Source organism: Neovison vison, chromosome 13, assembly GCF_020171115.1.
Source record: "Neovison vison isolate M4711 chromosome 13, ASM_NN_V1, whole genome shotgun sequence".
Classification (NCBI taxonomy): domain Eukaryota; kingdom Metazoa; phylum Chordata; class Mammalia; order Carnivora; family Mustelidae; genus Neogale; species Neogale vison.
The window spans coordinates 88,035,543-88,107,631 of record NC_058103.1 but is presented as its reverse complement, the minus strand read 5'-3'; positions in this window follow the sequence as shown (position 1 = coordinate 88,107,631).

Here is a 72,089-nt window from a genome sequence, read left to right as displayed (position 1 = left end):
CAAACCTTGATATTAGGCCTTGGTTTTTAAATCTCCTCCTTTTAAGCAGTGTTTTAGGAAAGACATTCTTGACTTTGGACCAAACATCTCTATTATTAACTCGGACCTGAGACACTTCTGGTATAGAACCTTATTTAATAGATTTCAAATACTCAAAATTGGAATTACTTTAACCTGATCATCCATCAGAATCAAGAAGCTTTTAAAAAATATGGATTCTGAAGTAAACATAACCTTGGGACTGGCAAATATTTCCAAATATGGTGATGCAACATGGGGGCTTAAGTGGGTAGGAGAAGATTCCAGAGAGTATCAAATATACAGCTAAAATAGGTAAGTTGGACAACATAAGAATTAAGAACTGCTGTTAATCAAAAGTCACCACTGGGGAGTAAAAGATAAGTCACAGTAGAAGACATTTTCAATGCATATTAAGTCAAGGAATTAATACATCTAAGAAGAAAGACAACCAGTAGAAAAATAGGCAAAAGATTTGATCAGGGTTTTTACAAAGGAAGGATATCCAAATGATTGAAACTATGAAAAGGTTCTCAACATTCGTGACAGAAACTCAAATTAAAATCATGATGAGATACCACTAACACCCACTAGGATAGTGAAAATTAAGAAGACTTATGTTACCAAGAATGGGCAAGAATGTAAAACAACTGGACTCTTGTTTACTGTTGGGAGTAAATTGGTAGATGCACTTTGGAGAACTAGCCAAATCTGCTAAGGCTGAGCACATGCATCCCATCTGAGCAACTGTGTTAGGAGGTACAGGCCCAACATAAATGCACATATTCTCACCAAAAGATATGCACAAGAATGTTCATAGCAATACTATATATATTATGAAAAAAAAACTGAAAAAAGTCAACTACAGAAAAATGGATTAGTAAATTATGGTACACTCCAACAATGGAATAGTATAAGGCAATGGGAAAGAACCATTACCACAGAAAACAAGATGCATGCATCTCGCAAACCACTGAACAAAAGAAGCCAGAAACAATGCACACTGTATGAACCTATTTACATAAAGTTCATAAACACACAAAGATAAACCGTGGGGTTAGAAGTCAGGATCGTGATTATTTGAGGGAAGATAGTACCTGGGATGCAGTAGGGGACAGAGCTAATGATGTTCTATTTCTTATCTCAGGGATATTGGTTACATGAGTGTTTACACTTTGTGATGATTATCTGAAGTATATGCATCTAATTCTGTGAACTTTTCTGTGTGTTATTTTTTAACAAGAAATTTACCTAAAAAAATAAAGTACATTTCCCTGGGGCTTTTCTTCAGGCCTAGTGAATCAGCAATTTCTGCTTTAGAGTCCAGGGAATTTTGTTATTAAAATATCCCCAGTTATTCCATAAACAATTAGGTTGGACAACAACCAATTGTGACTCCTGGTAGGACAAAATATTAAATTAAAAATTTAAGGCCAGGAGGTTTACTTCACACAGGGATATTTCTAGATATTCTAGAAAACAAGCAGATCAGTGAAGAGTACACTTCACTCATAAAAAAAATCACATGCTCTGCCTAGGTGAGCAGACAGAGTGCAGATGATGTGCGTCCCCACTTCAGTTAAGTGCCACCTGCCTTTTCTCAACCGCAGGCCACAGCTCCACATGGGGATAACAGTACAGCCATGGAATGTCACCAGAGAGCCCCTTTACCCACATCCTTGTCTGATGAGCCATTCAGTAAATACAGTAGATAACCTTTGTGTTGAATCTCAGCCCCTTAAATCACACAGCAGACCCACTCACTTCAGGGGCAGGGGGGAATCCTTCTTTCCCTCCTTCTGGGGTAGAGGTAACTGTCAGCTCCAGGGGTCTCTCCATGCCAAGTGAGAGAGTTATGGGGTTTCTGGTAAAGAGAAGTTTACTTATTTGGATCAAGTTAGACTGACGTGAATTTTGAAAAGGCCGAACGACTTTGTAATGCTATCTGTTTAACACTGCTGTGCTATGTGATCCTGACAAAGAGCTGTGTAAAGGCTTAAAACAAAATCAAATAGTTTCAATTCTTCCAGGTTGGGAGAAGGGAAAGGTCCTTGAACACAATGGTCATTAAGATTTTTCTCCTCCAGAAAACTGACAAAACCCTCATGATATGTGCTTTATTGTTGGGCTGAACCGGATTTAATCCCAGCACTGCTAATTACTATACTTAAGACTTTCCTAAGTCTCAATTCACTCTTGAGTAAAATAAGTATAATCAAACCTAGTTTAGAGGATTATGTCAAAATTAAAAGAGATTTGTGTAAACTCCTTAGCATAGTCCTAGCACATAGTAAAGGCTCACTAACCGAAGTTATTATTGGCAGTGGTATTTTGCAAAGCAACTAAGGCTTAAATAGGGTTGTTCTAATCCTAGACACTAAGAAAAGTGAATGAAAAATACTGAATTAGTAAAGCTTTCTTGTAGATCTCTGATCTAGCTCACTCAAAACACTGCTGGCAAAATCAGGATTTTGTCTTGCATATGTTTGGTCACCTTGAGGGTTTATTCTTTACTCTTGAAAATGAAAACAATGGACTACTTTGAAGAAAATTGCCTGGTGAACCATTTTAATTGCTTTTAGATTTTACATAGATGAATTCCCCATTTATTTCTTCAACTTAAACTTCCTCCCTAAAACCCAAACTGATTTATCCATCTATTCAACAGCTTATACTCAACTTAGTATATCCTAAATTCTTTTTTTAAAAGATTTTATTTATTTATTCGACAGAGAGAGATCACAAGTAGGCAGAGAGGCAGGCAGAGAGAGAGAGAGGAGGAAGCAGGCTCCCTGCTGAGCACAGAGCCCGACGCGGGACTCGATCCCAGGACCCCGAGACCATGACCCGAGCTGAAGGCAGCGGCCCAACCCACTGAGCCACCCAGGCGCCCCTATCCTAAATTCTTGATATCCTGGTTTTTTGCTGTTTTCCAAACTTGCACTTCTCCCAGTCTTTTCATCCCATGAATGGTTCCGCTATTTATCATAGGAAGTTGGTGAAAAACCGGAGTCATCCTTAACTTCTCTCATTCTCTGATACTCAATGTACAATTCATCAAGCTATTATTATCTCTTACTAGGGATAGCTGATGCTGTTCTTCACTGCCCAGATAGCTCTCTATAGAATCAAAGTATGCATTCTATATTTCTTCCAGGGAAGTTCTGGGCAGGGAGTATCAGTCATCCCATCACTGGCCACCCCAACACTGGCACAATGGATATATTAATGGAACAGCCAGGGTCAAAAGAATGAAGGCTATGTGTGGGTCCAATAGTATAGAAATCATCAAGGCTGGTTTGCCTACTATCGCCACTGAATTCCCAGTCTGCCTGCAGTAAAGACCAAATTTGGGTCCCTAAGATGGCACCATCCCTCGATGAAACAAATCAATCACATGGTAGCAAGTTAAGGACATTGGTTCCCTCCTATCTAGAAAAGAGTATGATTAACTTGACTAGAATTAACTCATAATTTGGTTATACATCTCTTTCCTGCCAGCAGGGCCTAGCCAATACCATGGAGAGAGCCTGATCTCTCAACCTAGCATCCAGTATCACTTAGTGTCAGACCAGGGAATCCATTTACAGCATCAAAGTTCTAGCAGTGATATAATGACCATAAAATATGCTTTATCATTGGGTTAAAGTGAATTAAACTCCAGAATTGTTAATTACTACACTTGTGACCAAGGGATCCACCAGACCTATCACATCACAGAACCCAGAAACATCATGCTTGAGAGAACTATGGACAGTCCTTGTAAAGGTGCAACTCTGGTGCCAGCTCAGAGATGAGGAAGAAGTATATACCTTAAATCAACAGTCATTAGGTGTCATATAATAAAAAAGGAGAAAATGTGGATTGGGGGACTACATGTTAGTAGTGAGTGTCGTTCTGCTTCCCTTCACTCCCAGTGACCCAATGAAAAATTTGTGCTATCAATTCAACCATAGGTTTTGTAGGTCCGGAGGTCATGTTTCCCACAGAAGGAACATTTCTACCAGGGAAATGGTTTTATTAAACCTTAAAGTTCGGCCACCATTCAGTTATTTGGGGCTCCTTGTCAACAGACCAGTAGGCAAGGAAAGAAATCACCTCTCTAGTAGAGGTAACTGAATCTGACTGTCAGGAAGAAGGGCTGTTTGGCCACAGTGGAGGAGAGAATACACTTGACACCTACATGATCCACAGGGCACTTCTTGGTTCTACTCTGCCCCATTCTGACAGTAAACAGACAAGGACACCAGAGGGCATGATGAGTAGGGCCCACACCCCTAGTAATGAGGTCTGGGTCACCCCACCGCATAAACTACTAGTATCAGCCAAGTGTGGAGTATGCAGAATGTATGGTAAGGAAGGTGAATTTCAGCTGTAGCCATGAGACCAGTCTTTTCCCCAGAAAAAGAAACGGATCAGAATTCTAGAGAAATCGTTACTGGATGGGCTAAAGAAATAGGAAGCATGTGGATGTGGATGACACAAGTAGACTGGCATTGATACCCAGAGGCCCCTTTATGTTGGTAGCATGCAATCCCCCTTGCTGGAAGTGTGGCTTGCTGATGATGGCTCATGTCTTAGTCCCTTTCCAGAAATCGACTTTCATTAAAGGGAGCTGTCTCGGGGTGCCTGGGTGGCTCAGTAGGTTAAACCCTCTGCCTTCAGCTCAGGTCATGATCCCAGGGTCCTGGGATCGAGCCCCGCATCGGGCTCTGTGCTCAGCAGGGAGCCTGCTTCCCCCTCTTGCTCTGCCTGCCTCTCTGCCTATTTGTGATCTCTGTCTGTCAAATAAATAAATAAAATCTTAAAAAAAAAAAAAAGGGAGCTGTCTCACTCAAGGTTATGCCCCTTCCCCAGGGGCAGCCAACATCTAATGATTATATGATGAGGGATAAAAAACCCCAAGTCTTCTTTGCTCAATTCCATAAATTTCTGAAGGTCTAACCCTGCTGTTGGTGGGATGAGGCATTTTCTATAAAGGAGTCACAGTTCCAGTTCTCCTCCAACCAGTCCTGCCTCCTTGCCCCCTTTCACATGCTGTTTCTGAACACACATCCCTATATATCACCTGCACTTAATCTATCTCTGAAAGTCTATCTCCTGTCTGAAATGAAGTTTGTTGCAAAAACCTCCAGTTTGCTTCCTCTACTTTTGCTCCCTAAAGTCTTTCCTCAATTCAGAAGCCAGAATGATCCTCAGATACAAGTCAGTTAATGTGTTCCCTCTGCTTGGAGTGCTGTTCCTCCACATACACATTCTATCCAACCTTCCATCATGTGGATCTTTGGTGAATGTCACCTCATCAGAGGGGTCCTCTATGTCTACCCTAACAAAACTGTACTCCCTCCTTATCTATTTTCTTTTTCTCCACAGCCCTTACCATTATTCTATTAGCAGCACTCTATTATTGATTGGTTCCTGATTAATGATTTTTTTTTTTTGGTCTTTCTTTACCATTATACCTTAGCACCCATGCAAGCAAGGATTTTTCCTTTTCTTCTAGTACCTAGAACAGTATCTTCTTATGTTAGGAAGCATTCAGCATCAATGGATGACCTAATGGATGAATTAAGAGTATATTATGAGTCCATATATCCAAGTACACAGGTGTTCCAAACAAAAAAATAAGACAATCTAAAACAATGTTGACCATAACCCTGGGTGGTAGGCAATCTCAATCCAAATTTGGGTCCTTCATAGGAGTGGGCAATTGTGGAGTCAGATCTTTTGGTAGTCCTCAGAGCCTAAAGAAGAGTCTAAATGATTCAGTTAAAACACAAAAGTTTTTTAATGTGTCTGGTGCCTTATTTCTGCAAATCTTCATGAAAGGAGGGATTGAATTTTGATGTTTATTGTTGCCTGTTTTTTTTACTGTTTTGTTGTTGTTGTTTTATTACAATGCCCAACATTTGCCTATACCTACTAGTCAATAAACAGGAAATGAACCATTTTGTCTAAAATCTCCAGCTTCCACACTAATGAAGTAAAAGGCATTGAGAGAGCTCAGACAAGCATTGTATTCCTGAAAGTTCAGTGCAAAATAACTGGAAACAGCTCCAGGTACTTAAACAGAAGGGATTTCAGAGAGAGTAATAGGTACCTACAAAATTCTTGGAAGGACTAGAAGACAGAGGTCACTTTGCTTCCAGGTAGTATCCTCATAACAATGCAAAGTTCTGGAAAAAGCTGCTTCTGCTTTCACTGTTGCTCCTGCCATACCTACCTGACTCCCACAGATCAGTCAGTTGACCCTGGAAAGTGGGGTCCAGATTCCAAAAATGTTCTTCCTCCCCCGACTTTGCCTGCTAGCAGGAGGCTGACAGCTCTTGGGCTTTCTCTATATTGAGTGAGCACATTTCATTGGCCGAATTATATCACATCCAGAACTTAGCTGTGTATTAGTCTGCAAAATACCACTTTAAGCCTTCCAAATATAAGTAGCTAAAAGAAAGAATGGGAATAAATGTGCAACAGACATCATTCAGCAGATGTGCCAATAAAGGGAAACCCTAAAGAGGGAAGTTCCCCTGTTCTGCAAATATCTATTTCAGTACTGGGATGGCTTTTTTTTTTTTTTTTTTAAGACAGAAGAAAATTCTATCAACAGCAATAACTTCCATGTAATGAGTGCGTACTGTATACCTAACACCATACAAAGCACTTTACATTCATTATTTCATCTACGTATCTCAGTAACTTTATGAAGCTAGTATTAATATTATTTTCCTTTTATAGACGAGAAATAAGTTACCCATCTCAGGAACCCTATAAAGCTAGTACTAATACTATTTCCATTTTATAGATGAGAAAAATCACAAATCCATTTATGGATGAGATAATCAAAGTTTCAGAGGTGTGCCATAAAAAGCAACAACAAATGTAGGATATAAACTCAAGGTCGAAGCTCTTAACCACTAGGCAGAATCACTCCCAACACCAGTTTACACCACCTATTCCATCAACACAAAAACTATTCACCATCTGTAGCCTCTTCTCCTTCCCTCCCTCCCTATTCCTTTACTACCCCTCCCTCCACTTCCTCTCCCCTTGTATTAACTCTCCTCTTATCCCACTTTCTCACTCTCACCTTTGCTCTAGCTGTCAACAAGTGACCCCTTCTTATGGGTGCAGGTATCTATCTATACCTCTACTTAAACACTATCATCATGGGGCTCAGTATTAAAATCCATACTTATGAAGTTTCAGTACTCTAAAGAGATGACATCCTTTCCAAAGATAAGCTGCATAAGGAAGGTCTGAAAATCCTCTGAGAAAGACACAACTCTTCAGATGATAGAAGTGAAATGCTGGGGAAAATACCAATATCCCTAGTAGGAAAACTTAAAAAAAAACATTTCAAAATTCTTAGTCATGCATCAGGGAGTCTTGAGAAAGACCAGTCACTGTGGCTATTTTTAATATTTACTAAGAAAATTTAAACACTCCTATATTTGTTTTGTGGTTTCCTAGGTTATCTTTTCCAGAGGTCATTCTGGATTGTAATTAAGGGAGGATGAGCTTGAGGGGAACACAAATGAAACAGAATGACAAACTCGTTTTCTTTCTGCTGAGAAATCCCTGGGTCATATTAAAAAACAAAATGGTAGGGCTTGGCACTGTTGTAAGGAATGTTCACTTAGCATAGACTCTCCTGTGCAGCTATCTGTTTTCTTCCTCATACAAATTCTATACATAGTGTTGGCTTTGTTTAATTAGAATAAACCAAGGTTTAGTAACTTGTCCATAGTCACGCTGATAGAAGGTGGCAGAGCAAGGATCTGAACCCAGATCTCTAGGTTCTTCTTGTTGAATCAAATATTCAACAAGAATACTACCCCCACATTCTAGACTTTCCTTTGTTGGAACTTCTATTTTCTATTCTTACTCAACTTTCAATTTAAAAGTAGTTACAGCAAAGGAATGAAACTAACTCATACCATACACAAAAATTAACTCAGAATTAATTAAAGACTTGAATATAAGACCTAAAACCATAAAATTCCTAGGAGAAAACAAAAGCAGTAAGCTTCTTGACAGTGGTCTTAATGATTGATGTTTTTGTGGATCAGACTCCAAAGGCAAGAGACACAAAAGCAAAATTAAACAAATTGGACTTCAATAAACTAAGACATTTCTTCACAGCAAAGGAAACTGTCATTAAAATGAAAAGCCAAACTACTAAATGAAATAAAGTATTTGCAAATCACACATCCAATAAGTGGTTAAAATCCAAAGTATATAAGGAACTCATAAAACTCAACAACCAAATACCACCTGATGACAAAATGGGCATGGGATCTGAAGAAATATTTCTCCAAAGAAGACTCAGAGATGGTCAACAGGCACATGAAAATATATTCAACATCATCAGTTATCATAGAAATTGCAAATCAAAACCACAATGAGGTATCACTTCATTTTCTTAAAACATCTGTTAGATGTGTTAGATATCTTAGAACATCTGTTAGAAAATCTATTATCCATAATAAAGGTGGGTATTATGGAGGGCACGTATTGCATGGAGCACTGGGTATGGTGCATAAACAATGAATTCTGGAACACTGAAAAGAAATTTTTTTTTAAAAAAAAAAAACAACATCTATTATCAAAAAGACAAGAAATAACAAGTGTTAGAGAGGATATGGAGAAAAGTAAACCCTTGTGTACTGCTGGTGGAATTGTAAACTGGGGCAGTTACTGTAAAAAACAATAGGGAGTTTCCCCAAAAACTTAAGAATAGAACTAACATATGATCCAGTTATTCCATTAGTAGGCATTTATCTAAATAATACTGAAAGACTAATTTGAAAAGATATATACATTTTCAGGCTCACTACAGCATTATTTATAATAGCTAAGATATGGAATATGGAAACAACCCAAGTGTCCATTGACAGATGAATGGATAAAGATGTGATACACACACATAAACACACACACACACACACACACACACAGCAATACCATTCAGCCTTTAAAAAAAAACGAATTGGGGGCGCCTGGGTGGCTCAGTGGGTTAAGCCACTGCCTTCGGCTCAGGTCATGATCTAAGGTCTCAGGGTCCTGGGATTGAGTCCCGTATCGGGCTCTCTGCTCGGCAGGGAGCCTGCTTCCCTCTCTCTCTCTGCCTGCCTCTCCATCTACTTGTGATTTCTCTCTGTCAAATAAATAATTAAAATATTAAAAAAAAAGAATGAAATCTTGCCATTTGCAACAGTATGGATGGAATTAGATAGTATTATTGTAAGTGAAATAAGCCAAAGGAGAAAGACAAATACTGATTTCACTCATATAGGGAATCTAAAAAAAATCCAAAACAAATGAACAAACAAAACAAAAACAAAACTCATAGATACATAGAATAGATTTGTGGTTACCAGAGAAAAGGGGGAGTTTGGGATGGGTAAAAGGGTGAAGGGGATCAACTGTAGAATGATGGATGGTAGCCAGACTTTGGGTGGTAATCACTTTGTAGAATATGCCGATGTCAAAGTATAATGTTGTACACCAAAACTTATATAATAAAAATAATACTTTATATGTCTTCTAGGCAAAAATCCAGTCCATGACAGCTTGGTCGTAATTAATTTGAGCATGTGTGTTGTGTCTTATTGCAAAGTGCTTACAAAAAAATTCTAATATAGCTCATGAAGCAATGTGTACATTTATATAATATATCTGTGTCTATGTGCATGTTTAATAAAATATTAATGCCATATAGGTATAAAAATGGCTATTTCAGTAGTGGTGTTTGTCAAAATAAATGAATTTCTTCTTAAAAGGAAAAACTAGCCTTGAACCAATTATTTTTATATTTCAGTCTGAAACATATTAGGTATAAAACAGATCAGCACTGTGGCTGGATTAACACTGAAAAATTCCCCCCGCCTCCAAAAGGAGGAACACCTTTGTAAGGGAATAAACACAGGAAGAGTTTTATAAAACCTTCAGATATGACAATCACCCAGTCTCGTTAGGTACCTTGGCCAAGACACTGGCAGGCAGGGAAAGGAATCACCACCCTACTAGGTATAAATGAACCTGATAAGTTGGAGGAAGTAGGGCTGCTCTAACCACGGTGGAATCAGGGAAGAATACACCTGGCATCTAGATTATCCACAGGATATCTCTTGGTTTTCCTCTGCCCCCTTTCAACAGTGCATAAACAAAGGCAGCAGAAAAGCCACGATGAGCAGGAGCTTAACATTAATGTTGCCTTAAAAACATTATAGAATTGTGGGTAATCAGCAGCAGCTAGAACAAAGACTGGCACAAGAAAGTACCACAGTAGGAGACGGGTAACAGGACAATCCATAAGTAGCAAGTTAGGAGTGTTTCCTTCTGATTATGGCCACATCTGAGGGAGTTTCTGGCTATCAGTATGAACCTTGCTCGGATCCCCCTAATTTTGGTCATAAAGATGAGAAGAGGCTGTTAACTCGTAATTGTTTCTGGACATTTCTGGAATTTGCATATCTCTTGTGGTCTCCTTCAAAAGCCAGAGCCAATGAGACCTCATGTGTAAGTCTGTTCTCTCACATCACCTGAACTCCCCACCTGAACATGGCTTGCACTTTTTTCACATTTTAAGTTCAGCAACCTATTGTAGGAACCTGAGAAGCAGCTTGAGGATTTTATTTACTTGTAAGCAAGTAGTCTTCTCCTGAATGTTAAGGTGACAATGAAGGGGCAATATTCCACCAAATTACCTTTTCTATTGTGCTCTCAGTAACACAGCTTGCATTAAAAACAAAAACAAACGAATCAGTGAAAAAGAAAATGATGACTTGCTCTGGCCAAGAATTGGCCAAGAATTCCATTTCTCGAGTGGAAGGAGGGAACTTACTGTTTACAAAGAGTCACGATTAGGCAGTTTAGTGTGTTGATTTATTCAATAATTGTTTCCTTCATTTTCAATAAATGTCTATTTGTCAAGTCTTGTGCTACAGGTTAGAGATCAAATATAAATACTGTATACTTGTACCCTTGAAAAATTGAAAATTAAGTAAAAGAATCACACAGTGCAATATTTATAGACTAAGTGCTCCTGCAGAGAAAGGTACATTTTTATTTCTAAATGGGACAGGGTATTAGAATTAAGGAAGACAAAACAGAGAAGCTGCTATTTGAGCTGGGTTATACATATATGATGACTAGGTGACTTCCAGGTAAAAATGAGAAGGGAGGCCATTCCAAGAGAAGTCTATCTTGAAAGTTGTAGCTGGGAAGCATATCGTTAGAGCAGAGGGGTCATAAGTGCAGATGAGTGGCTGAAGGTGAAAACAGAACCAGACAGAGTGGCTGAATGAGGTGAACACCAGTTTCATTTATACTTTATATTATGTAGGCAACAGGGGTCTACTGGAAACTGATGTGACAAAACATGAGTTCTCGCCTTCTGTGTTTCCAGTCTCTAATGTTCTCTCCCTACCAGACTACCTACATTAAGCCTTTACTACGCATGTTCTTCCTAACGAAGCTTAACTGTAGGCAGGGCCCAAAGGGGACACTTCTTTCTCTCTTCTGTCCTGATGAATAATTCCTGTCTCAATTTCAACTCTCACCTCTCTGCCAATAACACAAATCTTATCACTTCTCTGCATCTTTCAGTCATTTTGAGTCTCTTTTCCTCACAACCTTCAAGTCCTCTCCACTGGAATGTGCACTGGCTTTGTGGTACGTGAACTTGGCTAGGATGAACTGCGTTCCTCACACTCACACCCTGTTTCTGACTGGGGTAGGCTACGAGGAGAGCTGGCTGGTGGGCAAGAGGGAGGCGGCAGCTGTTCTGGAGCACACACGTACCTGCTCCCGGTATTCAATCTAACTACTCACACTGTCGTCTAGATACCGCAGTGAAAGGATTGGATAGACATAATTAAATTCCCAAATCATCTGACTGGAGTTTATCAAAAGAAAGATTATCCTGGGGACATGGCTTGGGACAGAGGCTCACTTAATTAGGTGGAAGCTCTTCCTCTTTTTAATTAAGTTTTTAATTTTAATTCCAGTACAGTTAACATACAGTGTTATATTAGTTTCAGGTGTATGATACAGTGGTTCAACAATTCCGCACACTACTCAGTGCTTGTCATGGGAAGTGTACTCTAATCCCCATCACTTTTTCCATCCATCCCTCCACCCCTCTTCCCGCTGACAACTATCAGTTTGTTCTCTATAGTTAAGAGTCTGCCTCTTGGTTTCTCTCTCTCTCTTTTCTTTCTCCCTATGTTCATTTGTTTTGTTTCTTAAATTTCATATGTGCGTGAAATCATATGATATTTCTCTTTCTCTGACTTACTTCACTTAGCATTATATTATCTAGGTCCATCCATGTTTTGGAAATGGAAAGATTTCACTCTTTTTTATGGCTGAATAATACACCACCTCTTCTTTATCTATTCATCTATTGATGGATATTTGAGCTGCTTCCTTCCATAATTTAGCTATTGTAAATAATGCTGCAATAAACATAGGGGTGCATGTATTTTAGTGTTTTTTGTTTTTTGGGTTTTGTTTTGTTTTGTTTTTGTAAATACCCAGTAGTGTAACTACTGAATTTCAGGGCAGTTCTATTTTTAACTTTTTGAGAAACCTCCATCCTGCTTTTCACAATGGCTGCACCAGCTTGCAATCCCACCAACAGTGTACAAGGGTTCCCTCCTCTCCACATCCTTGCCAACATTTACTGTTTCTTGTGTGGTGAAAGCCCTTTAAAGAAGGAATAGGCCTTCTTGGGAGATCAGCAACACCAAGCATGCCAGCATGCTTTCCCTTCCTCCAGACTTCCCCTTCCAGTGGAGTTCAAGCTTCAGCTAGAGCTCATGGGGTTCCTGCCTGCTTGTGATCACCTCCTGAATGCCAGCTCTGTGGACTTTAGGATGGCTTAGCCAGTCTCCGCAACTATGTAAGTCAATTCCATACAGTAAATAATATATATCTATAATTATATAGGTATAAAACTATGAGATTCATATGTCTATGTTATAGTTCCATGTATACATGTATGTCATATACACATACACATACATGAATGATGATATATACAGATGGGAGAGATATATCTCTCTCTCCTATTGGTTCTACTTTTCTGGTGGAATGGTTGATTCCTGATTAGTACATAATGTTCCACACTCACTTTCAATTATCCAGAGTTCATTATACTTTTCCTTCTTCATCTAACTCATGTGCACAATTTCCTGGAATTTGAAAAGCAAGGCCAGTTTTGTCACTTGTCTTCTCAATTATAGCAATAACATCCCCTAAGTCCAAACAGTTTTCCTTTGAAGCCTCTCTCTTCTGTTCTAAACCAGGCTCTCCTTGTCTGATGCTGAGATGGTTTCCCTACTTATCAAGATTCTTCCCTGTCTCCATCCGTACTTACTTTCAATACTGTCTGTCTAAAGGCCTCCTTATATCTTACCACCTACTGCTCTTTTTTCAAATGGGCATACCATTGCTTACAGGCTAAAACCTAAGGATTTTTTTTTAAGATGACATTTAGGGCTCTCAAAAAAACTGATCTCAGAAGTAACAGCAAAAATGATAGCCACACTTCTGTGCAAGGGAATCTGAGAGTGATTTCTAAGTCATCTCAATTGGCATTCACCATAATTCCATTAAGTGGTTATAGTAATTAGCCTCACTTTATAAGTGCAGAACTGAGGCAGAGAGAGGAAAATTCACATCTTGATTCATACATCAGCTAAATGGGGCATCAGGGATTTGAATCCCTGATCTGAATCTGGAGCCCACCACTCACAATTCCCCCTATGAATTCTGCACTCTAAACCAGCCTGGATTCCCACTGTACTTGAATCCATGGTGTTCATTTCCTTACCTGTTCATCTAATTGCCCTGTAAGGGCCACATCTCTTCCTTGCTCTTTACCTAAAGGGGGTAAAAAGTGTTCAATTTCATTTCTTAGGAAAGCATAATAATCACTGGTTTATAAGCTCAGGATGTGGTTGTTTTTTTTTTTCTCACTCTTTTATAACACCTTATTATAAATATTCCCCTGAATCACTGAATGAGGAATGGTCCTTTGATTTGAGCAATATAGCAGAGACCCTTGTGGCAATGGAACTGTTCTATATCTTGACTGTGGTGTTGGATTCACAAACCTACACGTGATAGAATTACATAGACTTAATACATACACAAATGAATGTAAGTAAAACTAGGGAAATCTGGGGTGCCTGGGTGGCTCAGTGGATTAAAGCCTATGCCTTCGGCTCAGGTCATGATCCCAGGGTCCTGTGATTGAGCCCTGCGTCAGGCTCTCCGCTCAGCAGGGAGCTTGCTTCCTTCTCTCTCTGCCTGCCTCTCTGCCTACTTGTGATCTCCGTCAAATAAATAAATAAAATCTTAAAAAAATGAAACAACTAGGGAAATCTGAATATTGGAATAAGATCAGTGGGTTGTGTCAATGTTGATCACATATCCTGGTTGATTTTTAACTATAGTTTGCAGAGGTAACATTTATCAGACATTCCTATTGGGGTAAATTAGGTAAAGGGAACACAGGAATTCTCTGTAGTATGTCTTACTAATGCATGTGAATCTACATATCTCAAATGAAAGCCTTTTAAAAATTATCAATTTTTTCTCAAAATAAAATATCTCAAAATAAAAGCCTTTGAAAAATTACCAATTTCTTTTCTTTTTTTTAACCAGTGGTTTCATAATGCCTTGGGCTTAGTGTATTAGCTATTAGCAGGATTAATCAGTGACACTGTTAACTCTCCAGGATATGTTTTGGATACACAATTTGAAAAGAATTCCCCAAACTCAAAGTGGTACAGAGGAAGAACTATGATGAAATGAGCCTGGCTAGAGTGCTGCTCTCGGAGCTACTTTCCACTTTCTGTTGTCCGAACATGTTGGGGTCACACCGCTATTCGCCCTGAGGGAAGCAGGAGAACAGGACACTGCGCGGAGCACTGGGTGTGGTGCATAAAAAATGAATTTTGGAACACTGAAAAAAAATTAAATTAAATTTTAAAAATCTGATTCTGCATTCCTTCTCCGTGAGGCTGTACAGATGTTACTAAAGTTTCCTTTTACCTTCTAACAACAAATAAGAAATAGGTTTCCAAATAAGATGTTAAAATTCTGGGAGAAGGTTTGAAACATGGAGTGGTACTGATTCTACTTCGCTGAAGAACAACAATAATAACAGTAGCGTTAGTTGTTGGTGTTGTCAGTATTGTTACTGTACTGAGAGCTTTCCATACTGTTTGGAACTGGGCAGTTTGTGGAGCCAGAATAAGGCCAAAGTACTTGTTATTCAAAGAAATTATTTTTCTGTGAACTGTCTCCATTAGCATCAGAAAGCTCCACTACATTGAAAATGGCCAGCAACAACCCCAGGAGGACAGTCGGGAGGGTGAGACAGCTGCCTTGCTCTGCCAGCGGTGATAAAGGCACAGCTTTGGGAATGCCAGTTCATCTACTGTGAGTCACCAAGTACAAACAGGGTGATAATGGGGTTAGTATCAGAAAAATGGTCCCTTCGGAGACAGTCTCAGAAGCCTTCACAGAGAAGGCAGACCACCAGTGAGCAATGGTCCTTTTCTTTTCTTTTCTTATCTTTTTTAAAGATTTTATTTATTTATTTGACAGACAGAGATCACAAGTAGGCAGAGAGGCAGGCAGAGAGAGAGAGAGGAGAAAACAGGCTCCCTGTTGAGCACAGAGCCCAATGTGGGGCTCAATCCCAGGACCCTGGGATGATGACCTGAGCCAAAGGCAGAGGCTTTAACCCACTGAGCCAACCAGGCACCCCAGCAATGGTCCTTTTCTACCGAGAAGGGAGGCCCATGCTTTGTGCCTATTCACTTCTCTCTGGTCTCACAGATCCTTATCATAACAAAGCTCTTTTCCTCTTGAATTTGAGCTAAACTAAAGGTGAACTGGATCCCACTTACAGTATCCATGGGTACTCCAGGATACTCTCTTGCTTTTCCAATGGAGGTCCATATAAGGCAATGGCATTCAGCCTTAAAGGGCTGTGGTCAAGGGCAGATGCAGAGCTTCCTGGACTGGACACTGGCCATCATTAATCATGAATCAAGCCTTCATCTCCTAAGGGCACTGGCCTTTTCTATATATAGATTGCTTAACCCAAGCTATACTTATCCGCTGGAAAGGGGGAGCTGCATAGAGTGCGCTGAGTTCTCTTACTGTGTTGACACCTAATTATTAACTTTTGGAACAAGCAATTTATTTTTCATGACACAATTCCACAAAATTATGCACAAGCAGAAAGGAAAAACATAATTATAACTTGTGGATATACACATTTAATATTATTTTTCCATCCCCCACTACATTCCTATTACTCCCTTCTTTCACATTAACTCAATGACACATCCAACTGGCTTCTTTTTATGTCTCTCTTCCTGCTCCTGTATCACCCACACATGTGTCTGGTTCCCAGGCATCGTCTGGCTTATGGATTTCTTCATCCAAATTTCTTATTTGAAAACCTCATAACACTTCCTCTTAGTAATATTTCCTTGTATACATTCTCTCCCTCGACATCTCCCACTGTCTGTCTCTCTCTCACACACTCATATACTCACATGAACCCCCCAGGTCCCTGTTCACTCTTGGTTCCCTGGTGTGGCATTCAGTCTTCAGTAAGTGTGGTTGCTGATTTTCTTGCTACCAATAGCTACAGGCATAAAACAAAAGTGGGCTGAGGCTAGATGGAACTAGAGTATGGTAGGACTAACTGATAACACTGGGAAGAAAGAAGCCTCTTGAGTGCTGTCAGATGGGGATTAAGGATGTGCTGAAATGGCAGGAGGGGGTGAACAAGCATGTCCTACATTAGTGGCCTGAGCTAGTATCAAACTATTGAAAGCCTGATGTGTACATATGTGTGTGTATGTATATGTGTGTGTTTTGGGGGTGGGGGGGGGAGTAGAGTTGCTACAGTTGGTAGAGTGTTAGAAGGACACCAAAGGAAAGTTAAGAAGTTTTCATGAATTGAGTCCTTGTTATGGGTTAGGCACTGTGCTCTGCATTTTCAGATGTTTCTTGTAGACTTTTTACTAACATCTGAAGGAGTTGACTGTTATTGTGCAGATGAGGAAACTGAGGTCCAGAAAGGCTTATAATTTATTAGATTTATACACCATAAGTAAAGATTTAGGCTCACTTCTTCTTGGAGAGGCAATCTGAATATATTTATTTTCATTTGATACATTCTTTTTCGCAATCATACTTGTTTTGTGCTGGAGGAGATGGAAGAAGAGAAATGCTGTGTCATGGTAATGGCAGGTAGTATTTGAGAACCATGAAAGCCTCTTCAGTTGAAGAGTAGAAGCTATATGCAAACTCAGGGGCAGAGCTGATACCCTACTATGTAAGCAAGGATTGCTCTTTTTTCTCCTGCCAGATACATACTTCCTGAAGAGCAAAGCACATTAACAAAACAAACATACAAAAAACCTTCAGGTTTTTGTCCGTGCTTAGTCAAGACTAGAATTCTAGAGTTGACAATGACCTGGAGGTTGGAGCTGAGACGTGCAGAATGACAGCAAAATTGAAATATGGAAAAAGGGGTGGTTTAGTGACTCAGTGTGTTCCTGTGGCAAAGGCAATACAAACACTGCATTAAGGCTATCATTCATGGGGTTCCAACTCAAGCAATTGAAAAGCTACCCAACAACTGTAATTTCTCCAGAGGATATCAAGGAACTAACTCAAATTGTTTTAAGACCCAACCTACCAAAGAATTCCACTGTTCTGTCATCAGTTTACCCTTGAGATAAATATCTGAGCCTAAGTTTCAAGATATCAATAAGAGGAGAGGACGATACATGGCTTGCACATCCCAGACTTTAAGCTAGATGTGGTGGGTGGACAGAAGTTTGGGTTGTCTCCTTGAGGAAAGAATGAGTGTGCTGTATCTTTGAGAAGAGTTGGTACTGGTAAATGAGAAAGATGGGGTATATAAGAGACTGCTTTGTATTCACCAAAATAGTCCTCTTCTCTCAGGACCCATAAATAGATTACAACTAGATTATAACTAATGGAATTGTGGCATTCCAGCAATTACCTTTCCAAGCTTGAAAAAGATCATCTTGGAAGTCATCTGTTAAAGAGAGAAGCCACAAGATGGAAAAAGCCATGGTCACTAAATCACCACCCGAAGAAGTAAGAGCCTCCTCTCAATCAAAAACTTTTGTTTTAGATTCTCTGTGACTGAAAAATAAACTTCTAACAAGTTTGAGCCTTTTCTTTATAGAGGCTACTTTTATGATTTAGGTCAGACAGATACATATTGAGGTTAAGCACTCAAGTTTAAAAAGAAAGTACTAGAAAGTAGAAATGTTCAGAAAGGATACCATCTGTGACACACCTAACTGATTTTACAGAATTCCATTCTCAGCCAGGTCCAGCCTCACCCAGGATCTATCATAGGAAACTGTTCCTTCAAGCTTTGGGGCATTCCTCACTGATCTTGATATTCTTGTGCTCTAAAGATACTGCCTTGCTTTGAACACACAGGATGGAAAACGTGATCAAAACTCCTCTAGGACTCACAGCCTGCTCTCCTTTGGAAATCACAGCTCTTGGAACCCGCAGCCGGTTCTTTTGGCAGCTTTGTGTTCAACTGTGTTCTCAGGCCATGTGTGTTGGAGAGATACTGTCCCCAGTAAACCTCAGATTGGAAAAACAAATGCAAATTTGTTCTGCATTTTTGTAAGATGCTTCTGTCTTTCAATACTTCCTTAAGGCTGATGCCTCCTAGGAAGGAAATCTGAAAATAATCTACACTTCTACCTAGACTAGAGAAATAGAAAGAGAGCTGCATATATAATTTGAAATAATTATAATTATTATATATATTATTATTATATAATTTGAAATAATTTCAAATATATAATTTAAAATTTCATAGTAACATTTAAAAAATAAACAGGTAAAATTAATCTTTATAATACACTCAACCCAGTGTTTCCAAAATATTATCACTTCTCCATGTAATCAAAATAAAATTATTAATAAGATATTTTACCTTTTCCTCATATTAAGTCTTTGAAGTCTATTTTGTCCTTACAGTACATCTCAATTCAGAACACCCAATTTCAACTGCTCAGTAGACATATGTGGCTACTGGCTGCCATATTGGATGACACAGGCTTAGACTTCTGCTCTTTCCTTGGGTCCACAGTACATTCCTTGGTACCACTGCACAGGCTCTGAACTTTTTTTTTAGTGGAATCTATTTCTCTAAAAGGAATCATCGTTAATCATAATCCATGCTATGAGCTAAAAAGAAAAAAATACAATTTCTTCTAGGAATTTAAACTTTTCTCTAGAGATTCCTATGTTCTGCCGTATGGGAGTAAAACAACAAAGATCATTCAGTTAGCCCATCTTCACCATTATATTAACAAACCATTTCTTCCTTCAAATTTCCATTTGAATGCACACATTATTTCTTTCCTCCTTCATTCCTTCCTTCTTTTCTTTTCTATTTTCTTTCCTTTCTTTCTCTGTCCTTTTTTTCCTTTCTTTCTTCCTTCGTTTTTTCTTTCTTTCTTCACTCCCTCCCTCCCCCTTCCTTCTTTCTTTCCTTCCTTTCTTTTTCTCTCTTTCTTCCTTCCCTCCCCTCCTTCCTTCTTTCCTTCCCTCCTCCCTTTCTTCCTTCCTTTTCCTCCCTCTGTCTTTCCTTCCTTCCTTTCTCTTTCTCTCTCTTTCTTTTTCTTTTTCCAAGCATGTTTGCTATAATTTCTGCAAGCAAGTTGGAAAACTAGCAAGGAACAATTAGACAATGTTTGGTATCAGATATCCTCGTTATGCCCACCTAACTGCAGTCTGGCTTTGGGCCACTTCTCTGGGGATCTGTTTTCTCAATGTTAAACTGAAATAGTGATGCCATTTTGCAAGGATTTTGTGAGGAATGACATGAGAGAGTCCTTATGATGGGCTCACTACAGTGCCTGGCACAGATCATAAAAGACCCTATAAGCCATGCTAAGAAGGTTCAATTTTATCTTATAGGCAACAGTGAGACAGTGAAGACTGAAAATGAGAGGTGATTTGATCAGATTTTCCATTTCTAAGGCAATTACTGGGATGAAAACTGAAATGTTTTGTTTCTCTTACAGCCAAGCTTTGTCCCAGAAAGAAGTGTTTGCTTCCAAATCTTTTCTTTGTGCAAGAAAGAAAAGAATCTTGGCTAAGCTTCAGACTAAATTCTTCCATATACCCAGAGGTTTCTTTGAATGAATAGATTTAACATCCCATTAGGCACTTCTACCTCTTACATTTAGGAATATGAACTTTTCTTAAGACTATGTACACAATAATACTATAGGCATTAATTAAAATATAACTTTATTATTTCTTTTGCAGTTGCTTTATCTCCAATGGGTTTCAATATAACCTTCTAGACCCCTTTAACAGAGAAATGATGACCCCAGACCAGATGGTTCTAATGACTTTGCCGTTCAGTCCATGGTCTGAGAAGTGGTGGGGATTACATTAAAGATACCTTTAAAAAATTAGAAGTGATAACTGAAAGATAATAATTAAATGGATTTATTTTTAAAATGATCATACCAGGAAAACTCTACTTGAAACTTTCATTTGTATTTTAGCAAAAATTATAGAAAATAAGTATGTCCCCTTATCTGGAAGAGCTTATTGTTTTTAAAATCTTAATGTTAGAGAAGTTTGCCAGCTCCACTGCCAAATGTTATAAAGAACTGGAGGAATCTGACTCTGGCTGTATCCTATTCTGTTTGTTTGCTGCAACAAAGGCCATCCCATGCCTGAAGCCAAGGACATACACAATCTACTCATAGGTACAGTATGTATGCAGATCTAGGAGGAATTAAAAAATGTGATAATGACAATATATGACTATAGACTAGCTGGAGAAATAGCCCTCGTGTAGTAATCTACAGACTAATCGGGCACCTGCTACATAATTACAAGTACAAATAAACTATGTATAGTATTTGCAACTTCTGTGCTTAAACCAATTAGTTAAATTTAATCAGAGCTTAGAAAATACCAAATCTGAAATATCTCCCCCATAGAAAACCAATAAGCTCTAGTTAAAGACTTATGAGGGCCAAGACAGATCATCAAGATTTTAACCTTACAAATCAATATTAGGCAAGTAGAAGAAATTTAAAAGTATAAAGTACTATTTAAATTTGAGGGGTAACTACTAAATAACTCATTTAATGAGAACACCTTGCAATGAATGCTTTCCTGTGGGAGACGATCTGAATCATCTGACCTTTTTCATAGTAAAGTTCAGCAGAATCTGAGAGTTGGCCAAATCTGAGAAGCCAGAGCCCATCTAAAATTCTACCACATGTTTTAAAGCGTAAAAGTTTTTCCTCCATTCTTCCCAAGGTCAGGTTAAAATATGAAAGGATACCATGTTTCCATATATGTATGACACTTACTCCTATCTGTGTGTATATATGTATGTACATATGTGTGTGTGTGTATAATGTATGTATAGTCAAAGCCTCAGACTCCAAAGTCCTGCAGAAAATGAAAGAACTCACTCTGCTACAGTCTATCCTTACAAATTAATCTGTGCTTATTCCATGAACAGAAATGTTCATCTATTAAAAGAAATAGTTTACTGAAAATAATGATGTCACTTGCCAACATTGTACACAAGGATGTTTTCTTATGGCTAGTGGAAGTTTATGAAATGTCTTAATGTGCTTTTTGAAAATAATACTTCTGGTGGAGTCTTCATGCTGTCTTGACTCCTAAGACTTTTTCCCCATGTGAACAAAATGCATATTCATGCAAATCAATTCGAGCCCCATTTGCCTAAATCCTGAAATAAATCATTCTGGAACAAAAATAAGTTTATTCAAAATGGAAATTAGTAACAAAAGCTTTGTATACACTGCTTATTGCTAATAATTAACCAATTAAAAATCTTAAACTTCTATGAATAAGACATTGTCTTAACATTAAAGAACTCATCACAAAATATATACATTTTCCAGGTTATCCTACCTGAAGGATAAAAATGAGAAAGCAATAGTCATAAACCAGTATTTCCTTGATTCTGGCCTGACATTTTGGGGGAACTTCAAACACCTCTCAATTTCCCCAAACATTAACAGAACTCCCTAAAGGGGAACTATCAGGTACTTCTTGCAATAAGCATCTGCACACAGTGTCTATTCTCCTCTCCAGATCTAAGCCACAGAGCTGGGGCATCTCCACCTGCCTACTGCTCAGTGTTCTGGAAGGCACCCCAGATTCTGGCACTTAATATTACTAAAACCTGGAACACTCAATATACTTAAGAGACTTTGGTAAACAACTTTTTGGTTTTAGCGGCTTTGTTTTTTGTTTGTTTATTTTCTTAATCAAAATCATCCTAAGTTTCAAGCCTAGAGGAGCTGAAAATCTGTACTGATTACAGTGTTTAGAATTATTGCTACTCTTGATAAGAATTCAGTATATCCTACTTCCCCTTTTTCTGAGGATGAGTTCTTTGCGAAGGGGCTTCTTGGTCGCTTATGCAGACAGACAGTTGAGGAACTTGTACCATTGGTCTCTAGGCAATCCTGATTTAAAGGAGAGCACAGTTTTAGGTCCAGCTTGGACCTCCTCAACAATACAACCCAACGTGTTTTCAGAAGCCATCCGAACAGTCTAGATATGACAGGCACATCAACTATTATTACAATATACTGTGCTGACTGACAAAAGTGGAGGAATAGCTTAAGAGTCGTTTAACTACATTTGGAGATTCCCAATGCATTTCCCGGAAGACAAGATGCAAATCTGAGGCTCAAAGTATGAACATGTTATATTTTCACTTCATTATTTTAACCATGCCAAAATTTCCCTCCCAATCAATAATTTAGAGAAATAAGTGAAATGAGAGCTCCAGAACCCCAGGGCTCCAGTTTCTGGAAATGGGTTGTGATGGCCATAGAATGACCTGAGAAAGACTGACAAAGTTACTTAAGGACAAACTCCTAGCAGGTGCTGAGGAGACAGTTACCTTAAGCCTTTAGCTGAACCTTTCAGTCTTATCTTGAAGTTTAGGAGTCCTATGTGGACCACTGTTACACTGGGTTGAGAAAGATTCTGTTGAGATGTGTGGAGCTTGGTTAGTAACATCTCTATGGATGAGGGGCAAGGGGATGTAACAGGAATAGCAATATTTTCCCACCCTGTCTTATTTCTGAATGAATTTCAGGCCATGTATTTTCTATAAAATTCATCAGCCAAATTTTGTCTCTACTCCTAATATTTCCCCAAGACTTGATTCAACAGTTGATTTAAACACTTAACAATGAACCTATAGCCCAAGTGGTTTTACTTGGGAAACTTGGGAATCCTTTATAGTTTTCTAAACTATAAAAGAAATACAGAGTTTAAAGGAAACAAATGCTTATATTTTGATGGAGCTGTCTTTTATTTCAAAGGTAGGCTGGTTAAAAATACAGCATATTGTAACCCACTGAAACATAGCTAACTTGATAGTGAACATAAAACTATGAGCTATTAGATGGACTATTACAGCAATTATAAAGTGAATCTTCTACAACATTTTGTTTTCTGGGAGGGTTAGATTGAGTTTTAATTCCATCCATATAGGATTGAGGAGGAAGGTCTGAAGTGTGGAGTAAAAGCTCAGTAGAGGCACTAACACATGGCATCATCTCCAAATCTTAATATGAAACCCTTGTGGAGGAGACTCTTCAAAAGCAGAACTAAGGAACAAAGCATCTCTGAGCTATCTATACATATCCAAACTGAACTTTAGTCAGTTTCCATTAGGATTCTGATTCTTGTTTTTTACCATCTTAAAATCACACACACATACACACACATAGTCACTCACACAGAGCCTGGCAGAGCAGTGAGAGATATCTGGTCTCTAAAAGGCATTCTATTAGAAACAGGCAGAGGGAACCCAGCTTAGGAAACAACATATAGAGAAATCGCTGTGTTAATAAACTCAGTCTACTGGGTATGTTTCCATTGCCGAGGAGGAGGTGCAAAAAAGGAGACCAATTCCACAAGGAGACCAATTCCACAAGACGGAAGGCTCACTGGTGTTTTGTTTTGGTTTTTCTCAAGATCATTACTCTCCATGTTGCAAGAGCATGGTTTGAAGTGAGCTGCCCATCCGTTACTCACCTTCTGACAGCTGTCACCCAGCTCATGGAATGGAAAGAACACTAGGGCACTGGGTCTAAATTGGCCAAGGGGTAGGAAACATGGAATGGTCGTAAATGGAAAGTATTCATGCCCAAAACAAGTTTGTAGGGGGAACTATACAGGAATCTGTGTGAGGTCACCTAGAAATGTTTACATAAAAAACAACAAAAGTGGAGCAAAAAGGAGCCAAAATGTCCAAGCTCATGAATATCCTCAAATCTGAAGAGGGATTTCAGCAATTAAATGTTTAACAAGTGTCTGAGAGCCAGAAGTGGGAAGTTCTGTAGTCCCAATCAGGAGATAGACATAAAGTACTTCCAATCTAAAGATGGAAAAAGTTAAAATTAAAAATGGCAATGGGGCTGGTTTAAACAAAGGACTCTGAAGTTATTTCTAAAAGAATCAAGTCAAAACAAAGCACAACAATAGCAAAAGATTCCTTTAAACAGGTACCTTCCTGTGGCTTTATTGCTACTTCCTTTATCTTACCCCTGGTATCAAAGGGACAGGTCTTCTGTTTCCTTAAATTTTTTTCCCAAATCAGAAAGAAACAAATATAGATACTAAAGAAATATACGAGAGACACCATGTGCTTTGGGGCTGTTTTTAGAAACAGGGCAAAGGAAAAGAAAACTCCCTCCTAATAATTTACTCTAATGAAACATCATCTTAGTATTTGCCATTTTACTTATTTTAATAAACTGATATCTTTTTTAAAGTTCTGGCTTGGGATAATTATTATAATGGGTAACATCTGAGTATTTACTATAATTGTCAAAACAAACTGAAGGGGTAGGTACTATTTTAGTCCTATTTCACAAGGCTAATAGCAACTGACCTTAAGCAACTTTCTTGGGATCACACGGTTAGTTAAGAAGTAGCTGGGGCTTGAACCCTGGTCTATCTCTTACCAAAGCACATGCAATTAACCATGGGTCAGTCAAAGCCAATGCTTCCTAGTCTCATTTGAACCCTCCTTGACTCTCCATACCCATAATATATATATTTAGCCTTTTGGAAACACAATGCAAAAAGTTTTTGTTGAAACTGCAAAACAAACCTTCTTCTAGGAGATAACATTTTAAACCTTCAGGGTGTTGGCTGCTAGAAGTGATACTCATTAATGAGTGATGGGCAGGATACTACGACAGCCAAGCAAATACCATTCTCTTGCCTAATATACTGCGTGTCTCTTTGACAACATTTGTAACCTTTATTTCAGGGCCTGACACAATGTGGGCTGCCTAGTAGGTGTATTAAACACATTTTGAATTAAGTAGATATTTTTGAACTGAAATGAACATCTTCCATCAAAATGTGGCCCAACAGTTACCTGACCTCCACAAAGTCATCTACATTAGTCCTGTTAGTCACGTGTGTCTCAAATAATTATAGGATCTTTTCCAGTTGGCCCTTTGTTAGCTCCAACTTATCTCAAGAAACCTAAGGATTATGTGAGATTTTCATAATTAAAATACTCTGGAAGACAAATTTCTGTGGTAATATTAAGCATTATTATTATTTGATGTATTGATACATCCCTGGAAGTCATGCTTAGCAGTCTCTGTGTGTATTTAACATACATTGAGGCCATACTTTGGGCCAAACAAATAACATTTGATTTAATCTCATGGCAATCTACACAGGTAGATCTAGCTTTGCCCTGCTTTGACCAATGAGAAATGTAAGGAGTAGAGAAGTCATGTATACTGATCTAATACTCACAGTGAGAAACTGCCCTACCTAGCACTTCCCTCTGACACTGAAGCCCATTCTGAACCACCTTTTCTTTAAGTCTCTATATATTAATTTGCTATTTCTGCTATAACAAATTACCTGAAACTGAGTGGCTTAAAACAGCACAAATGCTATTATCTTATGGTTCTGGAAGTCAGAATTTGGAAATGATTCTTACAAAACTAAAATCAAGGCACTGGAATACACTTTGTTCTTTCTGGAGGCTCTAGGGGAGAATTTGTTTCTTCCCTCTTCCATTTTCTAGAGGTCATTCACATTCCTTGACTTATGGCCACTTCACCCAACTTTCTGCTTTAGCTGTCATAGCTCCCTGTCTCTGGCCCTGCCTCCCCTCTTACAGTGGTCCTTGTGATTTCCTTGGGCCTGTCTAAAAAACCCAGGATAATCTTCCCATCACAAGACTCTTAACTTAATCACATCTACAAAGAGTTGTGTTGTTATGCAAGATAGCATATTTACAGATTTGGGGGATTAGGATGCCCACATCTTTGGGGGACCATTATCTGTCTATCAAACACTAAAACATGCTTCATATATTGCCAGGAGAAGCAGAAGGGTCACTGTGTCTTACAGATGTGGCTTTGCATTTCTTTTTGTTTCCTTCACTACTCTAAACTAAGCTCTTTGAGAAACGAGCCCGTGTCATGACAGCTGGCTAGATCTCCCTATCAGCCAGCTGTACACGTGCACTTTCACCCACACAGTGTGAATTCAGGAGACCACCCTCTTGCCTCTGTCCCTTCAATGCCTAACCCTACTCCATGCGGAAAGAAACTCTCCAACCATTACTGGGGGAAAGGCTTTAACCTCATCATCAGAGATAAATCTACAAAAGGTAAATAATGGTGGAGACACAGTACTGACCTTAAAATTACACAAACGAGCAAAAATACCAAATCATCACCAATTCTGATGGTGGAAGAAAAGGGTCCTGTTAAATGAGGTGGCCAAGAGGAGGAGTAGGGAAAGCGAAGATAAAGGACACTAAGACAAGAGTACCTAAAGAGAATTTCTGCCTTTACACCTTTGCCAAGGTCCAGGCCCACTCTCAATAAAACCAGCAATTATTAGTATTAGTCTAGTAACAATTACTGTTTTTCAATGATACTTCCAGTTTTCTTACTTTCTGGTACATGGTAGAATCAGAGTTCCCAAATGCTTGAAGTTAGGTGTGGCTAAGTACCTTATTATAACCAAAGAAACCTATAGGTACTGGGACAGGCAGAGGTACAAAATGAGTGGACGTGATATGTGTCCCATCCAGAGGGAAGCTCTGAAGAGCCAATGTATGAGTTTCCATACTTCTGGCCACAGTTACCAATAACGTTCCATACTGTGAAGACCACTGGCCGATGTCCCTCAGTGTCAGCATGTGGAAAAGAGCCCCCACGTGACCCAGGACAGTCAAAAAACACAAGTGAAGAATAAGCCTTTCTTGCTAATAACCAGAGGTTTGGGGACTTGTTACATTGCAGCTAATATGTCTCTCCTGACTGATACAAAAACACAGCTCTTTTCTGGACATGGTCACTGCTGGACAGGAAAATGGAAAAGTAGTTAGGGCCCACTCATGGCCATAAGCTTTTCTCCAGCTTCCCCTAGGAACACTGCATTAAATGAAAATGAGTACTCTCCAGAAAACCTGAAAGTATAATGTAAACAAGCATACACAAGTGCTTTACAAATTATAAATCACTTTGCAAATACTAGTTATAACAATATTTATTTCTCACCCGCAACTGCAGCCATAATTACATGTTTTCTTATTTTGTGAGTTAAGGCCATAATATTTACTCAGCTCCCACCAAAAAAAAAAAAAAAAAGTACTTACTTACACTCTATGTAGACAATTCAAAGAGATCAGAGAGAACTTCCTAATTTATGTGTCAAAAATATAGACATGAGGAAGACTAAGGCTGCTTGACAGAATATATACAATTTAAAATGAGCGCTTCTCTGTTATCCTTTTTATTATTCATAGACTCCACACATACTGTAAGAGAGAAAGCTCTGTTCCTCCATGCCATGCACACAGAAAGTGTAGAACAGCACGGGATTAGCAGTTTCCTTGCAAACGGACAGGGTCGCCACTGGGCAATGCCTACTACCTCCTCCCTTTGCTCCTCTTGGCACCAGGACGGGCAGAGATACACAACCTCTGTAATTGTTTTATGCATGGAAACCTTTTTATAAGGAATAAACTTGAAGCTTAGCAACGAACTTTTTACTGGAATGTGACACTCCAGTAAAAAATCTTTCTGATCTCCATGTCTACAAAATTAAGAAATTACAAGCATGTTTTCTAAATGGAAATTGAAGTGCAGAAAAGCTTATTATTAAATGTTTAACTTTTAAGTCCCTAAAATTAGAAAAAAAAAAAAAAAAAAGACAAGCAATGACAATGTGAACTCCTCTTTTTATTACTTAGAGGGGTAAGGCTGGCTCAGCATAGCTAGCCCGTTAAGAAAAACAGTCATGTTAGACAGAATTTGTGGCTCTCATCTATGGTTTCTGGCAGAAAAAGTCTAGACTTAGTCTCTGGAGGCAGAAGTTGGAACTTGGTCTTTTAGCTTCTAACCAGGCCTCTGCTACCAAAGAAGGAAGGAGTAAGCAAGATTTTCTCCCATGGATTGCCCTTGGGACCAGTCTTTCTGTTCGTCTTGTTTGGAAAGTCTCCTCTATAAGGAGTTTTCGAGCTTCAGGCACTCTGTGTGCTGCTTCCCATGCAGGAACCCCTTTCCCAGAGGGGACCAGGCCCTATACAAGGTATAGTGACACCACACACAGCCCTGTCAAGCTTACAGTGGTGTCCCTCATTTGTTTTACCTCAAGCCATTACAACTTTCTTTTCAACACTCATACTTCAGTAGAAATGTTCTCACCCTGATTTTTCTGACAATTCTCTTCTTGACAAGGTCAACTTCCACACACACCATCCATGCTATTCCTTTCTTGATCCAAGTCACTCTTCTTGCTTTACATTTCTCTGGCTCTTTCTTGAGACGGTTTTATTTCCCACTGCTTCATTCTGTCAAGTGCCCTAATATTCATACAAAGTAAATGTTCACATTGACAAATCAACTGCATTTCTATGAGTAACTCCAGTCATTAGGAAAGAAATAATACAGATATGCCACATTATTTTCTTGAGATGCACTCACGATCTTTGGGAATATTTTATGTACTTAAATCCTCTTTTGTTCCCAAAATGATTCAGGGCAGGAGAGTCTATGTTGCCAGTATTTGTGAAAAAAAGTGCCAATCCTTAAATTAGTAAGGCACCCTCCCATTTTTTTTATTTATTTATTTTCAGAAAAACAGTATTCATTATTTTTTCACCACACCCAGTGCTCCATGCAAGCCGTGCCCTCTATAATACCCACCACCTGGTACCCCAACCTCCCACCCCCCCGCCACTTCAAACCCCTCAGATTGTTTTTCAGAGTCCATAGTCTCTCATGGTTCACCTCCCCTTCCAATTTACCCACATTCCCTACTCCTCTCTAACACCCCTTGTCCTCCATGCTATTTGTTATGCTCCACAAATAAGTGAAACCATATGATAATTGACTCTCTCTGCTTGACTTATTTCACTCAGCATAATCTCTTCCAATCCCGTCCATATTGCTACAAAAGTTGGGTATTCATCCTTTCTGATGGAGGCATAATACTCCATAGTGTATATGGACCACATGTTCCTTATCCATTCATCCGTTGAAGGGCATCTTGGTTCTTTCCATAGTTTGGCGACTGTGGCCATTGCTGCTATAAACATTGGGGTACAGATGGTCCTTCTTCTCACGACATCTGTGTCTTTGGGGTAAATACCCAGGAGTGCAATTGCAGGGTCATAGGGAAGCTCTATTTTTAATTTCTTGAGGAATCTCCACACTGTTCTCCAAAGAGGCTGCACCAACTTGCATTCCCACCAACAGTGTAAGAGGGTTCCCCTTTCTCCACATCCTCTCCAACACATGTTGTTTCCCGTTTTGTTGATTTTGGCCATTCTAACTGGTGTAAGGTGATATCTCAATGTGGTTTTAATTTGAATCTCCCTGAGGACTAATGATGATGAGCATTTTTCATGTGTCTGATAGCCATTTGTATGTCTTGATTGGAGAAGTGTTTGTTCATATCTTCTGCCCATTTTTTGATGTGTTTGTCTGTTTCGTGTGGGTTGAGTTTGAGGAGTTCATTATAGATCCTGGATATCAACCTTTTGTCTGTACTGTCATTTGCAAATATCTTCTCCCATTCTGTGGGTTGCCTCTTTGTTTTTTTGACTGTTTCCTTTGCTGTGCAGAAGCTTTTGATTTTGATGAAGTCCCAGAAGTTTATTTTCGCTTGTTTCCTTTGCCTTTGGAGACGTATCTTGAAAGAAGTTGCTGTGGCTGATATCAAAGAGATTTCTGCCTATGTTCTCCTCTAAGATTCTGATGGATTCCTGTCTCAAGTTGAGGTCTTTTTTTTTTTTTTTTTTTTTTTTTTTTTTGGGGGGGGGGAACGTTGAGGTCTTTTATCCATTTTGAGTTGATCTTTGTGTATGGTGTAAGAGAATGGTCGAGTTTCATTCTTCTACATATAGCTGTCCAGTTTTCCCAGCACCATTTATTGAAGAGACTGTCTTTTTTCCACTGTATATTTTTTCCTGTTTTGTCAAAGATTAATTGACCATAGAGTTGAGGGTCCATATCTGGGCTCTCTACTCTGTTCCACTGGTCTTGTTTCTGTTTTTATGCCAGTACCATGCTGTCTTGGTGATCACAGCTTTGTAATAAAGCTTGAAATCAGGTAAGGTGATGCCGCCAGCTTTATTTTTGTTTTTCAACATTTCCTTAGCGATTCGGGGTCTCTTCTGATTCCATACAAATTTTAGGATTATTTGCTCCAGCTCTTTGAAGAATGCCGGTGGAATTTTGATCGGAATGGCATTAAAAGTATAGATTGCTCTAGGCAGTATAGACATTTTAACAATGTTTATTCTTCCGATCCAAGAGCATGGAATGGTCTTCCATCTATTTGTGTCTTCTTCAATTTCTTTCATGAGTGTTCTGTAGTTCCTCAAGTACAGATCCTTTACCTCTTTAGTTAGGTTTATTTATTGCTATAGTAAATGGAATCGATTCTCTAATTTCCCTTTCTGTATTTTCATTGTTAGTGTATAAGAAAGCCACTGATTTCTGCACATTGACTTTGTATCCTGCCACGTTGCTGAATTGCTGTATGAGTTCTAGTAGTTTGGGGGTGGAGTCTTTTGGGTTTTCCATATAAAGAATCATGTCATCTGCGAAGAGAGAGAGTTTGACTTCTTCATTACCAATTTGGATACCTTTTTTTTCTCTCTGTTGTCTGATTGCTGTTGCTAGGACTTCTAATACTATGTTGAACAAGAGTGGTGAAAGTGGGCATTCTTGTCTTGTTCCTGATCTCAATGGGAAGGCTGCAAGCTTATTCCAATTGAGGATGATATTTGCTGTGGGTCTTTCATAGATAGATTTGATGAGGTTCAGGAATGTTCCCTCTATCCCTATACTTTGAAGTGTTTTAATCAGGAACGGATGCTGGATTTTGTCAAATGCTTTTTCTGCATCTATTGAGAGGACCATGTGATTCTTCTCTCTTCTCATATTAATTTGTTGTATCACATTGATTGATTTGCGAATGTTGAACCATTCTTGTAGCCCAGGGATGAATCCCACCTGATCATGGTGGATAATCTTTTTAATGTGCTGTTGGATCCTGTTGGCTAGGATCTTGTTGAGAATCTTAGCATCCATATTCATCAGTGATATTGGTCTGAAATTCTCCTTTTTGGTAGGGTCCTTGCCTGGTTTGGGGATCAGGGTAATGCTGGCTTCATAGAAAGAGTCTGGAAGTTTTCCTTCTGCTTCAATTTTTTGAAACAGCTTCAGGAGAAAGGTGTTATTTCTTCTTGGAAGGTTTGGTAGAATCCCCAGGGAATCCGTCAGGTCCTGGGCTCTTGTTTTTTGGGAGGTTTTTGATCACTGATTCAATCTCGTTATTAGATATCGGTCTATTCAGGTTGTCGATTTCTTCCTGGTTCAATTTTGGTAGTTTATATTTTTCCAGGAATGCATCCATTTCATCTAGGTCACTAAGCTTATTGGCATATAACTGTTCGTAATAACTTCTGATGATTGTTTCTACTTCCGTGGTGTTAGTTGTGATCTCTCCCTTTTCATTCATAATTTTATGAATTTGGGCTTTCTCTCTTTTCTTTTGGATTAGTGTAGCCAGTGGCTTATCGATCTTATTGATTCTTTCAAAAAACCAGCTTCTAGTTTCATTGATACGTTCTACTGTATCTCTGGTTTCTCCTTCATTGATCTCAGCTCTAATCTTGATGATTTCCCTTCTTATGTGTGGAGTTGGTTTGATTTGTTGTTGATTCTCCAGTTCTTTAAGGTGTAGAGACAGCTGGTGTGTTCTGGATTTTTCAATTCTTTTGAGCGAGGCTTGGATGGCTATATATTTTCCCCTTAGGACCGCCTTTGCTGTATCCCATAGGTTTTGGACCGAAGTGTCTTCATTCTCATTGGTTTCCATGAATTGTTTCAGTTCTTCTTTGATCTCCTGGTTGATCCAAGCATTCTTAAGCAAGGTGGTCTTTAGCTTCCAGGTGTTTGAGTTCCTTCTGAACTTTTCCTTGTGATTGAGCTCCAGTTTCAAAGCATTGTATCTGAGAATATGCAGGGAATAATCTCAGTCTTTTGGTATCGGTTGAGTCCTGATTTGTGACCCAGTATGTGGTCTATTCTGTAGAAGGTTCCGTGTGTGCTTGAGAAGAATGAGTATTCTATTGTTTTAGGGTGGAATGTTCTGTATATATCTATGAGGCCCATCTGGTCCAATGTGTCATTCAATGCTCTTGTTTCTTTATTGATTTTCTGCTTCGATGATCTGTCTAATTCTGAGAGAGGCGTGTTAAGATCTCCTACGATTAGTGTATTCATATCAATATGACTCTTTATCTTGATTAACAGTTTTCTTAAGTAATTGGCTGCTCCCATATTGGGAGCATAGATATTTACAATTGTTAGATCATCTTGGTGGATAGTCCCTTTAAGGATTATGTAGTGTCCTTCTGTATCTCTGAGTACAGTCTTTAGTTTGAAGTCTAATTTATCTGATATGAGAATCGCTACCCCAGCCTTCTTTTGAGTCCCATTGGCATGAAAGATGCTTCTCCACCCCTTCACTTTCAGTCTGCGTGTATCTTTAGGTTCAAAATGGGTCTCTTGTAGACAGCATATGGATGGGTCCTGTCGTTTTATCCAATCTGCAACCCTGTGCCGTTTTATGGGTGCATTTAGGCCATTCACATTGAGAGTGATTATTGATAGATACGTTTTTATTGACATCGAGTTACCTTTGAAGTCTTTCTTTCTGTAGACTGTCTCTATATTTCTGTTCAATGCTATTCTTGGGATTTTTCCTCTTTTATAGAACCCCCCTTAATATTTCCTGCACTGTCGGCTTAGTGGTTGCATAGTCTTTTAAGCCTTGCCGGTCTTGGAAACTCTTTATCTCCCCATCCATTTTGAATGTCAGTCTTGCTGGATAAAGTATTCTTGGCTGTATGTTCTTCTCATTTAGTGCCCTGAATATATCTTGCCAGCCTCTTCTGGCTTGCCAGGTCTCTGTGGACAGGTCTGACGTTATTCTGATGGGCTTCCCTCTGTAAGTAAGGAGCCTCTTTGCCCTGGCGGCTTTCAAGAGATTATACCTACAATTATAATTCCTCAATTTGACTATCAGGTGTCGTGGTGTTTTTTTGGAATGTATAATCTTGGGTGGAGACCGTTCAGCCTCTAGTACATGAACGCTGGTTTCATTCGCGAGATTCGGAAAGTTTTCATGAAGGACTTGTTCCACGATATCTTCTAGACTTCTTTCTTTCTCCTCCCCTTCAGGAATTCCAATAATTCTGACGTTGGAACGCTTCATGGCATCATTTATTTCTCTGATTCTGCTTTCGTGGGATCTAAGCTTTTTGTTCCAGGCTTCCTTCTGATCCTTTCTCTCTATCTGTTTGTCTTCCAGATCACTAATTCTATCTTCTGTCTCAGTTACCCTAGCTTTGAGAGAGTTTAGATTAGATTGGAACTCATTGAGAGCATTGTGGACCTCTTCCCTGGTAGCTTTAAGCTCCGCCCTAACATTTGAACATCCTGTCTGGTCGCTTTCAGTTCGGCCCTAATCAATTCTGTTTGGTCATCCATGGCTTTCTCCAACCTAGCTATTGCCTGGATAATTATTAGCCTGAATTCTCTTTCCGACATATTGTCTATGTGGATAGCCGTTAGCTCTGTTGCAGAAGGTCCATCCTCTGTATTTTTCTTCTGTTGGGCATTCCTCCTCCTAGTCATTTTGGTGGGAGAAGACTGAACAGATGTAGCTGGATGTATAAACTCTGGTGCAGTCAAGGTGCACCCTGGAACACTTCTGCTCACTGGCGTCTTCTGCCCCTTAGAGATCCAGACATGTATAATTCTGATCTCAGGCTGATTTCATGGGTGATCAGAGTTCTTTGGTAGGTAATCAGCTCACTTTGGGGTACTGGCTGAAAAGACGCTCTTCCTACTACCCCGCCATCTTGTCCCCCCCTCCGGCACCCTCCCATTTTTATATTAAGAGAACAATGAATATTTAACTTGAAAATGTTCCTGAAACTTTGTGTAAGTAAACTTGTCCAGAAAAATGATCTGTATCTCTATTTACACTACATTTTTGAGAATTCTCACATGCAAACTCTAAGCAAGACCAGAAAAAAAAAATGCAATATTCTGGAGAGACTCCAATAGAAGGGAGAGATAGGGTAACTGCCACTGAAAGAGCTTCTTGTCTAGGGTTGTCTGGGGTCCTGGATCATCAAGATTGTCTGAACTCTGGTTGTTTGCTCTGCTAGAATAGCTTGGAGAGATTTTTTAAGATGTCCACTCTTCCACATTGGATACAATCATGTCTGATAGCTGGACTGTTCATGTTCAGTGAGGCCAGGAGCTCAGGCATGTGACTTCAACTATTTAATCAGTAGAAAGCAATGAATAGTGCTGGGGGTTAAAGATCACTGTGATGAATTTTGCTTGCTCCTTTGAGAGACGTAAGTCAACATGTTCAACAAAACCACACCTGACTGACTTTATCTTGGGTTTAGAACATGGATATGTCATTTCCACAGCTCATTCAATCATCCCTTAAACAAAATATAATGTTTGATTTTGCAAGGTCATTTTGCCAACATGAATTCTTCCTGAACTCTTAAGTAGAGACAATATAATCCGGGAACATGATCAGCCCGCTCCTTCAAGGAAACAGTCTTCAGAGCAGAACTAGCAAGACCCTTGTCAGCACTGTAAGCGGTTAGTGAGTTTTTACTATTGCCTCTTTTCTCTTTCCCACATTTGATCACTGACTAGAACTCTTAAGTAGAGACAATATAATCCGGGAACATGATCAGCCCGCTCCTTCAAGGAAACAGTCTTCAGAGCAGAACTAGCAAGACCCTTGTCAGCACTGTAAGCGGTTAGTGAGTTTTTACTATTGCCTCTTTTCTCTTTCCCACATTTGATCACTGACTAGAGGTAAAATAAGTCCTTCTCAGGGTGGGGCAAAAGGACTTGGCTAAAGACTTGTTTCCTTACAATTTGTCTTTCATTTATTTTCTATAGTTCTGCAGCCAGCTCAGAGGACTCCAGGGCCCTTGAGACTGAAGCACAAGATCTTGACATGCTGCAAATAAAGTCAAATGCAGTGAGTAATCTCAGCTCAGCACAGCTGAGAGGGCACAGGTCAGGCCTGGAAGTCATTAGATGAAAAAATCAAACCAAAAACTAAGATGAAAATATTGGCAGCTTGTATAAACACCAAAATCCCAGCAATTTGGTCCTTTAGTCTTCCATGCCTTTCTAGACCATTAGCTCTCACCCTGCATACAACACAGCAAAAGGATCCTCCTCTATGCACAAATCATAAACGATCTTGCATACCAACTACAGTGTACAGTACATCATCCAACCTGACCCACCTTCCCCTTAGGGCATAAGCTGATTCCTCAGAAACTCTAGTGATGCCCTCGTCTAGACTAAGTGAGTCATAGCCCAAGGAAGCAGACCCACTGACACACCTCAAGAAATCTCAGGAAAGGGCTGGATACTTACAACGTATCAATACAACACGATATGATATCAAACAATAGAACCATTTATCATCTCTTTGTGTACATAACCAACCAGACAGAGGATATTTCAGTGAAAAAAGATAAGGGAGGTTGCTTAAGCTGTCTCAAAAGTCAGTGAAGGTTGAGCAAGGAAAAAGGGAGGTTTCCCTATTAGGACATGGAGGGAAAAAGGGAAATTCCCTAAGTAAGAAAAAAAATTGGAACAAGGCCACCCAAGTAGGGAGACAGCCCTAAAAAGACTGGCCAATGTGAGCTGACACTGGAGTACAGACTAAAAGAAAATGCCAGACTGTTTCCCAGAGGTCAGCTGGTGCCTGAGGCCTAGCATTGGGGTTATTAGGCCATGACTGGAGCCTCCCTGGCTCAGCCTCTCTCCCTATGGGTCTCTTGCTACTCAAGAAGCCAAGAGCTGCTAAATCCAACTGAACAAGATAAATTATGTTATCTTTCTCTCTGGAGATTTTATGATCAGGGGAGATGTGCAGAGAGACCTTAGGAGACCCACCCTCAATTTAGACATTAGATTAATAGTCTCTCTCCCATAATTTGATACATTATCTCCTAGATAGAATTCACCTGACTTGAAGTGACAAAAGAAGAGAGATGGCCTGAAAAATACTCAGACATGCTGTAGGTAAGCAACAGCTCAAGGTTTCAGCCTGAACTACCTTTTTCAGATGAAGACCTTAGTGCAGCTGGAAGAGAATGATTCTAACAAATCTAAAGATATTAACCATAGTTGGAAAAAGAGAATTGTTTCTCGTCAGTGAAATTATTTTATTCTTCTCTCAATGTTTATAACAGTAGCATCTTTAAAAGACTAACCTATAAAATATTATCCCAGAGCTGAACACCAAAAGCAAGTCATCAGAATTCAATGGAATACATGTCCCTGGATTATTATAGTGAATAAAGATAAAACTAGCTTAAAAAAATATAACTAGCTTTTGCTGATGTTACCTGGCACTGAAAAGTCACTCTGCTAATATACAACATCAGTGAGATGCTGACTACAAGCCTGTAGGAACTTACTGTGTGCGTCTCTTCCTAACTCTGCATTCAGTGATCTTACCTGGCAGCGTAAAATTGTCCACAATCAGAGTATTTACACCAAGGAAATTGGCAAAATCCACAAATCATGATTTTTTTCCACCCTCCACCCCACACTGCTAGCCAGTTGTTAACATTTACCAACATGCCAGGGCAGAGATTTCTACTTCAATCATAACTAAGTCTAATTTTTTAATGTTTTTATTTTTTTAAGATTTTATTTATTTATTTGACAGAGAGAAATCACAAGTAGACAGAGAGGCAGGCAGAGAGAGAGAGGGAAGCAGGCTCCCTGCCGAGCAGAGAGCCCGATGCGGTACTCGATCCCAGGACTCTGAGATCATGACCTGAGCCGAAGGCAGCGGCTTAACCCACTGAGCCACCCAGGCGCCCACTAAGTCTGATTTTTAAAAACCAACCAAGATGCCCTTCAAAGGACGAATGGATAAGGAAGATGTGGTCCATATACACTATGGAGTATTATGCCTCCATCAGAAAGGATGAATACCCAACTTGTTAGCAACATGGACGGGACTGGAAGAGATTATGCTGAGTGAAATAAGTCAAGCAGAGAGAGTCAATTATCATATGGTTTCACTTATTTGTGGAGCATAACAAATAGCACGGAGGACAAGGGGAGATGGAGAGGAGAAGGGAGTTGGGGTAAATCGGAAGGGGAGGTGAACCATGAGAGACTATGGACTCTGAAAGACAATCTGAGGGTTTTGAAGGGACGGGGGGGTGGGAGGTTGGGGGAACCAGGCGGTGGGTATTAGAGAGGCCATGGATTGCATGGAGCACCGGGTGTGGTAGAAAAACAATGAATACTGTTCTGTTGAAAAAAATAAATTAATTTAAAATTAATTTAAATTAATTTAAAAAAAATCACATGTATCTGTTGTATGTCATTATACCAATCTACAGGTTCATCAGGAAGATAGGTCCTAGCAGCAGTATTTCAATTCAGAGATGGGCATGGAGATAAGCAGGATTCTCTCATGGATGACCTCAGGGGTATCTCTTAGTTATTGAGAACAGTTAGCCTGTGCTCCCCAGTTAGCAAGAGGGAGGGTACAAATCTTAACTTTTCATAGACCTGAGGGCCCTGAGATCTCTAGATAAGCAGCTGGCACATCAGAACTCCCCTTTAAACAGCTGACACCTAAGCTCAGGCCCCTTCAAGGCTGCTTTCAAGCTTACCATATAAAAAAGAGGGCAACAACAGAACAAACCCAAATCCTGTTTGTCCAGGTCTGCTCCAGCCCAAGCATCTCTTTTCTGCAGGAAGCCAAGGCAACAGGGACCCATGCATGCACTGACCTTTCTGCCAGCCTGTGTCAAATAAGGGTGTTCACCCAGCGTGTGCATAACAGTGAGGAAACAGACACAAGGGTCCTACAACATTATCATTCACCCACTGAATCTGCACACCCACTGTGGATGGCACCTACCTGCCTATTTACAAAGACACCTATTTGCAAAGAAAGCACCTATAGACAGAGCCTCCTTTTTAAATTTTATTTCATCCCTTTCACTCCCCAACCTGGCAGTACTTGCTAAATTGTTAACCAAAGTGTTTCTCTACTGAGAGAGGAAGGGGAAAAAAAAATTTTTTTTAAGATTTTATTTATTTATTTGATAGAGACACAGCGAGAGAGAGCACAAGCGGGGGGCAGGAGGGGAGAAGCAGGTTTCCAGCTGAGCAAGAGCAGGCTTCTGCAGAGCCCAACATGGGGCTGGATCCCAGGACCCTGAGGTATCAGGACCTGAGCAAAAGACAGACACTTAAGGACTGAACCATCCAGATCCCTCATAAGTGAACATTCTTATATGATAGTCTTCAATAAGGAAAAAGAAACAAATTAAGCATAGGGCACTTTGTTATTGTTGTTGTTATTGTTTTAAAAAAAGGATATTGCCTGCAACACAATATGAATAGGCAGAGGGTAAACTACATTTTATGTCAGTGCAGGATAAGCATATGAAGAATCTCTTTGTAAGGGAAGACCAAAATAATCTCGGCATTTGATGTTACCAACAGATAACACCACAAATTCACGTGCAAAATGAAGGATTTAAAAAAAATTGATGCAGATTTGAATTATTACATCACTTTTCATGCATTTAAAAGCCTATAATCTAAAAGGGAAATAAAGAGGGGCACCTGGGTGGCTCAGTGGGTTGAAACCTCTGCCCTCGGCTCAGGTCATGATCTCAGGGTCCTGGGATTGAACCCCGTATAGGGCTCTCTGCTCAGCGGGGAGCCTGCGTCCCCCTCTCTTTGCCTGCCTCTCTGCCTACTTGTGATCTCTCTGTCAAATAAATAAAAACCTAAAAAAAAAAAAAAAAAAAAACAGGCGCGCCTGGGTGGCTCAGTGGGTTGAGGCCCCTGCCTTCAGCTCGGGTCATGGTCTTAGGGTCCTGGGATAGAGCCCCGCATCGGGCTCTCTGCGCACCAGGGAGCCTTCTTCCTCCTCTGTCTCTGCCTGCCTCTCTGCCTGCTTGTGATTTCTCTCTCCGTTAAATAAATAAAATCTTTAAAAAAAAAAAGTTAAAAAAAAAACAAAAAGGGAAATAAAGAGAAAAATACAGAAACAAAACTTATAAGCACCTGGAGTTCAGCCATGAAATGTGACTGACATTAGAAAAAGAGTGGTCAAGCTCCTGATGCAAAAGGCCATCTATAACCAGATGTGAATCAAAATATCCCCAGAGAGATGAGCAGGCAGATGCCCACTGGTATTTCCATGTCAACACATAGAGGGTGAGAATGTCAATGAGTTTATTGATTCCAACTCTCTGGGGCTAAACTAAGAATTTTATCTAACATGAAACTCTTGTGCGATCTCTGAACAATGCAGCCTGACTTTTTTGTTGGGCTGACCTCAAAGGACGCCTTCATTTCCCCACAGCAGACGATTCAATTCCCTGGCCTTTCCCTCACTGTGAAGCTTCCTTCAAAACACTCGTAAAGTGAGAAATGTAACTCTAAACCAGCCTAAAAGCTACTTTGCTGTGTCCAGCGTTTCAACATGGACCATCTCTTGTCCTGCTGATTTTATGTTGTAGTAACTACGCTACTTTCTTCATTCATAAGTATCAACTAGGAGTGAGATTATTGCTATTTTCAACTAGGAGTGAGATTATTGCTATTTGACAACTTTTAAATTTGTTTTATTATTTATAGGAAAGTAAATGCAACCAGAAACGTTAGCATTGACACTTAAGACCAAATAAAACCAGGTAACAGGCAAGAAAAATGTTCCCAGGAATCCTAAAACAAAATCTCAAAACTCCAGCTTGTCATATCTGGCTCTTCAATGTCCTCTTTTTAAGACAAACCATCAAGATCATGCTGGTGATTAAAAAAAAAAAAGGGGGGGGAGTTGTTATTTTAATGCTAACAGGCTAAAGCCACAAGATTATTCACATGAAATGAAGCCACCCTCTGTTTTCTCTTCCATTGTTCATTTGCAAGCCATAAGTTCCCATTTGCAACCCATGAGGCACTTCAGAAATGTTTAAGAGTTTAGAAAGGGGTCTGTTAAGATGGACATCCTCATGTAATGCTCATGAAAGCATAAAGCGGTACAAATTTGGGGGGAGGCAATTTGGTAATATGAAACAAAAGCTTTTAAAATGTTCATTTCTTTGTCCCAGTATTCTTCTACTTGAAATTTTTCCTAAAGAAATAGTTATGATAGCAAACAATAAAAAGTAAATATCTTAAATGCCTAAGTATAAGTTAGTGATTAAATAAAAACATATCAACAGTATAAAGCAGTATAGTGTTGTTTTTTAAATGGCAGAGCTTTTTTTTTTTCAGAATCCTTAAAGTTTTGGAGATACAGATATAATATTATGTCAAGTGAAAAAAGGATTCAATATTACATATACATTATATCCTCAATGTATAAATAGGCACACAAATAAACAGATTTAGTACACAGAACACTGGGAAAAAAGATGCCTGAGTATTTGAAGTGGTTATTTTAGGATGGAAGAGAAGAACAATGATAAAATTCATTCATTTTTATTTATACTTTTTTATACTCTGCAGTGGTTTATACTGAGCATGGATAACTTAATTTTTTCCAGATATGCGTTTATAATTACAAAAGTGATAATTATGTAACTGTAATTATATAAACTTTAAGAATTATAGAAATGTATGATGTAAAAGAAGGAAGACCTTTCCCTACTAATTCCCCAATTTCATATAGTTGAAATAATATAGTATGTAGTCTTTTCAGATTAGTTCTTTCACTTACTAATATGCATTTAAAATCCTCAATGTCTTCTTTGGCTTGATGGAATGTACCATGTACAGCTGAGAAGAAAGTATTTCTGCAGTTATCAGGTAGAACATATGTACATGTCTGTCAGATCCATTTGGTCTACAGTGTTGTTCAAGTCCTCGAATTCTTCATTCATCATCTGTCTGTTGTTCTTTTTTTTAAAATTTACTTATGAGAGAGATAGCATGGGTATGACCATGGGGTAGGGGCAGAAAGAGAAGGAGAGAGAGTCTTAAGCAGACTCCATGCTGAGTTTGCCTCATATATTAGTAGCTCTGGGGTTTACTGAATAAACATTTATAATTGATCTTGTATTTTGCTTTAAATACTTAATTTTTTAAAATAAACTTTAATTGGTAAATAATAATACTCTTCAATTTTAAGTGTTTAAGAATATATAAATTTGTTAGAAAATTTATTAATTTTAAATGTATAACCTGGTAAGTTTCCCTCAATCTCTGGTTACCTTTTTATTTTCTTAGTGGTATCTTTTATTATTTTTTTTTAATTTTAAAGTGATGTTTTTATTGAGTATTAAAATAATACCACTCTAAATTTTATTTTTTTTATTTAAATTCAATTAGCCAACATATAGTACATCATTAGTTTTTGATGTAGTGTTCAATGATTCATTAGTTGCATATAATACCCAGTGCTCATCACATCACGTGTCTCCATTTTAACACTGATCGCCTTGTTATCCCATCTCCCCACCTACCTCCCTTTCCACAACCCTTGGTTTGTTTCCAGGAGTCAAAAGTCTCTTATGGTTTGTCTGCTCTCTGATTTCTACCCATTCAGTTTTCCCTTCCTTCCTCTATGATCCTCTGTGCTTTCTTTTATTCCACATGAGTGAAGCCATATGATAATTGTCTTTCTCTCATTAACTTATTTTAGTTAGCATAATACCCTCCAGTTCCACTCTTGTTGATGTAAGTGGTAGGTATTCATCCTGATGACTGAGTAATACTCCATTGTATGTATGAACCACATCTTCTTTATCCATTCATCTGTCAAAGGACATCTCAGTTCCTTCCACAGTTTGGCTACTGTGGACATTGCTGCTATAAACATTGGGGTACATGTGTCTCTTCTTTTCTGTAGGTCTGTATCTTTGGGGTAAATACCCAGTAGTGCAATTGTTGGATTGTAAGGTAGCTCTAATTTTAACTTCTTGAGGAACCTCCATACAGTTTTCCAGAATGGCTATACCAGCTTGCACTCCCACCAACAGTTGTAATAGGCTTCCCCTTTCTCCACATCCTCCACAATACTTGTTCCCTGTCTTGTTAATTTTAGCCATTCTAACTGATGTAATGTGATATTGTGGCTTTGATTTGTATTTCCCTGATGGCAAGGGATGTGGAGCATTTATTCATCTGTCTGTTGGCCATGTATATGTCTTCTTTGGAGAAGTGTCTGTTCATGTCTCCTGCCCATATCTTGACTGAATTTTTCTTTTATAATCTCTATCTCTTGTATCCTAAGAACTCTTTTCTAAGATTTATTTTTTCAGTGTTTCAAGATTCATTATTTATGCACCACAGCCAGTACTCCATTCAATATGTGCCCTCCTTAATAACCATCACCAGGTTCACCTAACCCCCATCCCCTGCCCCTCCAAAACCCACAGTTTTTTTTCTCAGAGTCCACAGTCTCTCATGATTCGTCTCCCCACTCTGATTTCCCCCAATTCACTTTTCCTTTCCTTTTATTTCCTTTTATTCTACATAAAAATATGTTGGAATTTTGATTGAGATTTTATTGTCGCTACAGATCAGTTTGTGGAGGTTAACATCTTGACAATGTTGGGTCTTCTAATTTATGATCATGATAACCTTCTCCATTTATTTAGTTTAATTTCTCTTAGAAATGTGTTATTCTTTTCAGTGTATCAACCCAGCAGTAGCTTAAAATCTTATTTTAAAGTAATGTTTCTCAAATGTTAACATACACCAAAATCAATTGACTGGGTTGTTAAAAACAGATCCCCAAGAGTCTGAATCATTTGGTCTGACAAGGGGTGCAAAGCTGGCATGTCTGACAACTTTTTAGGTGATGTGGATACAGTAGCTTCAGGAGCAATATTTCAAGAACCACCAGCTTAAGGGTTTGTTTGTTTGTCTTTGGTTTTGGTTTTTGGCCACACACATAGTACGAATTGGAGCTTCCAATCCATCTGAGGAGTTTTTATAGTTATGGAATCTTGAGGAAAACTTTTTTTTTTTCCTTCAGTTTACTATTCCTAATGTGTGAGTGGTAAATTTTTGCCAATTCACTTTTACATTAATGTCTCACCATTCGGAGTATTTTGTTAATGGGAAGGTTGTCTTCTATAAGACCTCCACATTATGGCAGTTCCAAGCTTGTTCTCTTTTCTCCTGCATCTTGAGAGACTGAAAATGAAGCAGTTTTACAGATTCACTGGCGGCAAAACCAACTTCAAAGACCCACCTATCTTTCTGGATTGCCATTTTTACTTAGTTTTCACTGTCTGGGAATTTCATACTCTGTTGTCAGTTCATTGACTAATTTTTATAAAAAATATATTTTATTCAGGAGAGGGTTTTTTTTTAAGATTTTATTTATTTATTTGACAGAGAGAGATCACAAGTAGGCAGAGAGGCAGGCAGAGAAAGGGGGGAAAGAAGGTTCCCCACTGAGCAGAGAGATCGATGTGGGGCTTAATCCCAGGACCCTGAGATTATGACCTGAGCCAAAGGCAGAGGCTTATTCCACTGAGCTACCCAGGTACCTGCTGCACAGTTGTTTCTAATTAAAGGATCAGACAAGGTATCTAGTCAGTCATACTGTTATACATCTTTAATTCTTAAATTTCATGGCAATATAGTTTTCAACTTTTTAATATAGGCTTTTTTCTCTTCTGGTAAGTTTTATTTCCCTGTCATCTGTTTTCCCTTATTTCTTTTTCACTCCCACACCCTTTAAAAGTTCTAAATTCTGTGATTTCCTTTTGATTGTTATGTCATATATGAATGAGGTGAATTCTGACTGGTCCTTTTATTTCATGTTTATGTAGACATGTGGCCATGGTTCTATTTCCAGGGGAAAAAAAAATTCTTTCTTTCTATGGCACATGGTATGTGAATGACTGAATATTTTTAGCGTCTAATTCTGAGTAAACTGAGAGCTATTCTGTAGGATTACTCATAGTGCCTCATTTATAACCTGCTCTGACAAGCGTGCCTTCCCTGTATAATTCCTTGTTTTATCACACTGCCTTACATTTCTTAGATTTTCCATGAAATTAATTCAAGGGAAGTCCATGTTACCATCTTGTGCACTTCATTCTCACTGTGGCAAACGAAGGCCTATTGTTTCTCTTCTCATGCTGTGCCATAGAAGTAGAACTGTGCTCTGCCTGCTTCTTCTGTGAAGTCTGCAGTGCATGCAGGCTCCACATTTCCCTATGTCCCTATGTTATAATTTTTAGGCAGTTTTTCATCCTATTTATTGTTCTGAGTTTTAAAAGTCTGTTAATCAGGTAGATTCAGCATGCCTGGTTTTTGTTCCCCTGTTGCTTTGGGGTGATCTCTGGGAGATGGGGAAATGTCCAGTGTTGTCCTGTCATTTTTTTTTTTTTTTTACTTTTTTAAAAAATTGTGTTATGTTAGTCACCAAAAAAACATCATTAGTTTTTTTTTTCCAATTTATTTATTTTCAGAAAAACAGTATTCATTATTTTTTCACCACACCCAGTGCTCCATGCAAGCCGTGCCCTCTATAATACCCACCACCTGGTACCCCAGCCTCCCACCACCCCTGCCACTTCAAACACATCATTAGTTTTGATACAGTGTTCCAAGATTCATTGTTTATGGACAACACCCTGTGATCCATACAATATGTGCCCTCCTTAAAACCCACCACCAGGCTCACCTATCTGCCCAGCCCTTTCCCATCTAAAACTCTTAGTTTTTTTTTTTTCCTGGAGGCCATGGTCTCTCATGGTTCATCTCCCCTTCCAATTTCCCCCAATTCACTTTTCCTTTCCTCGTCCTAATGTCTTCCATGTTATTCCTTATGTTCCACAAGTAGGTAAAACCATACAATAATTGATAATTGATAATGGACTTATTTCACTCATCATAATCTTCAGTCCCATCTGTGTTGATGCAAAAGTTGGATATTCATCCTTTCTGATGGCTCAGTAATATTCCATTGTAGATATGGACCACATCGTCTTTATCCATTCATCTGCAGAAGGGCATCTTGGCTCTTCCCACAGTTTGGCCATTCTGGACATTACAGCTATGAACATCGGATTACATATGGCCCTTCTTTTCACTACATTAGTATCTTTGTGGTAAATACTCAGTAGTACAATCGCTGGGTCATAGGGTAGCTCTATTTTCAATTTTTTGAGGAACTTCCACACTGTTTTCCAAAGTGGCTACACCAGCTTACATTCCCACCAACAGTGTAAGAGGGTTCCCATTTCTCCACATCCTCACCCACATTTGTTGTTTCCTGCCTTGTTGATCTTTACCATTCTAATTGGTGTAAGGTGGTATCTCATTGTGGTTTTGATTTGAATTTCCCTGATGGCTAATGATGGTGAACATTTTTTTTTATGTGTCTGCTAGCCATTTGTATGTATTCATTGGAGAAGTGTCTGTTCATGTCTTCTGCCCATTTTTTGACACAATTATCTTTTTTGGGGGTGTTGAGTTTGAGAAGTTCTTTATAATCTTGGATATCAGCCCGTTGTCTATAATATCATTTGCGAATATCTTCTCCCATTTCTTGGGTTGCTTCTTTGTTTTGTTGATGTTTCCTTTGCTGTAAGGAAGATTTTTATCTTGATAAAGTCCCAAAAGTTCATTTTTGCTTTTGTTTCCTTTGCTTTGGAGACATGTCTTGAAAGAAGTTGCTGTGGCTGATGTCATAAAGGTTACTGCCTATGTTCTCCTCTGGGATTTTGATGGAATCCTGTCTCATGTTGAGGTCTTTCATCCATTTTGAGTTCATCTTTGTGTATGGTGTAAGAGAATGGTCTAGTTTCATTCTTCTATACATAGTCATCCAATTTTCCCAGCACCATTTATTGAAGAGGCTGTCTTTTTTACACTGGATATTTTTTTTCCTGCTTTGTTGAAGATTATTTGACCACAGTGTTGAGGGTCCATATTTGGGTTCTCTACTCTGTTCCTCTGGTCTATGTGTCTGTTTTTGTGCCAGTACCATGCTGTCTTGGTGATCACAGCTTTGTAATAAAGCTTGAAATCAGACAATGTGATGCCCCCAGCTTTTTCTTTTTCAACATTCCCCTGACAGTTTGAGGTCTTTTCTGGTTCCATACAAATTTTAGGATTCTTTGTTCCAGCACTTTGAAAAATGCTGCTGGCATTTTGATTGGGGTGGCACTGAAAGTATTGATTGCTCTGGGCAGCACAGATATTTTAAAAGTGTTTATTCTTCCAATCCATGAGCATGGAATGTTTGCAGAAAAAGCATTTGACAAATTACAGCATCCTTTCCTGATTAAAATCTTCAAAGTACAGGGATAGAGGGATCATTCTGCAAATTCATAAAATCCATCTATGAAAAACCCACAGCAAATATCATTCTCAATGGGGAAAAGCTGAGAGCCTTCCCACTGAGATCAGGAACAGGACAAGGATGCCCACTCTCACCACTGTCGTTCAACATATACTAGAAGTCCTCGCAACAGCAATCAGACAACAAAAAGAAATAAAAGGTATTCAAATTGGCAAAGAAGAAGTCAACTCTCTCTCTTCACAGCTGACGTGATACTTTATGTGGAAAACCCAAAAGACTCCACCCCCAAACTACGAGAACTCATACAGCAATTCAATAATGTGGCAGAATACAAAATCAATGCACAGAAATCAGTTGCTTTCTTATACACTAACAATTAAACTGTAGAAAGGGCAATTAGAGAATCAATTCCATTTACAATAGCACCCAAAACCATAAGATACCTTGGAATAAACTTAACCAAAGAGGTAAAGGATCTATACTAGAGGAACTATAGAATGCTCATGAAAGAAACTGAAAAAGACACAAAAGGATGGAAAAAACATTCCGTGCTCATGGATCAGAAGAATAAACATTGTTAAAATGTCTATGCTGCCCAAAGCAACCTATACTTTCAATGTCCTGTCATTTTAAAACCAGATTTGAGTAGCTTTTCAAAAATTCTGTAGCCACTTGTATTTCTTCTTTTGTTAATTTTATGTTCACAACCTTGTATCCTTTTTTCCTTTTAGTATGTTTTCCCCCCTTTTAGGTATGTTCCTATTTACCAGAATGTCCAATTTGTCAAGGGAAAAAGAAAAAAGAAAATTAAGAAAACTTTTTCTCTAAAAAGAGTCCAGTAACCAAGATTAAGTGGCCAAATCAGAGTCAGTAGGAAGATGCAGCCTTTAGTTTAATGGAACATTCTTTGAAATGTTCCCACTGATTCTCTGGTCCATGAAGTCTTCTTTGGTGAGAGTTCACTAGGCTCATTCTTGGGCCTAATTAATCATCGTGTTATTACAGTTGCCATTTAAGAGAGAAAATGAGAGAATGAGGGATGAGAAGGGTAAGCTTCCCTGAGTGACCTTGAAAATTGAAAATTCTTCTATAGCAACTGTTTTCTTCTCTTTTCTTTGTTATCTTCCTACCATCAACGCAACCGGCAAAGGGCCACTTGTTTTATCATAGAATTCAAAGAAAATGATTAATTTGGAAAGATTTGAAGCTCAGGTACACTCAGGGCTAGAGTTTACCTCTTTCTTGCCTTGTTGTTCAGCATCTAGAAAAGGCAAAGTGAGACAAATCAAAACAAAAATCTATCCCTGATACATATGTGCAAGGGTATCAATGAGCTGATGTGCAAGTGAAATGATGTCACTTTTCTCTTTCCACTTGTATAACTTCTAGATCATTTGGGCCAAAATTATATAAATCTAATCACTGACTGAAAACAGGAAGTTCAACCTATTAAGACTTGCCTTGTAGCTCTACATATGTGCATTCTCCAAGCAAATGGAGTTGGATACCACTTCCTGTAAGTACAAATTGGGGAAAAGATATTTATGTATTTAATGTAATAGTAATATAAATAATTTATATGGATATATAAATAACTTTAATATTTAATATTTTATTTTAAAATTTAAATTTTAAAAATGTGGACTATCTCAAACTATTGACGCCAGTAGGACAGGACCAGCTACAAGACCATTATTTTTCACTACTGAATACCATCAATTACTGAAGTATTTATGCTCAAACAGAAAAGCACAATGTTGTAATTTTATAATTTCAAGGTCTTGAAAACAGATGGAGACAGTATTTTCAATCATCTCCAGACAGTGGGAAGGGACTGAAGAAAAGAAGAACAGGACAGAGTGAGAATTCTCAAAAGCTCTTAACAAATCATAGATTGATTAATCACAATACTTCTCTACTGAGATGTTTGTTCTGCATATAAGTGCCTTGTTTACATGCAATTAACACACATTAAACGACATTCTATAACCTAAACTACTGTGAATTTGCTTGCCTGACAAATATGACCAGACATTAATTGATTCTGAAGTCGTTAGAGTTTCCTCTTATCACTTCAGAATCTGTTTGGCAAAAATTAGGAAAATGTAATGAAAAGCAGAGGAAGATACTTCCAAAACTACATAAAAAGGCACTTGGAAGTTAGCTTGGGTGATTCAAGATAAAAGGCCTCAGAAAAATTAGCCTTTGTATTATGGAAAACACTTGGAAAATATTTTTGAAATTCTGGTGACACCCCGTTCTTCATGAAGAAAATTAATCATAGGAGTGATGGAGTGGAAAACACAAGGGAATTTTCAATGAAATGTTTTCTTTCTTATTCACTGACGCAATATTTGAAATGGGAGCATAGGGCATATTTCTAAGCAAAGTAGTTGTCAGCAAGCATGACTCTCTTCAGCAAATCACCTGGTCTTATGAACAAATAATTTGGGACATCAAATTAAAAGACAAGAACTCAGTATCTGTTCTCAATTGAATGATGGTCTTTGTTTTCATGTCCTTTCTTCTCCGTTCAAAGCAGCCCAATGAGAAGGAAACACTGCTTAGGAACAGTTAAGACACTGCCAGCACTTATGAATCACTAATTATCTCTGTCACCTCAGTAGGAAGGTCTGTGTCCACTTAACAAATGGTAGGACTGGTTTTGGTCACTGAAGTAAATCATCAAAGAATGAATTCTGTTATTTTCTAGACAGGGCTCAACGTACTCTTCTTCTTTTCCAACAAACACACTTATTTCCAGGAACAAGGTAAGAACCTTTGCTAGAGTCACAAAGAGTCCAGTTCAGAGCTGGGACCAGAGCCCACAGCACCTCCCCGCCGACCTGAAGGCTACCTTCTGACTATATTACTTGACTTGTTCCGAAGCTTTCTGCTCTTCAACTTGATAGCCTAGAAAAAATATTCTCGTTATCACAGGTGGAAAAAGCAACCCACTGCTGTATGATAGGATTTTGGTCAAGCAGAGCTTGAACCAAAGGATGAACATGACACTGACTTCTATTCAAAGATAATGATTGTTAGTGGTGTCCCATGCATTCCCACTCTCCAGCCCAGGCATTTTACATGAAGTTCCCCTTGGTCTGTAGGGCTTATAGGTCTGTATTTGCTTAGGGATAGTTAACCTCTATTGGACAGTGCTCAAGAACTAGACATTCTGGTTCAAGGGGTAGTCTGCAAGGAGAAAAGTCATGCAGCAATAGTGAAACAACCTTTGGACACAGAAGCTTGTGATTAAGCACACTTAGGCAAGTATTATTTACAAATTGAGCAACATTCCTACTGGTCAAGCTACTGATGACTAATACACCCAAATCCATGTGGGAGCTTCAAAATCATTCATCAAAGTAACAAAAAGGGATCTCTTATTCCTTCTCATTAGTTGTTCCTATAACTCCTTCTCTGATGTTCACCAATACATGGCAAATTATTTCAATTTGTGGAAAGTTAGGCATAAAGAGACAGGAAAGTGAATATTCAAACTGTCTATTTCAGCTATGGAAGTGAGTTAGAACCAAAACGTGTAATTCCAAAACAAAAACCATCTTTAGTCTCTCAGCCCATTTTTTTCTTTTATGCCAGTAAAACATATCTTTCAGAAAACAGAAGGGGAAAACAACAGTCACCAACCCCTGAGATTTATATCCTTCTATACACAGTCATCTCTCCCTTTTTCTTGCACTTTGTCCACCTTCTTTCCTCCCTCCCCCCCTTCCTCATCCACTCTCTTATTCATTTTATTTGCTCATTCCTTGAAAAAATAGCTATTGAGTCCCAAATGAGTTCGGTGTTCATCAGCGATCAAAGTAAATAGAAATCCTTGCTTTGGTGAAGTCTGTACTCTCCCTTTCCCTGAATGTTAATTCTCAGTGCTGGGCTATTTCTGGGACTTCTAGAAGACTCTGTTCAAAGCCTCTGGTGCTTTGGTTCACAATATTGTCCCTCTTCCACAGCATCTGTCCTTTCTCTGACAGAGGTGACGGACATGCCTGGGGCAAAAGGTGACCTTCACACAAGCACTGAAAGAACAGGGGGATAGTGGTAACAAATTCTTGATCCTGTGAAAGGATGGCACAACCAAACCAAACCCAAGCACAGTAATACAACCCTTTCTATCCTTCTAGATCAAGCCGGAGGTTATTGGTATGATTCAATTTGGCATTAGGAGAAGAAGGTAGAATTCAAAGCCACACAAAACTGGGAATACATTTCAGTTCTATGGCCCCAGGGTAGGTCGAATAACCCTTTAGGACTCAGTTTCCTTTACTTTGTTGTTGTTGTTGTTTGTCTTTTAGTATCTAGATAGCATAATATTTTTTTATTATATTATGTTAGTCACCATAAGCACATCATTAGTTTTTGATGTAGTGTTCCATGACTCATTTTGTATAACACCCAGTACTCCATGCAATACGTGCCCTCCATAAGTGAATTTAACATCATTTCCCTTGTGGGTTCTATTATTATTTTATTCATTCATTCATTCTATGAGTATTTGTTAAGCACCAACTGTATACTAGGACTTGTTGTAAATACTGGGGATATAGCAATGAAGAGACAAAATACTTGCCCTCATGGAGCCTTACATAAAGAGAATACTGTCTATTACTAACGAAGTCTTGGACATGCCTTCTTTCTGTTACAATAATGAAGCAAGGAGCTCTTGTAAAATATTCTTAAAGTAGCATTAGAAATTAGCATGCACCCAGCATATGTGTTTTCAATATGGTCTACTTGGACCTGCTACACAGATGAACTCAGCTAGGCCAAGTACAGCAAGGAAAACAGCTTCAGTTAGTGATGTTTTTCAAAAATTACAGTAAAAATTATCTTGTAATTCCTGGAAAAGATGTCATATGAGTGTAAATATGAGCAGAGAAACTATCAACTAGTTTTGATATTTCTTCTGGGCATTCAGTAAGGCATAAGATTTGAGAAAGGAACAAGCCTGGGGAAGACTTTTGGGGATGGATGTCAGCTATACCAGCCAAGCGGCAAGAGGCTCTCTAGCGCCTAAGACATATGACTCCACCACTGAATGATGCCATCTTCCAGTTTCATAGCCTCTTTCAGTGACTGGTACATATACAGTAAATATTCAGTATTTACTAACTGTTAAGTAAGTTTAGGTTTTTAACTTTAGATAATGATAACTGATACTTGGCACTTTGTAAGCATCAAACACTCTTCTAAGAATATTAAGTTATTTAATCCTCAAAATAATAACCCTGAGAGGCACAGAGAGCATACACATTTGTTCTAGTTTTAGTGACAGAAGCAGAATTTGAACCCAGGTGGTCTGGCCCTGGATCTGTGCTGTTAACCACTTGTGTTCCTACTGAATCTCTGGGTTGGTGTAATTTTTTAAATTAATCTAAAACTTTATATTTCATTTAAAATATATTATTGTTAAAGTTTTGTTCTTTTATGCATGTAATATATATCACACTTATATTAATTCAAAATCCAAAAGGTACAAAGAAGCAGAGAACTAAATGTCTCCCTCCTCATTCTTGTCCTTCAGCCAATGGATTCTCTTTCCTAGGGGCAGCCCATAGGTGGCCTGAGCTCTAATTCTGACTCTGCACTCTCTAGACATGTAACTTCAGGCAGAACACCTAATTCTACTGTGCCTCAGTTTTCCTGTCTAAAAAATGGGCATAATAATGATAGCACCTTTATAGAGTTTTTATAGACTAAAATTAAGTTTTAGTATATGTAAAGTGCTTAGAAGAGTAACTGTCACAAAGTAGATGCCAAAAAGTATTTGCTGTTTTTAGTGTTGGGTATCCCTCCAGATATTTCATTCATATGCAAGATACATACATGTATATATACACATAAACATATTCCCTTCCTCTTCCTCCCCTCCAACCCCCGCTGCTTTTTTAGGTGGGGTGAAGGGGTGGCGGGGAGAGAAAGAGAGAAAGAATCTTAATGGAGCCCAATCTCAGAGATCTAGACCTGAGCCATGAGTTGGATGCTTAACCAACAGAGCTGTCCAGGCACCCCACCTCTGATCTTTTTTGATAAATAGTATTCTGCAACTTGATTTTCATACATTACAGTCTTAAAACTTTAATTAAAATAAGTTCATGAATACAATTTCTTTTAGAGTAACCCACTCACAGCCTTTCTGACATATCTCTGTTTAAAGAAAGTTAACTGGTCTCCTACTACTATCCTCATCATTGACAGAAATTGAGGAAGAACAGCTATTCTGGGGGCAACATGGGATTGCAAGGCATTAACAAAGTCAGTTAATGAAACATGAGCGATGGCATGGATTCCAAACTTTTGCCACTGGTTCTGATCTCTGATTCCGTGGCTCTTGCAGCACCAAGAATTTCTGCATCGCAGGGTTGGATGGTAGTGATCTGGCCAGAAGGTAGGGCCAGGAGATGTCTTAAAGTTGCATTTGCTTAGTAAGCATGCTGTTTTCACCTGTGTTTATTTTTTATTTTTTAAGATTTTATTTATTTATTTGACAGAGAGAGATCACAAGTAGGCAGAGAGGAAAGCAGAGAGAGAGGGGGAAGCAGGCTCCCTGCCAAGCAGAGAGCCCGATGTGGGACTCGATCCCAGGACCCTGAGATCATGACCTGAGCTAAAGGCAGATGCTTAACCCACTGAGTCACCCAGGCACCCATCACTTGGATTTAATATTTATTTAGGGTGAACATATTTTCTGAAAATTATGGGGGAGAAGCGCCAAACCCTGTCTTCTTTCTTATCTGTCAAGGTACTCTTTGGTGCTGGCCATGCCAGATGGCACCGTTGCCCTTGGTTCTACTGTATGGAAAAACAAAATAAAATTAAACCAGAAAACAAAACAAAACAAGACTGATTTGCCTGCAAGGCCTCCTGCCTGTAGGAGATGAGCTATAGCTTTGGCCCAGTTGGGAGAGCATTACAACCCCAGGGAATCAGTTACTAAGAAGACAGAGAGGGGTTAGTTTTAATTGTGACAATCTTTATGGGCAAGGTAATAGACTCTTAAATGGGGAAGAGAAGCCCTTCAGGGAATGGGAAGGTTTAGACACTGGCTGTTGACCAAATCCCCTCTAATTTGCTCCTATGGTCCAAGGCATCACGAGGAAGGGCCTACACAGGATTACAGAGGCATCCTGTTCCAGGAAAAAAAGGCTGGGCTGCCAGCAGAGAGCACCACAGACACTGAAATGGTGAGGCCTGCACCTTCCTCAAGAACAGAAGTGAGGGCGGTGGTGAAGGAGAATAGGAACCTACAATCACAAACCTATGTGGACTCTCTCAGACCCTGTCGTGGGTCCTAGAAACAGAAGGAAATTTGCAAGGACTTGCAGCACTGCCTTTAGTCTCTGGACTCAACATGACCCTTACAAACTCGCCAGAGATCCAGGCCAGGAACAATCTGTCTCTCCAGTATGAATGTCTTTTAGATCACAAGTTATCCAAGACTGTCAGGGAAACCCTACAGCTACACGCTGTCTGATGATGAGGCTTCAGAGATGTTGCACTATGTCATGTCCCACACTGGTAAGCTAGAGGCCACAGAGGAACCCCAGGCCCCAGTTCCTGGCCCTCGATCTTTAGGAGCTTTTAAATCAGACTCCATCTCAGACTCAGCCCTCTTCATCCATTCCCAAATCAGCAATGAAAGGCTGTTTGTGCAACACGAGTCCTCAGGGAGGGGAAGGGCTCAGCTGGGATAGTGTCACCTTCAGGGAGTGCTGCTTCACTGGCTTTGGGGACACAGAGGCTACTTCCCATGGAATGCAGACACGGTGTGGTTTCCTAACTGTTTCTGCTGCTCTGAACAAACGAGTTCCCTCCTCTCAGGGAATCGAAACTACACAGTTTCACTCTGTCCTGTTGTGTTGTCAGCTGGCTTTCAACATTCCCCTGTCCCCACAAAAACCTCAACACAGATCCTTTGCATGGATGTTGTACAATAGGGGCTTTCATTCCTGTTTTGGCACCTGCAACCCTAGGTTAACAAGTGCCATGAAGCAGAGAAAGCATTTACCAAAGAGCATGCCACTGGGGACCGTGCCCTCTGCTGCAGTAGAGGCGAGGCAGGTAGGAATAATATCCATGCTTGCAGAAAAGGGAGGCGGGTGAATCTTGGGGACAAAATTCTTGCTGCTACTCTGAGTGCTCTGAAGGCCTACTGCGTGTGCACGGTGCCAGGCACTAAGTCCAACACCCCTCCATATGTCTGGAGCTTCCATGGGGACAGAGACCACAGAACCAAATGTATCAGTCAAGGTTCCTGCTTACAAACCACAAAATCTATCTTCAATAAGAAGGCTAGCCTGGAACCAGGCCCTAAGGTCTCCATTCTGTCTTTCTCAGTCACCAGCTGTAGGGCCTGTGTGGCAATTCCTTAACCACCCTCTGCTTTACAATCTCATTTGTCCACGAGATCTGTAGTAGTATGGATCACTTGTAAGGATTACGATACTGAATACGTGTAGACTGATCAGAGCAGTGCCTGACTCCTATTAAACATTCGGGAGATGTTAACTATCGTCATCAGTTTGTGTGCAAATAGAAGGCCATGGAAGCAGATTTAGAAAATGGGTAGTCATCAGGATAGACAGAAGCACGATTCATACCAAAGTTGATGCTGTAAGAGCAGCCTGACTAGAACACCACCCCCGTGCTACTGCCACCCCAACTGGTCACTTCCATGGCACCACTGAACATTAATGTCATGAAATCAACTATAAATTCATTTTTTTCCCACTGCTCTAAATTCAAAGTCCTGATGAAAGCAAATAATTGCCACAGCTCAATTTACCTCAGACCTCTGTGTCAGGGTTGGGCAGAAACTGCAGGGTCTACCTACCTCTGTTTTCTGCACTTGGTGGTAGTGTTCCGTCTCCTATAAAGCCTCACACAGTGGTGGACTCCTTCATAGTCGAAAGGGTAACATCAATCAAAAGGAAAGAAGGAAGGAAGGATGGAAGTGTGGAAGGAAGGGAGTGGGAGGCAGGCAGGCAGGGAAGGAAAAAACACAAATGTCCTTACAATATAAGCATTCTGTAGCAAAGTTATGAAGCTAGGGCCACAGCAGTCACTACCTTTTTCTGTGGAAGTCTGGCACTCTCTCCTAAGCCTGGTCCTCCTAGTTTAGTGGATGGCTTCTTCATGCATTCAACTGCATTAGCTAGAATCCCATGTACCATCCTTGACAACATTCTGCATTTCCAGTCCATCACTATGTCCATTCCATTTCACTGCCTAAACATCACTGAAATCTACCCGCTTTCCTTTATCTTCCTAATCCAAGCCATCAACATTGTGCTGCTAGAGTCTTACACTAACCTCATTTCTGATCTCCCTATATTAACTCTAGCCTCTCTTTAATCTATTCCCCTATAACAGCCACAGCAGTCTTTTCAAGATGCAAATCTGAGACTCCATCATCCTTCCAGTTTTTAATAGTTTCGTAAATCTCTTAAGTTAAAGATGAAACTCATTAACAAGTGCACAGAGTCCTGCTTGCTTTGGGTTCTACCTCCTATCTCAATTCAAGTGTGTATGCTCTCCCTTCTGCCCTCACTCCACTCAGCCCAGTGCTCTTCTTCTAGTCTTTAGTATCCATATGCCCTCTCCTGCCAAAGGCCCTTGCCCATGTAGGGCACTTTTCTTCCCTCTTCCCTTTTTATCTATGTCATTATCCAGTACTTACATCAAGTGTTACATCCTCGTGGGAGCCTCCACTGACCTCCCTGACCAGGACAACTTCTCTCATTAAAATTCTCACAGCAACCTGAATCTCTTCTAGAGGGACATGCAGCACAATTGCCAACTTTCATTTGTGTGATTATTTACACGATGCATGAAAGTAGGAACCATGTATGATTCAGTTCACGACCACCTAGGATCTCTCATGTGCTGAATGGATATGTGGATGAAAAATGGTTCCTCATTGAAGGTACATAACCCTTTTGAGGAATGAGTAAGAATTTGTTGGATAGAGAAAAGGAGGAAAAAAAAACATTCTAGAAGAGGAAATATGGTGTTCAAAAGACCCAAGATAAGGGGCACCTGGGTGGTTTAGTTGGTTAAGAATCTGCCTTCAGCTCAGGTCATGATCTCAGGATCATAAGACTGAGCTCCATGTTGGCCTCCAAGATCCGTGAGGAGTCTGACTGAGATTCTCTCTCTCCCTCTCCCTTTGCTCAATGCCCCCTCAAATAAATAAATAAATCTTTAGGAAAAAAATGAAGTCCCAAGGCATGCATGGGAAAAGTGTGTTTAGAGAAAGTTTAGCATAGCTGGTATATAAAACTAGTGATGGCAGATGGGGGGAAGATGGGGATGGGGGAAGATGGATATGGAAGAAAAGCAACAAATAAGGCTGGTGAGGGTTCATGCCTGGTTGCAAAGGTCCTTGAACATATGCTAAGGGATTTAGACCTATTTTTCTCTGAATGTGGAGGATCTGTATGTCTAAGCAGAGAAAAGTCATAATCAGAAATGCAGAATGAGGGGCGCTTGGGTGGCTCAGTGGGTTAAGCCGCTGCCTTCGGCTCAGGTCATGATCTCAGGGTCCTGGGTTTGAGTCTCGCATCGGGCTCTCTGCTCTGCAGGGAGCCTGCTTCCTCCTCTCCCTCTCTCTGCCTGCCTGTCTGCCTGCTTGTGATCTCTGTCTGTCAAATGAATAAATAAAATCTTAAAAAAAAAAAAAAGAAATGCAGAATGAGGGTTGAAGCATGAACATACTTTGTTTTTAAAAATTTTAATATCAAATTATCAACTATTTGTACTTCCAGAGCAAAATTTTACTCATTCATTATAGAATCAAAGAAGGTTAAAATTATAAAAACACCTTAAATAATGTTTCAAATAAGTGCAATCTTAAGTATAAGATGTTTTAATTATTTCCAATGATTGTCCCCCAGATGATTATTAATCACAATCCAGTGAACAGATGCCATATGACCAGCAGGAAAAAACTGCTTACACAGAAGAGTGGTTACCTCATTACTCAATAGGGTGCCTCTAATTTCAGATCAATGTAAGTTATCCCTGTTACACTGGTGATAACAACTATGGTAGGATTTAGTTTTATTTAGTTTTTAAAATAAAACTGGACTTCTCAAATTCTTTGGTCTTAGGGCCCCTTGACACACTTAAAAATTACTGAGGACTTCAAAGTGGGTTACATCTGTAAGTATGTATCATACTAGAAACTATAACTTAAAAAAATTATTTTAAGATCTTATGTCTTAATTTATTTTACAGAGACAGAAAGAGTATGAGCAGGGGAAGGGGCAGAGAGAGAGAGAAAAAGAGAATCTCAAGTAGACTGCATGCTGAGTTTGGAACCCAATGAAGGGCTTGATCTCATGATCCTGAGATCACAACTGAGCCAAAATCAAGATGCTCAACTGACCAAGCCACCCAGGCATGCCAACACCTTAAATTTTTTTAAATATTTATTAATTTTTTTAAGATTTTATTTATTTATTTGACAGACAGAGATCAAAAGTAGGCAGAGAGGCAGACAGAGGTTGGGCCTGCTGAGCAGAGAGCCCAATGCGGCCTAATCCAATTCATGTTTTTACTGTGCTTAAAAGAGTCTACCTCTGCATGTGTTTTCACTACTTCAAGAGCAATATGGTATCGGTAAAGGCCACCTATTACTTATAAGGCAAAGAGTCATTTACCCCAAGTCTGTCTATTGTTGCTGTCACCAAATGATCCATATAGTGACTCTCTCAGCAACCAAGGCCAGTCAATGACAGTGGGTAGGCAATTTTAGAAAGTTTTGCTAAGTGTCATTCCACTAAATAGCTTTCCAGAGAACCAGAACTAAAAAGAAAAGTAAGGAGGTAATGTAGGCCTTCCCTTCATTAATTGAAGAAGTAATACTTCAAACAACAACATTACTGTCAAAATACTCTTCTTCTCTAGTGACTGACTTCGTAACCCATGTTTATTCTTATGGAGCAGGGACGTCCCCAAGATTTCTCCTAATCCCTTATCATAGTGACTTGTAATAAAATCAGACCAAGGCTTTTCAAAGGAATTTCCCAGCCCATGTTGAAAACTATAGGGAAAGTCAGCTATTCATCCCAGGATTCTGGAACTTTGTCAACAAGGAGAGGTAGGAGTTGAACATGTGAAAAGCCATTTGAGAATGGTTCTGCCAGAGGACAAAGCCCTCTTGACTCTTGTCCAACTCTTGTTCAAGCAAGGACTTAAACCGCAGTTTCCCACACTGGGTGAGTTTCTATCAGTTATGACCATATGTGAATATAGTAAGATCACCTGATTTGTCCATCAATCCAAAGAAAGGAAAGGAAGAATTATTGTTATATTTTAATGGCACACAAGCATAAGAACCATGCATTAGTCACTGATCCCTAGAGGATAACCAATGGCAAAGCGTAACTATGCAGTCCCAGTGCAGAGGAGCATTTCCATTCACTCATTCATGCATTTGTTCAATCATTCATGCATTCATTCATTTAGAATCATCTTCTTTGTCCCTATGTTTGAGGTCACAGATGTGCAGGCATAGGGGGTGAACATTAGGCTCTTGGGTACTTTCCTTACCTATTTCTTTTTAAAAAATTTTTTATTTTTTAATTAACATATAATGTATTAGCCCCAGGGGTACAGGTCTGTGAATCGCCAGGTTTACACACTTCATAGCATACACTTTCCCCAATTCCTTACCTATTTCTAAGTATAGCTCCAATCCCCTGAGCTGTTCATTATGTCCCAGAGAGTCAAGTTATTCAATAAATCCAGCACCATCTAAGTCAGTGTGACCTTCCTAAGAAATACCTAATCATAAAACCCCAATCCTAACAAAAAAAGCCCAATTTGTTACTCTGGCACAGGCCTCTATAACCAAGACCTCGCCTACCTAACTGTATATCCCTTCATTTCTTCACATGTACCCTATGATACATGATACAAGAAGCTTAGAAGTGCCAGCAGTATCCTGAACGTCTTCTTGAACACCTATCCCCAACCTTCTTCTTAGCATTTGCTGTTTTGGGATACTTTCTCTGCTTTTCTGGTAGAACTCCTCATGTTTTAAGACTGGCCCAGATCTGGGTACCAACCTTCTACTCCCATAGTATTTCTATGCCAGCCCTTCATGATACTTTGTCACTTTATTTGCTCATCTGTCTCTTCCATTATTCAGGATTCCTTGAGAGCAGAGATTTTGTCATTAACATCTATGAATTGAGCAAAAAAACAACATGTGGTAATGTCTCAAAGGATACTGACTAAATAATCGTACTAATATAAGTATCAGGGTGTAATCATCCCTTTCACATTCATCTTAAACAATCAATTTGAGTTTCTCACTATAAATGAGTTCTTTCCTAAAATATAATAATATCCATAAGCCCAAACCATCTCCTTATATTATAGTTGATTCTTGAACAACACAGGTTTAAACTGTGTGGGTCCACATATGGAGATTTTTAAAATACAGTACAGTGTGTGTTTTTTTTTCTCTTCCTTAGAATTTTCTTAACAACATTTTCTTTTCTCTAGCTAACTTTATCATAAGAAAATGTACATAACACATATACCACACAAAATATGTGTTAATGGATTGCTTATGTTACTGGTAAGGTCAATATAGTAGGCTATTAGTAAATAAAGATTTCAGGAAGTCAGAAGGGATTTTTGACTGTGCATGGGGTTGATGTCCCTAACCTCAACATTATTCAAGGGTCAACTGTACTTTCTCTTCTGTAACTCTTCATTTCTCTCTTCATTTCCAAAATTAGAACTTCTTTCTTCATCTCCTCCCACCTCACTTACATATATCACTGGTCATTATCTACCCTCTCAAGATATAAATAAATAATTGAGGTTACCTCATTTATGAGTATGTAGAGCTAAGTCTCTACAAATTGCTGAATATTTAAAAATATTTTCTTTCTTAATTATCTTAAAGCCATAATCAAGGCAAGTTGTGGTTTGGGGTCAGAGGAGGCCACGCAGCAGAAGGAGAATGGGAGTGGGATTGCCTTCCAGAATGTCTGATGAGTCTTGGAAAGGTGAGGTTGCCACTAGAAACCAAGCTCTGACTTTGAAAGCCTCTCTTCTCTGACTTTTCCCCCAGCCTCTTCTGTTTGGCCTTCTTTGAGTCCAAAGAAGCACAGAGTAAACATTAATTAAAAGGCAGCTCATCCTAATGATGATGGCCATTATGACTTCAATTTTCCTTTTAAGCCCTGAAAGACCTGAATGTTACAGATAGAAGAGATTTGAGAATTTTTTGAGGAGGGAACTGAGCCCTGGGGAGGTGAAGTAAATAACTTGACTACAAGTTCTCCTTAGAAGGAGAAGAAAGGAGTAAACCAAAAAAAGCAAGAGAAAAGACCTGGACAGCAATGAACAACCTGTGCACCTTCAGCTCATGCACCTCTTCCAGCCATTAAGGAGAAAGGATGAGAAAGCTGCCTTACTTTGTGCCTTTTTAAACTGACCCAGAGGTCAATATTATAATAAATAAGAAGCTATCTATACCTGTGCTCTCATTCAAGTTCTCAAATTCTTGAGTTAGTCATCTAAATTTTAAGAATATTCATTTTTAACAGAATTGTTTTTATTTCAAATGTAAAAACACATGACTCATAAATATTTTATTTTTCCTGAACTAACCTACATGTCAACATGTTTATCATTATTGAGCTGAAAAACTGGGGAAACTTTACAGAAATCTTTGAATAGAGATACATGAGTATCTTTTCCATCTGTACTGTATGTTCTAATACCACAGTTCTACCCAAATCTTAAATTCTTCAGGTTGCAGACATCTTATCTCTACACCAAACTTGTATTTATCTTAACCATTTTTACTGAGGACACCATTTCTTCCTTCTTTTTTCTATTCTTTATGTCAATGGACAAGAGCAAAATACCCAGTAGACAGCTGTCCAGGAAAATACATTAGAAAAAATGTAAAAGAAGAGGAGGGTATTTTGTACCCATAGTCCTTGTGCTGACGCCCTTCAGGCCTGCTTCCTGAGTTCCACCAGGACTTGGCTCCCTATGCCAGAGAAATGTAAATTTTCAGAATGGCAAGCACAGCCCTGGCTAAATAGTATTTCACTACAGCGTTGGAATATGTGGAAACCAAATGTTTTCTCCAACTCCCCAGTACTTCCCATAATCCAAATGAAGAAAGGAGTTAAAGAATCAGCTCCACACTGAACATCTTCCTTAATGTTTCTCAAGAATGAAAAAAGATAAATTCACCCTCTCCTGTGAGACAGGAATCTAAGACTGTCCCAGGACATGGGTGTTCTCATATAAGAGGACTTGCTGGAGAGCAAGTTTTGCAGACTAATTCCAAGGGAAGCAGATGCCCTCAGTAAAAAAGAGAGAATCCTCAATAGCAGGAAGGAGAAGCTTAGAGCAGTTGGTGTGGATAATTCACCCAGAAAGAGCTCCTTTCATCAGAATGGACTGTAAGGATTAACATCACTTAAGTCAGGAAAATGTCAGTATTTCAAATCTGGATATTATAGTATTAGCATCACATCTAGCCAAAAAAAGGTCAAGTAAGTCAGGAGTAAATAGGTGAAATGTGTCTGAAACAAAATTTTTGATGAAATCAGGTTGACTCAATATGGCGATTTTAAGTACTTAACCCCAATCTTGTTACAAATGTAAAACAGCTGTTTTTCTTTTTTAAAAATTTATTTTTATCAAGAAAAACAATTCTAAGAATGCATTTTCTAGCAATTGGAATGATTAACCTCAACATTCTATTTATAATATATAACCACACTGAAAAAAATAGCATAACGGCAGGATAATTTACTTAATTTACAAATTCTGTGTAATTTCCAATAGAGTGAGCTCCACATCTGGAAGAGCTCATAGTCTGCTCAAAAAAAGACTATCAGAAGACATTCCAAATATATGCTGTTTTTTTGCATTGTTGTCTAATGGAAAGCTTTTGAACACAATAATATATTAATAAAGGGGAATGAAACAACCACATTCCATGTTATATCTTCATAGAACCTGAAGGGACTGAAGTCTGCTGGAGATTGTTTCCTGTCCCAAAGTTAAGACTGCATCAAAACGATTCTAGAGCGTTTACTGCCTAACTATTTAGGAATAGAACTTTACGCTGCCAACAGCCATGTGTCCTTGGTGATTCTTTGCAGCCATGAAAGCTTGCTTTGTTCATAACTTGAATCCAGCCCATTGTCATTTAAACCCATTATTTCCTTCCTGAGCACAAAGCCACCAGACAAAGTTACAGACTCAGCAGCCTCCTGCTGCTCTCCTAACCCTACAAATGCACAGTGGTCACCATCAAGGGAGCTTGTCTTTCTGTTCTGTAGGTGAATGAAGATGGAGATGCTCTGTAAATGAAGTGGCCATAGTTTAGAAGTAAGAGAAGTTAAGGTAAATAAGAAGGAAACTGCTTCTCCTCAGCAGGGGAGAATAATTCACAACAATGCCACATCACAAAATTGGCTAACACATCACAGCAGTTAATTTCATGGCTCTGGAGAATGACTGCTCTAGGCATCTCACTCCCAGTCTTAGAAGAGACCAGTATTAGGGTTTGGCAGAGGAGGAGACAGGCTGTGTTCACTTTGCAGTAGTGATGGGAATGACACTAGGCAGAGGCTTATCATTTTTGCCTTCATGATTTTTCCTGACCTCCCTACCTATGTATGGCTCTACCTTCACTGTTGTTACCTATCATAGCACTATTTATATTATGCTTAACATTTATCATGAACTGTAATTAATTTTTTAATTGTTTTTTTGCCCCATCTTCACCTTAGAATATTGTTCCAGGAAGGCAAGAGCACAATCTGTTTAATCATCTTTACATCTATATCACAGGTTGTACCTATTCTCGATAAATAAGAAGAGAATGAAAAAATAACATATAAACAACAGTCCTTAGGACCCATTTCTCCTCTACTCTGTGGCTTTGGAAACTTCATCCTCTTCTCCCTAGCCATCCCTCTGCAGCAGGAGTCCTGGGAATCACACCAGCCTGCACTGCCTTTAATCCACAGAGAACTGCAGACAGACCTCACTCTCCAGGTCCCCAGGAGGTGTGCCTACCCAGCCAACACCAGCGTACACTTGCTTTCAGTTTCTCAGTGTTCCACTCTGAGCACATCCACAGGCTCAGGTTTCTGTCTACAAGGCCAGATCACAAAAATTAAGTTAATTGAGGCATTATGGCAAAAGGACTTTTCTTCAGGAATGAGTTTGTAATTTCTCCAGTCTCACAGATGTTGGCCCATTCTTTAAGCCCAATTCTTTCCTTTCCCCTGCACAAAAATGAAGGAAAAATGGTCTGCTATGGAAGAAAGAAGCAAAGGATTGCGCAGGCATTTGATTCTTTCTTTTTTTTTTTTCAGTGTAACAGTGTTCATTGTTTTTGCACCACACTCAGTGCTCCATGCAATACGTGCCCTCTCCAATACCCACCACCTGGTTCCCCCAACCTCCCACGCCCCGCCCCTTCAGACCCCATAGATTGTTTTTCAGAGTCCATAGTCTCTCATGGTTCACCTCCCTTTCCAATTTCCCTCAACTCCCTTCTCCTCTCTAACTCCCCTTGTCCTCCATATTTGTTATGCTCCACAAATAAGTGAAACCATATGATAATTGACTCTCTCTGCTTGACTTATTTCACTCAGCATAATCTCTTCCAGTCCTGTCCATGTTGCTACAAAAGTTGGGTATTCATCCTTTCTGATGGAGGCATAATACTCCATAGTGTATATGGACCACATGTTCCTTATCCATTCATCCATTGAAGGGTATCTTGGTTCTTTCACAGTTTGGCGACCATGGCCATTGCTGCTATAAACATTGGGGTACAGATGGCCGTTCTTTTCACTACATCTGTATCTTTGGGGTAAATACCCTGTAGTGCAAAACAAAAACAAAACTGGGGGCATCACGTTACCTGATTTCAAGCTTTACTACAAAGCTGTGATCACCAAGACATCATGGTACTGGCATAAAAACAGACACAGAGACCAGTGGAACAGAGCAGAGAGCCCAGATATGGACCCTCAACTCCATGGTCAAATAATCTTTGACATAACAGGAAAAAATATACAGTGGAAAAAACACAGTCTCTTCAATAAATGGTGCTGGGAAAACTGGACAGCTATATGTAGAAGAATGAAACTCGACCATTCTCTTAGACCATACACAAAGATGAATTCAAAATGGATAAAAGACCTCAACGTGAGACTGGAATCCATCAGAATCCTAGAGGAGAACATAGGCAGTAACCTCTTCGATATCAGCCACAGCAACTTCTTTCAAGATATGTCTCCAAAGGCAAAAGAAACAAAAGCGAAAATGAACTTCTGGGACTTCATAAAAATTAAAAGCTTCTGCACAGCAAAGGAAACAGTCAACAAAACAAAGAGGCAACCCACGGAATGTGAGAAGATATTTGCAAATGACAGTACAGACAAAAGGTTGATATCCTGGATCTATAAAGAACCCCTCAAACTCAACACACACAAACCAGATAATCATATTAAAAAAAAATGGGCAGAAGATATGAACAGGCACTTCTCCAATGAAGACATACAAATGGCTATCAGACACATGAAAAAATGTTCATCATCACTAGCCATCAGGGAGATTCAAATTAAAACCACATTGAGGAGTCGTCAAGATGGCGGAGAAGTAGCAGGCTGAGACTACTTCAGCTAGCAGGAGATCAGCTAGATAGCTTATCTAAAGATTGCAAACACCTGCAAATCCATCGGCAGATCGAAGAGAAGAAGAACAGCAATTCTAGAAACAGAAAAACAACCACTTTCTGAAAGGCAGGACTGGCAAAGAAGTGAATCCAAAGCCACAGGTAGACCGACCCCGGGGGGAGGGGCCGGCTCCCGGCAAGCGGTGGAGCAACAGAGCACAAAATCGGGACTTTTAAAAGTCTATTCCATAGAGGGACATCGCTCCAGAGGCTAAACCTGGGCGAAGACCACGCGGGGTCAGCGTGGCCTCAGGTCCCACAGGGTCACAGAAGGATCGGGGGTGTCTGAGTGTTGCAGAGCTTGCGGGTATTGGAACGGGAAAGCCAGCTACAGAGACAGAGCCAACAGTAAGCTCACAGCTTGGGGTTACCTTGAACCGGTCGCAGGCTCGGTGAGCTCAGAGCACGGCCGGAGGTCAGGCAGACGGGAGTTACAGGGCGCACTGAGGAGTGGGGCCCCGGGCTCTCGGCTCCTCCAGGTTGGAGACCAGGAGGCCGCCATTTGTATTCCCGTCCTCCGGAACTCTACGGAAAGCCCTCAGGGAACAAAAGCTCCTGAAAGCAAACCCCAGCGGATTACTCAGCCCGGCCCCTGGTAAGAGCTAAGAGCGGTGCAATTCTGCCTGGGGCAAACACACTTGAGAATCACTACACCAGGCCCCTCTCCCAGAAAATCAACAAGAAATCCAGCCAAGACCAAGTTCACCTACCAAGGAGTGCAGTTCCAATACCAAGGAGAGCAGCAGAATTTCAGAGGAGGAGAAAGCAAAGCTCGGAACTCATGGCTTTCTCCCTGTGATTTTTTAGTCTTGCAGTTAAAGTAATTTTTTTCTTTTTCATTTTTTTTTCTCTTCTTCTGCTAAATTTTTTTTAACTTTTACCCTTTTCTTTTTGAAGGTTTTTTTAACTAGTTTATCTAATATATATTTTTTTCTTTTTTATACTTTTCTTTATTCGTTTTCTTTTTTTAATTCTTTTTTTTTCTTTCTTTTTGAACCTCTTTTTATCCTCTTTCTCCCCCCTCACGATTTGGGATCTCTTCTGATTTGGTTAAAGCATATTTTCCTGGGGTTGTTGACACCCTTTTAATATTTTACTTGCTCCTTCATATACTCTTATCTGGACAAAATGACAAGGCGGAAAAATTCACCACAAAAAAAAGAACAAGAGGCAGTACCGAAGGCTAGGGACCTAATCAATACAGACATTGGTAATATGTCAGATCTAGAGTTCAGAATGACAATTCTCAAGGTTCTAGCCGGGCTCGAAAAAGGCATGGAAGATATTAGAGAAACCCTCTCGGGAGATATAAAAGCCCTTTCTGGAGAAATAAAAGAACTAAAATCTAACCAAGTTGAAATCAAAAAAGCTATTAATGAGGTGCAATCAAAAATGGAGGCTCTCACTGCTAGGATAAATGAGGCAGAAGAAAGAATTAGCGATATAGAAGACCAAATGACAGAATAAAGAAGCTGAGCAAAAGAGGGACAAACAGCTACTGGACCACGAGGGGAGAATTCGAGAGATAAGTGACACCATAAGACAAAACAACATTAGAATAATTGGGATTCCAGAAGAAGAAGAAAGAGAGAGGGGAGCAGAAGGTATACTGGAGAGAATTATTGGGGAGAATTTCCCCAATATGGCAAAGGGAACGAGCATCAAAATTCAGGAGGTTCAGAGAACGCCCCTCAAAATCAATAAGAATAGGCCCACACCCCATCACCTAATAGTAAAATTTACAAGTCTTAGTGACAAAAAGAAAATCCTGAAAGCAGCCCGGGAAAAAAGTCTGTAACATACAATAGTAAAAATATTAGATTGGCAGCAGACTTATCCACAGAGACCTAGCAGGCCAGAAAGAGCTGGCATGATATTTTCAGAGCACTAAACGAGAAAAACATGCAGCCAAGAATACTATATCCAGCTAGGCTATCATTGAAAATAGAAGGAGAGATTAAAAGCTTCCAGGACAAACAAAAACTGAAAGAATTTGCAAACACCAAACCAGCTCTACAGGAAATATTGAAAGGGGTCCTCTAAGCAAAGAGAGAGCCTACAAGTGGTAGATCAGAAAGGAACAGAGACAATATACAGTAATAGTCACCTTACAGGCAATGAATGGCACTAAATTTATATCTCTCAATAGTTATCCTGAATGTTAATGGGCTAAATGCCCCAATCAAAAGACACAGGGTATCAGAATGGATAAAAAAACAAAACCCATCTATATGTTGACTCCAAGAAACTCATTTTATGGCCAAAGACACTTCCAGATTTAAAGTGAGGGGGTGGAAAAGAATTTACCATGCTAATGGACATCAGAAGAAAGCAGGAGTGGCAATCCTTATATCAGATCAATTAGATTTTAAGCCAAAGACTATAATAAGAGATGAGGAAGGACACTATATCACACTCAAAGGGTCTGTCCAACAAGAAGATCTAACAATTTTAAATATCTATGCCCCCAACGTGGGAGCAGCCAACTATATAAACCAATTAATAACAAAATCAAAGAAACACATCAACAATAATACAATAATAGTAGGGGACTTTAACACTCCCCTCACTGAAATGGACAGATCATCCAAGCAAAAGATCAACAAGGAAATAAAGGCCTTAAACGACACACTGGACCAGATGGACATCACAGATATATTCAGAACATTTCATCCCAAAGCAAGAGAATACACATTCTTCTCTAGTGCACATGGAACATTCTCCAGAATAGATCACATCCTCGGTCCTAAATCAGAACTCAACTGGTATCAAAATATTGGGATCATTCCCTGCATATTTTCAGACCACAATGCTCTGAAGCTAGAACTCAACCACAAGAGGAAGTTTGGAAAGAACCCAAATACATGGAGACTAAACAGCATCCTTCTAAAGAATGAATGGATCAACCAGGAAATTAAAGAAGAATTGAAAAAAATCATGGAAACAAATGATAATGAAAATACAACGGTTCAAAATCTGTGGGACACAACAAAGGCAGCCTGAGAGGAACATATATAGTGGTATAAGACTTTCTCAAGAAACAAGAAGGGTCTCAGGTACACAACCTAACCCTACACTTAAAGGAGCTGGAGAAAGAACAAGAAAGAAACCCTAAGCCCAGCAGGAGAAGAGAAATCATAAAGATCAGAGCAGAAATCAATGAAATAGAAACCAAAAAAACAATAGAGCAAATCAACGAAACTAGGAGCTGGCTCTTTGAAAGAATTAATAAAATTGATAAACCCGTGGCCAGACTTATCAAAAAGAAAAGAGAAAGGACCCAAATAAATAAAATTATGAATGAAAGAGGAGAGATCATAACTAACACCAAAGAAATACAAACTATTATAAGAACATACTATGAGCAACTCTACACAAACAAATTTGACAATATGGAAGAAATGGATGCATTCCTAGAAACATATAAACTACCACAACTGAACCAGGAAGAAATAGAAAGCGTGAACAGACCCATAACCAGTAAGGAGATTGAAACAGTCATTAAAAATCACCAAACAAACAAAAGCCCAGGGCCAGACGGCTTCCTGGGGGAATTCTACCAAACATTTAAAAAAGAACTAATTCCTCTTCTCCTGAAACTGTTCCAAAAAATAGAAAGGGAAGGAAAACTTCCAAACTCATTTTATGAGGCCAGCATCACCTTGATCCCAAAACCAGACAAGGATCCCATCAAAAAAGAGAGCTATAGACCTATATCCTTGATGAACACAGATGCGAAAATTCTCACCAAAATACTAGCCAATAGGATTCAACAGTACATTATAAGGATTATTCACCACGACCAAGTGGGATTTATTCCAGGGCTGCAAGGTTGTTTCAACATCCGCAAATCAGTCAATGTGATACAACACATCAATAAAAGAAAGAACAAGAACCATATGATACTCTCAACAGATGATGAAAAAGCATTTGACAAAGTACAGCATCCCTTCCTGATCAAAATTTTTCAAAGTATAGGGATAGAGGGCACATACCTCAGTATCATCAAAGCCATCTATGAAAAACCCACCGCAAATATCATTCTCAATGGAGAAAAACTGAAAGCTTTTCCACTAAGGTCAGGAACACGGCAGGGATGTCCATTATCACCACTGCTATTCAACATAGTACTAGAAGTCCTAGCCTCAGCAATCAGACAACAAAAGGAAATTAAAGGCATCCAAATCAGCAAAGAAGAAGCCAAACTATCACTCTTTGCAGATGATATGATACTCTATGTGGAAAACCCAAAAGACTCCACTCCAAAACTGCTAGAACTTGTACAGGAATTCAGTAAAGTGTCAGGATATAAAATCAATGCACAGAAATCAGTTGCATTTCTCTACACCAACAACAAGACAGAAGAAAGAGAAATTAAGGAGTCAATCCCATTTACAATTGCACCCCAAACCATAAGATACCTAGGAATAAACCTAACCAAAGAGGCTAAGAATCTATACTCAGAAAACTATAACGTACTCATGAAAGAAATTGAGGAAGACACAAAAGAAATGGAAAAATGTTCCATGCTCCTGGATTGGAAGAATAAATATTGTGAAAATGTCTATGCTACCTAAAGCAATCTACACATTTAATGCAATTCCTATCAAAGTACCATCCATCTTTTTCAAAGAAATGGAACAAATAATTCTAAAATGTATATGGAACCAGAAAAGACCTCGAATAGCCAAAGGGATATTGAAAAAGAAAGCCAAAGTTGGTGGCATCACAATTCCGGACTTCAAGCCCTATTACAAAGCTGTCATCATCAAGACAGCATGGTACTGGCACAAAAACAGACACATAGATCGATGGAACAGAATAGAGAGCTCAGAAATAGACCCTCAACTCTATGGTCAACTAATCTTCGACAAAGCAGGAAAGAATGTCCAATGGAAAAAAGACAACCTCTTCAATAAATGGTGTTGGGAAAATTGGACAACCACATGCAGAAAAATGAAATTGGACCATTTCCTTACACCACACACAAAAACAGACTCAAAATGGATGAAGGACCTCAATGTGAGAAAGGATTCCATCAAAATCCTTGAGGAGAACACAGGCAGCAGCCTCTTCGACCTCAGCCGCAGCAACATCTTCCTAGGAACATCACCAAAGGCAAGGGAAGCAAGGGCAAAAATGAATTGGAAAAAATTGGGATTTCATCAAGATCAAAAGCTTTTGCACAGCAAAGTAAACAGTTAACAAAATCAAAAGACAACTGACAGAATGGGAGAAGATATTTGCAAATGACATATCAGATAAAGGACTAGTGTCCAAAATCTATAAAGAACTTAGCAAACTCAACACCCAAAGAACAAATAATCCAATCAAGAAATGGGCAGAGGACATGAACAGACATTTCTGCAAAGAAGACATCCAGATGGCCAACAGACACATGAAAAAGTGCTCCATATCACTCAGCATAAGGGAAATACAAATCAAAACCACAATGAGATATCACCTCACACCAGTCAGAATGGCTAAAATCAACAAGTCAGAAAATGACAGATGCTGGCGAGGATGCGGAGAAAGGGGAACCCTCCTACACTGTTGGTGGGAATGCAAGCTGGTGCAACCACTCTGGAAAACAGCATGGAGGTTCCTCAAAATGTTGAAAATAGAACTGCCCTATGAGCCAGCAATTGCACTACTGGGTATTTACCCTAAAGATACAAACATAGTGATCCGAAGGGGCACGTGCACCCGAATGTTTATAGCAGCATGCCAAACTATGGAAAGAACCTAGATGTCCATCAACAGATGAATGGATCGAGAAGATGTGGTATATATACACAATGGAATACTATGCAGCCATCAAAAGAAATGAAATCTTGCCATTTGCGACAACATGGATGGAACTAGAGCGTATCATGCTTAGCGAAACAAGTCAAGCAGAGAAACACAACTATCATATGATCTCCCTGATATGAGGAAGTGGTGATGCAACATGGGGGCTTAAGTGGGTAGGAGAAGAATAAATGAAACAAGATGGGATTGGGAGGGAGACAAACCATAAGTGACTCTTAATCTCACAAAACAAACTGAGGGTTGCTGGGGGGAGGGGGGTTGGGAGAAGGGGGGTGGTGTTTGAACATTGGGGAGGGTATGTGCTGTGGTGAGTGCTGTGAAGTGTATAAACCTGGCGATTCACAGACCTTACCCCTGGGGATAAAAATATAAAAATTTTTATATTTTAATATAAATTTTTATAAAAAATTAAAAATGAAAAAAAAAAAACCCACATTGAGATACTACCTTACACCAGTTAGAATGGCCAAAATTAGCA